This window comes from Ovis aries, chromosome 6 (genome assembly GCF_016772045.2).
Source record: "Ovis aries strain OAR_USU_Benz2616 breed Rambouillet chromosome 6, ARS-UI_Ramb_v3.0, whole genome shotgun sequence".
NCBI classification, from domain to species: Eukaryota; Metazoa; Chordata; class Mammalia; order Artiodactyla; family Bovidae; genus Ovis; species Ovis aries.
This window is the reverse complement of record NC_056059.1, coordinates 86,255,318-86,327,406: the sequence shown is the minus strand read 5'-3', so window position 1 is coordinate 86,327,406 and position 72,089 is coordinate 86,255,318. Positions and strand designations below refer to the sequence as shown.

Here is a 72,089-nt window from a genome sequence, read left to right as displayed (position 1 = left end):
ATAAAACTGTCAGCCTTGAAGCAGACTGTGTTTACCAATGCCTTCAGAATCTATATATGAACACTTGAGGGCGATCTCTTCCTGTGTTATACATACAGAGGGTTTTTTTTTTTTTTTTCTTCCTATTGAGTAATTCCAACAGAACGGGGTCCACTGGAGAAAGGAATGGCAAACCACTTCAGTATTCTTGCCTTGAGAACCCCATGAACAGCATGAAAAGGCAAAAAGATAGGACCCTGAAAGATGAACTCCCCAGGTTGGTAGGTGCCCATACTGCTAGCATATTGCTACTGGTGATCAGTGGAGAAATAACTCCAGAAAGAATGAAGGGCTGCAGCCAAAGCAAAAACAGTACCCAGTTGTGGATGTGACTGGTGATAGAAGCAAGGTTCCATGCTGTAAAGAGCAGTATTGCATAGGAACCTGGAATGTTAGGTCCATGAATCAAGGCAAATTGGAAGTGGTCAAACAGGACATGGCAAGAGTGAACATAGACATTCTAGGAATCAGCGAACAAAGATGGACTGGAATGGGTGAATTTAACTCGGATGACCATTATATCTACTACTTCTAAGGGCAGGAATCCCTTAGAAGAAATGGAGCAGTCATCATAGTCAAGAACAGAGTCTGAAATGCAGTACTTGGATGCAACCTCAAAATTGACAGAATGATCTGTTTCCAAGGCAAAGCATTCAGTATCATGGTAATCCAAGTCTATGCCCCAAACAGTAATGCTGAAGAAAATGAAGTTGAACTGTTTTATGAAGACTTACAAGACCTTTCAGAACTAACACCCAAAAAAGATGTCTTTTTCATTATAGGGGACTGGAATGCAAAAGTAGGATGTCAAGAAACACCTGGGGTAACAGGGAAATTTGGCCTTGGAGTACAGAATTGAAGCAGGGCAAAGGCTAATAGAGTTCTGCCAAGGGAACACACTGGTCATAGCAAACACCCTCTTCCAACAACACAGAAGACTCTATACATGGACATCACCAGACGGTCAACACCGAAATCAGATTGATTATACTCTTTGCAGCCAAAGATGGAGAAGCTCTATACAGTCAGCAAAAACAGGACCGGGAGCTGGCTCAGATCATGAACTCCTTATTGCCAAATTCAGACTTAAATTGAAGAAAGTGAGGGAAAACCACTAGACCATTCAGGTATGACCTAAATCAAATGCCTTATGACTATACAGTGGAAGCGAGAAATAGATTTGAGGAATTAGATCTGACAGGGTGCCTGATGAACTATGGACCGAGGTTTGTGACATTGTACAGGAGACAGGAATCAAGACCATCCCCAAGAAAAAGAAATGCAAAAAAGCAAAATGGCTGTCTGGGGACGGCTTACAAATAGCAGTGAAAAGAAGAGAAGCGAAAAGCAAACAAGAAAAAGAAAGATACAAGCATCTGAATGCAGAGTTCCAAAGAATAGCGAGAGATAAGACAGCCTTTCTAAGCTATCAATGCAAAGAAATAGAGGAAAACAACAGAATGGAAGAGACTAGAGATCTCTTCAAGAAGATGAGAGACGCTAAGGGAACATTTCATGCAAAGATGGGCTCAATAAAGGACAGAGACCTAAAAGAAGCAGAAGATATTAAGAAGAGGTGGCAAGGATACACAGAAGAACTGTGCAAAAAGATTTTCATGACCCAGATAATCACGATGGTGTGATCACTCACCTAGAGCCAGACATCCTGAAATGTGAAGTCAAGTGGGCCTTAGAAAGCATCACTACAAACAAAGCTAGTGGAGGTGATAGAATTCCAGTTAGGCTATTTCAAATCCTGGAAGATGATGCTGTGAAAGTGCTGCACTCAATGTGCCAGCAAATTTGGAAAACTCAGCAGTGGCCACAGCACTGGAAAAGGTCAGTTTTCATTCCAATCCCAGAGAAAGGCAATGCCAAAGAATGTTCAAACTACCGCACAATTATACTCATCTCACATGCTAGTAAAGTAATGCTCAAAATTCTCCAAGCCACGCTTCAGCAATACATGAACCGTGAACTTCTAGATGTCCAAGCTGGTTTTAGAAAAGGCAGAGGAACCAGAGATCAAATTGCCAACATCCACTGGATTATCAGAAAAGCAAGAGATTTCCAGAAAAACATCTATTTCTGCTTTATTAACTTTGTCAAAGTCTTTGACTGTGTGGATCACAATAAACTGTGGAAGATTCTGAAAGAGATGGGAATACCAGACCACCTAACCTGCCTCTTGAGAAACCGGAACGCAGGTCGGGAAGCAACAGTAAGAATGGACATGGAACAACAGACTGTTTCCGAATAAGAAAAGGAGTACGTCAAGGCTGTATATTGTCATCCTGCTTATTTAACTTCTATACAGAGTACATCATGAGAAACGCTGGGCTGGAAGAAGAACAAGCTGGAATCAAGATTGCTGGGAGAAATATCAATAACCTCAGATATGCAGATGATACCACCCTTAGGGCAGAAAGTGAAGAGGAACTAAAGAGCCATTTGAAAGTGAAAGAGGAGAGTGAAAAAGTTGGCTTAATGTTCAATATTCAGGAAACTAAGATCATGGCATCTGCTCCCATCACTTCATTGCAGATAGACTGGGAAACAGTGGAAACAGTGTCTGACTTTATGTTTTTGGGCTCCAAAATCACTGCAGATGGTGATTGCAGCCATGAAATTAAATGATGCTTACTCCTTGGAAGGAAAGTTATGACCAATCTAGACAGCATATTAAAAAGCAGAGCCATTACTTTGTCAGCAAAGGTCCATCTAGTCAAGGCTATGGTTTTTCCAGTGGCCATGTATGGATGTGAGAGTTGGGCTGTGAAGAAAGCTGAGTGCCAAAGAATTGATGCTTTTGAACTGTGGTGGAGAAGACTCTTGAGAGTCCCTTGGACTGCAGGGAGATCCAACCAGTTCATCCTAAAGGAGATCAGTCCTGGATGTTCATTGGTAGAACTGAATTTGAAGCTGAAACTCCAGTACTTTGGCTACCTGATGCAAAGAACTGACTCATTGGAAATGACCGTGATGCTGGGAAAGATTGAGGGCAGGAGGGAAGGGGATGACAGAAGATGAGATGGTTGGATGGCATCACTGACTCGATAGACATGGGTTTGGGTAGACTCCAGGAGCTGGTGATGGACATGGAGGCCTGGAGTGCTGCGGTTCATGGGGTTGCAAAGAGTTGGACATGACTGTGTGACTGAACTGATAGTGTAATTCTTTTTTTCCAAATGTGTGTGTGTGTGTGTCTGCTATGTTTCTTCACTCATGTCTGACTCTGTGGGATTCTACGGTCTGTAGCCTGCCAGGCTCCTCTGTCCATGGAGTTCTCCAGGCAAGAATACTAGAATGGGTTCCCCGGTCCCTCTTCTAGGTGATCTTCCTGACCCAGGGATCCAACGTGCTTCCCTTATATCTCCTGCATTGGTAGGTGGATTCTTTACTACTAACCACTTGGGAAACCCCCTTTTTCCTAATATAAAGTAGTTAATCACGCTACACTCTAACTTTCCCAGACATACAAGATCCATACAGTATGAAATGCACTTCAGATAACTGTTGATAATTTAAATTTAATTTTAACCAGCCTGGTATGTTAATGAATATGAAAGGCTGCAGAAGCTGAGGATAAAGGCCAAACTATGCTGGATGGGTTTGTGGTTCTGGAGCTCACTGATAATTATAAATGTAGATGTATATCTGGTATTTTTCTGTAGATAAGTATGGAGGTGTAAATATCAGAAAAATATTCAGACTACTTCTGCCAGCAGAACTCTGTATCTGGTGAAATTGAATACGTGAGGGAGAGAGACCATCTGCTTGACCTTTATTGTTTATTAAGTCACACCAATATAAAAGACCATTTGAAAGATAAGGCAATAAAGTGGTATCCCTTGCAGTGAGAATCTGTTACAATCTAGACATATATATATATAGTTTTAAATGGGACACATTTTAAATGTTAAATGCTAGAGGAAATTTAGATGCCAACTCAGAAGCTTACAAAATAATCCTTCCATCCCTGTGATAACATTATGAGGTATATCTAACTTCCGTAAAAATTCTACTAAGAAGGGCATGGACTAAAGTCATTTATGGCAACAAAGGGTGATTTTCTCAAGGCATATACCAGGGAGATTAAAGTTTAGCACAAGGAAAATAAATGTGACTACAGAACCAATAACGACATTCACAGACAGGAACAGAGACACGTTGTTTGTCAATCACTGCAAAACCAAGGGAAACAAAGGCATGAATGAGGAAGAGTCGGGGGGAGTCAAGAGTTCACCTCAGATAAACTCAGCGGCTTATTCAAAGTGTCCTGTGAATAGTGCTGACATTTGGTTCACTAAAGCTTAAAAGTGCAGGCCAGAGGCCAGGCACGTGTGTACATATGAAAAGGCATAGCTATAAATTGTGTTTTTGTCACTTGTTTATGGGCTTGTGCAATTTCAAGAGCCAGCATTCTTTTTCACCTATGAGTTCTCCTTATCAGCTGCTCACTGATGCCAGAATTTTCTTCAAGAGTGTGATTTCATTTTTAATTAGTTCAGTTCAGTTCAGTTGCTCAGTCGTGTCCGACTCTTTGCAACCCCATGAATCGCAGCATGCCAGGCCTCCCTGTCCATCACCAATTCCCAGAGTTCACTCAGACTCACGTCCAGTGAGTCAGTGATGCCATCCAGCCATCTCATCCTCTGTCGTCCCCTTCTCCTCCTGCCCCCAATACCTCCCAGCATCAGAGTCTTTTCCAATGAGTCCACTCTTTGCATGAGATGGCCAAAGTACTGGAGTTTCAGCTTTAGCATCATTCCTTCCAAAGAAATCCCAGGGCTGATCTCCTTCAGAATGGACTGGTTGGATCTCCTTGCAGTCCAAGGGACTCTCAAGAGTCTTCATTTTTATTAGAACTTGTGAACTCTGTTCAAATGCAGCCAAAGTTTTGAGCTCTTTTAAATGCTGCTCTTTGACAAAGAATGCTTAAACATTACCTAAATGAGTATGTGCTAAGGATTTAGATTTTCAGAAGTTTGGAGATGGAAGTGCAGTTTGCCTTTAGCGAGAAGTGGTTGGGAAAGGTCACTCATATTGGTAAGGTGTCTTTGAAAGACCAGGTTTAGATAGGAATAGAATAGGATGAGAGTGAACATGTGTTAGGTTAGAAGGGAATAGGTTTATGAGCCGACAGACAATAAAGACATTTGACTATTTTATAATTATTCTGGAAGATGGCAAAATTAAAAATTGTCCTTTGTGTATTGTCATTTTTTTAACCCTTCAGTTCAGTTCAGTCACTCAGTCGTGACCAACTCTTTGTGACCCCATGAACCACAGCACTCCAGGCCTCCCTGTCCATCACCAACTTCTGGAGTTTACTAAACTCATGTCCATTGAGTCGGTGATGCCATCCAACCATCTCATCCTCTGTCATCCCCTTCTCCTCCTGCCCTTAATCTTTCCCAGCATCACGGTCTTTTCCAATGAGTCAGTTCTTCGCATCAGGTGGCCAAATTATTAGCGTTTCAGCTTCAACATCAGTCCTTCCAATGAACACCCAGGACTGATTTCCTTTAGGATGGACTGGTTGGATCTCCTTGAAGTCCAAGGGACTCTCGAGAATCTTCTCCAACACCACAGTTTAAAAGCATCAATTCTTTGGGGCTCAGCTTTCTTTATAGACCAAATCTCATATCCATACATGACTACTGGAAAATCCATAGTCTTGACTAGATGGACCTTTGTTGACAAAGTAATGGCTCTGCTTTTTAATATGCTGTCTAGGTTGGTCATAACTTTCCTTCCAAGGAGTAAGTGTCTTTTAATTTTGTGGCTGCAATCACCATCTGCAGTGATATTGGAGCCCCCCAAAATAGTCAGCCACTATTTCCACTGTTTCCCCATCTATTTGCCATGAAGTGATGGGAGCGGATGCCATGATCTTAGTTTTCTGAATATTGAGCTCGTAACCCTTAGGACTGCTGAAAAGTACCTATCCTGAGATAAGCATTATTTCATTCTAAATTAGGCAAATAAATGCCAACTATTTATATTACTGTGTCTAGATGTGTGATTTAGGTGTATGGAGGATTTACAGGGTACCTTAGAGAAACAATTGAGATAATTAAATGTCTGGGAAATTGATTTTTTATGTAGGGTGAAGAACTTAAATCTTTTGGTTTGTGTAAAATAGGACCACATAGGATCACAGATTAATGTAAATATTAGAAATTACATTGCACGAAATTAAAGTGGTGGCATGTACCTCTTCTCCATGTATATCACCCTACTTAAAGTACAAAGCTTGCTTTTGATATTTTTCTAGAGCCATCATTGTAGGCTTTATTTCCTTTCTTCAGTAAGAATTTGTAATACAATAGAACTTATAATGAGGTGGCAGGGATTGAAATTAGAGAATACAAAATATATTTCATACCTTTTAATGTGAAAATTCATTTGCATCTATGAACATTTAATAACACTATTGGATGGAAATGAAAGGATATGCAGATCATACTTGAATCCCCTTTTCATCTGCATTGTCCTGATTTTCCTTGTATTTGTTTGAGTGAATCTACTCTTTTGCATAATTATTTGATGATTTTAGCCACAATTACAACCAACTAATTGTAACGCTGTTTCTTTACTATCAGGCATGACTCATTTCCTTGCAGAAAAAACTATTACTTAATTTCACTGCAGTTTTTTCCCTAGCTCTATTGAAACCATCCTAAAAATTCAAAATTTCAAATCCTGGAAGATGATGCTGTGAAAGAGCTACACTCAATATGCCAGCAAATTTGAAAAACTCAGCAGTGGCCACAGGACTGGAAAAGATCAGTTTTATTCCAATCCCAAAGAAAGGCAATGCCAAAGAATACTCAAACTACCGCACAATTATACTCATCTCACATGCTAGTAAAGTAATGCTCAAAATTCTCCAAGCCAGGCTTCAGCAATAAGTGAACCGTGAGCTTCCAGATGTTCAAACTGATTTTTAAACAGTAGAGACATTACTTTGTCAACAAAGGTCTGTCTAGTCAAAACTATGATTTTCCAGTAGTCATGTATGGATGTGAGATTTGGACTGTAAAGAAAGATGAGCCCTGAAGAATCGATGCTTTTGAACTGTGGTGTTGGAGAAGACTCTTGAGAGTCCCTTGGACTTCAAGGAGATCCAACCAGTCCATCCTAAAGGAGATCAGTCCCGGGTGTTCATTGGAAGGACTAATGTTGAAGCTGAAACTCCAATACTCTGGCCATCTGATGTGAAGAGCTGACTCATTTGAAAAGACCGTGATGCTGGGAAAGATTGACGACAGGAGGAGAAGGGGACGACAGAGGATGAGACGGTTGGATGCCATGATCGACTTGATGGACATGGGTTTGGGTGGACTCCGGGAGCTAGTAATTGACAGGGAGGCCTGGCATGCTGCAGTTCATGGGGTTGCAAAGAGTTGGACACGACCCAGTGACTGAACTGAACTGAACCCCTGTGTTCAGGCTTTGTTACTGGATGATTTAGAGTTCTGGCATCTGGGCTTACAATAACTTAACTATATCAATTCTTTTAGATATTGTGATTTTGTTGTTTTTTTAATTAACTAAGTTTATTATTTTTAAAAAATTAAAAGACAAATTTTTTAGCTTTACTGAGGTGTAATTCACAAAGTTGTAAGATATTTAAAATGTACAAAGTGATACTTTGATGCATGTATACATTGTAAAAGAATTTTCCCCATCAAATTAATCAGCATATCTGTCACCTCACTTTTTTGTGTATGAGAATTCTTACTTTTATTTTTTTATTATTTTTTTTATCTTTACACATTTCATTTTTTTATTTTTATTTTTTTTTAGTTTTTTTGTTTTTTAAATTTTAATATATTTAATTCTTACATGCGTTCCCAAACATGAACCCCCCTCCCACCTCCCTCCCCATAACATCTCTCTGGGTCATCCCCATGCACCAGCCCCAAGCATGCTGTATCCTGCGTCAGACATAGACTGGCGATTCAATTGTTACATGATAGTATACATGTTAGAATGTCATTCTTCCAAATCATCCCACCCTCTCCCTCTCCCTCTGAGTCCAAAGGTCCGTTATACACATCTGTGTCTCTTTCCCTGTCTTGAATACAGGGTCGTCATTGCCATCTTCCTAAATTCCATATATATGTGTTAGTATACTGTATTGGTGTTTTTCTTTCTGGCTTACTTCACTCTGTATAATCGGCTCCAGTTTTATCCATCTCATCAGAACTGATTCAAATGAATTCTTTTTAACGGCTGAGTAATACTCCATTGTGTATATGTACCACAGCTTTCTTATCCATTCATCTGCTGATGGACATCCAGGTTGTTTCCATGTCCTGGCTATTATAAACAGTGCTGTGATGAACATTGGGGTACATGTGTCTCTTTCAATTCTGGTTTCCTCGGTGTGTATGCCCAGCAGTGGGATTGCTGGGTCATAAGGTAGTTCTATTTGCAATTTTTAAGGAATCTCCACACTGTTCTCCATAGTGGCTGTACTAGTTTGCATTCCCACCAACAGTGTAGGAGGGTTCCCTTTTCTCCACACCCTCTCCAGCATTTATTGCTTGCAGATTTTTGGATCACAGCCATTCTGACTGGTGTGAAGTGGTACCTCATTGTGGTTTTGATTTGCATTTCTCTAAGAATGAGTGAAGTTGAGCATCTTTTCATGTGTTTGTTAGCTATCCGTATGTCTTCTTTGGAGAAATGTCTATTTAGTTCTTTGGCCCATTTTTTGATTGGGTCGTTTATTTTTCTGGAATTGAGCTGCATAAGTTGCTTGTATATTTTTGAGATTAGTTGTTTGTCAGTTGCTTCATTTGCTATTATTTTCTCCCATTCAGAAGGCTGTCTTTTCACCTTGCTTATATTTTCCTTTGTTGTGCAGAAGCTTTTAATTTTAATTAGATCCCATTTGTTTATTTTTGCTTTTATTTCCAGAATTCTGGGAGGTGGATCATAGAGGATCCTGCTGTGATTTATGTCGGACAGTGTTTTGCCTATGTTCTCCTCTAGGAGTTTTTTTAGTTTCTGGTCTTACATTTAGATCTTTAATCCATTTTGAGTTTATTTTTGTGTGCAGTGTTAGAAAGTGATCTAGTTTCATTCTTTTACAAGTGGTTGACCAGTTTTCCTAGCACCACTTGTTAAAGAGATTGTCTTTACTCCATTGTATATTCTTGCCTCCTTTGTCAAAGATAAGGTGTCCATATGTGTGTGGATTTATCTCTGGGCTTTCTATTTTGTTCCATTGATCTATATGTCTGTCTTTGTGCCAGTACCATACTGTCTTCATGACTGTGGCTTTGTAGTAGAGCCTGAAGTCAGGCAAGTTGATTCCTCCAGTTCCATTCTTCTTTCTCAAGATTGCTTTGGCTATTCGAGGTTTTTTGTATTTCCATACAAATTGTGAAATTATTTGTTCTAGTTCTGTGAAAAATATGGCTGGTAGCTTGATAGGGATTTCATTGAATTTGTAAATTGCTTTGGGTAGTATACTCATTTTCACTATATTGATTCTTCCGATCCATGAACATGGTATATTTCTCCATCTCTTAGTGTCCTCTTTGATTTCTTTCATCAGTGTTTTATAGTTTTCTGTATATAGGTCTTTAGTTTCTTTAGGTAGATATATTCCTAAGTATTTTATTCTTTTCGTTGCAATGGTGAATGGAATTGTTTCCTTAATTTCTTTTTCTACTTTCTCATTATTTGTGTATAGGAATGCAAGGGATTTCTGTGTGTTGATTTTATATCCTGCAACTTTACTATATTCATTGATGAGCTCTAGTAATTTTCTGGTGGAGTCTTTAGGGTTTTCCATGCAGAGGATCATGTCATCTGCAAACAGTGAGAGTTTTACTTCTTCTTTTCCAATTTGGATTCCTTTTATTTCTTTTTCTGCTCTGATTGCTGTGGCCAAAACTTCCAGAACTATGTTGAATAGTAGCGGTGAAAGTGGACACCCTTGTCTTGTTCCTGACTTTAGGGGAAATGCTTTCAATTTTTCACCATTGAGGATAATGTTTGCTGTGGGTTTGTCATAGATAGCTTTTATTATGTTGAGGTATGTTCCTTCTATTCCTGCTTTCTGGAGAGTTTTTATCATAAATGGATGTTGAAATTTGTCAAAGGCCTTCTCTGCATCTATTGAGATAATCATATGGTTTTTATTTTCAATTTGTTAATGTGGTGAATTACATTGATTGATTTGCGGATATTGAAGAATCCTTGCATCCCTGGGATAAAGCCCACTTGGTCATGGTGTATGATCTTTTTAATGTGTTGTTGGATTCTGATTGCTAGAATTTTGTTGAGGATTTTTGCATCTATGTTCATCAGTGATATTGGCCTGTAGTTTTCTTTTTTTGTGACATCTTTGTCAGGTTTTTGTATTAGGGTGATGGTGGCCTCATAGAATGAGTTTGGAAGTTTACCTTCCTCTGCAATTTTCCGGAAGAGTTTGAATAGGATAGGTGTTAGCTCTTCTCGAAATTTTTGGTAGAATTCAGCTGTGAAGCCGTCTGGACCTGGGCTTTTGTTTGCTGGAAGATTTCTGATTACAGTTTCAATTTCCGTGCTTGTGATGGGTCTGTTAAGATTTTCTATTTCTTCCTGGTTCAGTTTTGGAAAATTGTACTTTTCTAAGAATTTGTCCATTTCTTCCACGTTGTCCATTTTATTGGCATACAACTGCTGATAGTAGTCTCTTATGATCCTTTGTATTTCTGTGTTGTCTGTTGTGATCTCTCCATTTTCATTTCTAATTTTATTGATTTGATTTTTCTCTCTTTGCTTCTTGATGAGTCTGGCTAATGGTTTGTCAATTTTATTTATCCTTTCAAAGAACCAGCTTTTGGCTTTGTTGATTTTTGCTATGGTCTCTTTTGTTTCTTTTGCATGTATTTCTGCCCTAATTTTTCAGATTTCTTTCCTTCTACTGACTCTGGGGTTCTCCAATTCTTCCTTTTCTAGTTGCTTTAGTTGTAGAGTTAGGTTATTTATTTGACTTTTTTCTTATTTCTTGAGGTATGCCTGTATTGCTATGAACTTTCCTCTTAGCACTGCTTTTATAGTGTCCCACAGGTTTTGGGTTGTTGTGTTTTCATTTTCATTAATTTCTATGCATATTTTCATTTATTTTTTGATTTCTTCTGTGATTTGTTGGTTATTCAGAAGTGTGTTGTTCATCCTCCATATGTTGGAATTTTTAATAGTTTTTCTCCTGTAATTGAGATCTAATCTTAATGCATTATGGTCAGAAAAGATGCTTGGAATGATTTCAATTTTTTGAATTTATCAAGTTTAGTTTATGGCCCAGGATGTGATCTATCCTGGAGAAGGTTCCATGAGCACTTGAAAAAAAGGTGAAATTCATTGTTTTGGGGTGAAATGTCCTATAGATATCAATTAGGTCTAACTGATCTAATGTATCATTTAAAGTTTGCGTTTCTTTGTTAATTTTCTGTTTAGTTGATCTGTCCATAGGTGTGAGTGGGGTATTAAAATCTCCCACTATTATTGTGTTATTGTTGATTTCCCCTTTCATACTTGTTAGCATTTGTCTTACATATTGCGATGCTCCTATATTGGGTGCATATATATTTATAATTGTTATATCTTCTTCTTGGATTGATCCTTTGATCATTATGTAGTGGCCTTCTTTGTCTCTTTTTACAGCCGTTGTTTTAAAGTCTATTTTATCGGATATGAGTATTGCCACTCCTGCTTTCTTTTGGTCTCTATTTTCGTGGTATATCTTTTTCCAGCCCTTCACTTTCAGTCTGTATGTGTCCCTTGTTTTGAGGTGGGTCTCTTGTAAGCAGCATATAGAGGGGTCTTGTTTTTGTATCCATTCGGCTAGTTTTTGTCTTTTGGTTGGGGCGTTCAACCCATTTACGTTTAAGGTAATTATTGATAAGTATGATCCCGTTGCCATTTACTTTATTGTTTTGGGTTCGGGTTTATACACCCTTTCGTGTTTCCTGTCTAGAGGATATCCTTTAGAATTTGTTGGAGAGCTGGTTTGGTGGTGCTGAATTCTCTCAGCTTTTGCTTGTCTGTAAAGCTTTTGATTTCTCCTTCGTATTTGAATGAGATCCTTGCTGGGTACAGTAATCTGGGCTGTAGGTTATTGTCTTTCATCACTTTAAGTATGTCTTGCCATTCCCTCCTGGCCTGAAGAGTTTCTATTGAAAGATCAGCTGTTATCCTTATGGGAATCCCCTTGTGTGTTATTTGTTGCTTTTCCCTTGCTGCTTTTAATATTTGTTCTTTGTGTTTGATCTTTGTTAATTTGATTAATATGTGTCTTGGGGTGTTTCGCCTTGGGTTTATCCTATTTGGAACTCTCTGTGTTTCTTGGACTTGGGTGATTATTTCCTTCCCCATTTTATGGAAGTTTTCAACTATTATCTCCTCAAGGATTTTCTCATGATCTTTCTTTCTGTCTTCTTCTTCTGGGACTCCTATAATTCGAATGTTGGAGCATTTCATATTGTCCTGGAGGTCTCTGAGATTGTCCTCGTTTCTTTTAATTCATTTTTCTTGTTTCCTCTCTGATTCATTTATTTCTACCATTCTATCTTCTATTTCACTAATCCTATCTTCTGCCTCCGTTATTCTGCTATTTGTTGCCTCCAGAGTGTTTCTGATCTCATTTATTGCGTTATTCATTATATTTTGACTCTTTTTTATTTCTTCTAGGTCCTTGTTAAACCTTTCTTGCATCTTCTCAATCCTTGTCTCTAGGCTATTTATCTGTGTTTCCATTTTGATTTCAAGATTTTGGATCATTTTCACTATCAATATTCAGAATTCCTTCTCCGGTAGATTCCCTACTTCTTCCTCTTTTGTTTGGTTTGGTGGGCAACTCTCCTTTTCCTTTGCCTGCTGAGTATTCCTCTGTCTCTTCATCTTGGTTATATTGCTGCATTTGGGGTGGCCTTTTTATATTCTGGGAATTTGTGGAGTTCTCTTTATTATGGAGCTTCCTCACTTTGGGTGGGGTTCTATCAGTGGCTTGTCAAGGTTTCCTGGTTAGGGAGGCTTGTGTTGGAGTTTTGGTGGGTGGAGCTGGGTTTCTTCTCTCTGGAGTGCAGTGGAGTGACCCGTAATGGGTTATGAGACATCAAAGGTTTTGGGATAATTTTGAGCTGCCTGTATATTGAAGCTCAAGGGAGTGTTCCTGTGTTGTTGGAGAATTTGCATGGTATGTCTTGTTTTGGAACTTGTTGGCCCTTGGGTGGAGCTTGGTTTCGGTGTAGGTATGAAGGCATGAATTCTTACTTTTAAAAATTATAGTTGATTTATAATATTGTGTTAGCTTCAGATGTACAGCAAAGTGATTTAGTTACATGTATTATATATTTTTCAGACTATTTTCCCTTGTATGTTATTAGAAGATACTGAATGTAGTCCCTGTGTTATACGTTAAATCCTTGTTGCTTATCTATTTTATGTACGGTAGTTTGTATCTACTAATCCCATACATTTTCTGTTGTTTAGTTTTTCAGTGCTGAAGTTTGTAACCATTTTTCACATTAAAAAAAAGTTTATCTATCTACTTAATTTTGGCTGTGCTGGGTCTTTGTTGCTACACTGTCTGGTTACAATGAGCAGGGGCTGCTCTCTAGTTGTGGTGCCTGGTATTTTCATTGCTGTAGCTGCTCTTGTTGCAGAGCACAGACATGAGGGCTTCAGTAGTTGTGCGCAGGCTTAGTTGCCCCATTGCACATGGAATCTTCCCAGACCAGGGATCCAACCCTTGTCCTCTGCATTGACAGGCAGATTCTTAACCACTGGACCACCAGGGAAGTCCAATCCCATACTTCTAGTTTACCCGCCATCCCCCGACCCACTGCACTAAGGAAAAAAAAAAGTTCATGCACTCAGGTAGTTCATGTGTGATTACAAACCTTGGTGGATTTTCATCTCTGTTTACCTAGAATTAAAGCTACGGTTGTTATACACCCTCCTACTGTTGGTGAACTCCGTTTTCATGTTACATTAACACTGTAACACTGGACATTATTTTGATGTCCTGTTTTCATAATTCTTTATCAATGCTCCCTACAGTTGCCCCTGAAAGTGCATTTGCTTGCCAGTCACATTATTCAACATTTTTCAGTAAAATTAGATTGCATTCAGTTTCTCACAGCCTCTTTTGACCTATCATAACCCACCACTTCTTTGTTTGCTTGCTTGTTTTTGGCTGTGCTGGGTCTTTGTTGCTGTCTTTGGGCTTTCTCTAGTTGCTGGGGGGTGGGGTGGGAGCAAGGTTATTCTCTGCTGCTGCTGCTAAGTCGCTTCAGTTGTGTTCGACTCTGTGTGACCCCATAGACGGCGGCCCACCAGGCTCCCCCATCCCTGGGATTCTCCAGGCAAGAACACTGGAGTGGGTTGCCATTTCCTTCTCCAACGCATGAAAGCGAAAAGTGAAAGTGAAGTTGCTCAGTTGTGTCCGACCCTCAGCAACCCCATGGACTGTAGCCCACCAGGCTCCTCTGTCCATGGGATTTTCCAGGCAAGAGTACTGGAGTGGGGTGCCATTGCCTTCTCCAGTAGTGGATGCTAAGACTGATCAATGAGTTCAAGTGTTGGCAACTTGATTCCTTTATTGTAGTTTTCCATTTATCTTTTACTTAATGATTTTATCATCTATTGATAACCATAGTTTGAGTCATTTCATTAGGAGTGCAAAATGTTGACTTTCTAATTCTAGTATACTCTTATCCAATAAAACTATTAGATTTCCAGGAAGTACTATTCATACTGCAAAAACAATATAAAATCTCAATTCTTTCACTTTAGTTAGGAGTTTTAAAAATAATGAGTTGGTGCCCAACAACCTTTCATTATGGCCATGAAGTCTTATTTTTTTTCTTTTCTCTTTTTATATTTTTCATTCATTTTAATTACTTGGAATAATAGTGTTTTTGAATCATCAAATCATCTCACCATTGACCAATGGGAGCCTCCTCAATCTGGCTCATGAATTTTTTGTTTTTGTTTATTAGCCTTTGATAGCTTCTTTGCTTTCTGGTACAACAATCTGTTCCAAGCTCATCTTGTATATTTTCGCCCCAGAAATGGATTAAGTTTGGCGCCTTTTAGTGAAAATCATATTTAATTGTAGCTATTCTAATTGAGGGGTATAGTGGTATTTCATTTTGGATTTAATTTGCATTTCACTGATAGCTAATGATTTTGAACCTTTTTTCGTGTGCTAATTGACCATTCATACATCTTTGGTGAAAGTGTTCAAATCATTCACCTATTTTATTTATTTTTTTATATTATTTAAAAAAATTTACTTTATTTTACTTTGCAATACTGTATTGGTTTTGCCATACATTGACATGAATCTCCCAAGGGTGTACATGAGTTCCCAATCCTGAACCCCCTCCCACCTCCCTTCCCATATCATCTCTCTGGGTCATCCCAGTGCACCAGCCCCAAGCATCCTGTATCCTGTTTTGAACCTAGACTAGCGATTCATTTCTTACATGATAGTATACATGTTTCAATGCCATTCTGCCAAATCATCCTACCCTCTCCCTCTCCAACAGAGTCCAAAATTCTGTTCTATGCATCTGTGTCTCTTTTGCTGTCTCGCATACAGGGTTATCATTAACATCTTCTAAATTCCATATATATATGGAATTTAGTTACTATATGGAATTTAGTGTTAGTATACTGTATTGGTATTTTTCTTTCTGGCTTACTTCTCTCTATATAATCGGCTCCAGTTTCATCCACCTCATTAGAACTGAGTCAAATGCATTCTTTTTAATGGCTGAGTAATACTCCATTGTGTATATGTACCACGGCTTTCTTACCCATTCATCTTCTGATGGACATCTAGGTTGCTTCCATGTCCTGGCTATTATAAACATTGCTGCAGTGAACATTGGGGTACACGTGTCTCTTTCCATTCTGGTTTCCTCAGTGTGTATGCCCAGCAGTGGGATTGCTGGGTCATAAGGCAGTTCTATTTCCACTTTTTTAAGGAATCTCCACACTGTTCTCCATAGTGGCTGTACTAGTTTGCACTCCCAGCAACAGTGTAAGAGGGTTCCCTCTTCTCCACACCCTCTCTAGCATTTATTGCTTGTAGACTTTTGGATCGCAGCCATTCTGACTGGTGTGAAATGGCACCTCATTGTGGTCTTGATTTGCATTTCTCTGATAATTAGTGATGTTGAACATTATTGTGATTTTAGAGACAACAAATTTTTAAAGGGTTGAGATTATTATGTGGCTATTTTTTCAACAGCTGAAAGTTTGTCCTAAAGTGGTTAAGTGGCTAATGTCCTGAAGCTAACAGTTGTTACAGCTGGGACCCTGACTTAGGATGCAGTGTTTCTGTCACTAGAACCTAATCTGTTAACTAGTACTCTCTGAAAGTTTGTCCTAAAGTGGTTAAGTGGCTAATGTCCTGAAGCTAACAGTTGTTACAGCTGGGACCCTGACTTAGGATGCAGTGTTTCTGTCACTAGAACCTAATCTGTTAACTAGTGCTCTCTGAATCATCCTTAACTATTTCCTGAAGTCAAAATTCTACTGATGTCAAAGTCTGTGTTTTTTGGGAGCCCAACGAATCAAAATTTCAAAACTTTTTCTTAGCTTTTGAATTTTCCAGGCTATTGATAAACTGTGTCATCACACTAGCAACCAGTCCAGTATTCCTGCCATCACCTTTCCACAAGCCAAGGGACATGGCTTCAGGGTCCTCTGTCTTCAGTTTTCCTTCCTCTCTTTGTAAGTAGTCCCAGGTGAGTTTTTAAATATGTTAACCTATTCCTCAATTTTTTTTTTAAGTGAAAGTCTTGTCTTTAGTATTTTTTGCTATGTTTCTTTTAATTGAAGTATAATGGATATAAATATTATAGAAGTTATAGGTGTATTGTGATTTACACTTTTAAAAAGTATTATATTAACATATTCCCTGTGTTGCAAGATATAGCTTATTTTATACATAAAAGTTTGTACCCCTTAATCTACTCCTTAAGTTCCTTTCTTTCTGCTTCGTGTAGAGCCAATTCTGTTTGTAGGATCTCAGCCTTTACCTTTTTCTTTCTCCTGATTTTCAGATTCAAACCGACTTCACTAGAATCTGACTTATAAGGTTTTATATATTTAAATATACAGAGTTATGAGTTTGCCAAAGGTTTCATTCATTGCTCAAATACCATCCATCTTCCCATGTCTGAGTAGGGTGTGATTTAACAAGGAGTTATTCTCTCATCAACTTGATATCTAACTCCAATCTGAATTCTGTCTATTGCCTCTGGGGCCTCCCCAAGAGGTTTCTTTGTTCTCATATTTGGAACCTTCAAATGTTAACTTATTTGGCAAAAAAGAAAAAAAAAAAAGCATCTTTGAGAGATGTGATTAAGTTTAGAGTTCAAAAATGGAGAGATTATACTGTATTACCTAGGTGGGCCCTGAATGCAATCTTTAGTTGTGTCCGACTCTTTGTGATCCCATGGACTGTTGCCTGCGAAGCGCCTCTGTCCATTGACTTTTCCAGGCAAGAATACTGGTGAGTTGACATTTCCTCCTCCAGGGGGACTTCCTGACCCAGGAACTGAACTTGTGTTTCCTGTGTCTCCTGCATTGGCAAGCAGATTCTTTGCCACTGAGCCACCTGGGAAGCCCCAAATGCAATCACATATGCCTTTTAAAGGCAAGATTTGAAAACATACATGGGAGAAAACACTGTAAAAAATAATCAGACAGAGGCTTGATGCTTTATTCCCTGAAGATTAGAATGATGCGGCCACAAGTTAAGAGATGCTAATAGCTACAGGAAGAAACTGGGAGGGTCACAGCTCCCCAAAAGCCTATCAAGGGACCATTGACTCTGTGACATATTAATTTCAGCCCAGTCAACTTGATTTTGGACCTCCTGAAATGTGAGGGAATGAATTATTTATTTAAGCCACCAACTTTGTAATTTGTTGCAATAACCAAAAGAAATCAGCACACTTATCATGCTCAACTTCATGTTAGTTTGTATTATTTTCTAATTTCCAGTAAAGTTCTAACGCCATGTTTCCTTGGTATGCTTTCTCATCCTGCCTCTGATACATTTCAGCTGTGTAATCTTGGCAAATCGTTTATCTTCTCTGTTATTCAGTTGCCTAACATTTGTGGGAATAATAATTGTATATACTTGCAGGGTTTTTTAAGGGCTTAATAAACTTACATTGTTAGGAGCTTAGAACAGTGCCTAGAACTGCAAAGTACTATGTAAATTGATGTTAGATAAATGTTTTAAAAGTAGGTAAAACATTTTAGGGGAAGGGAAATGGGGAGATAGCCATGGAATGATGCTTGTCTCCTCTTTATGTTTTGCTGAAAGGTTTACTTTTGTTTTAGGGGTTCAAAGGATTTGTTAACTAAAGAAACCACTCATCACACATAATAAGCAATTTTAATATTTAATAGAGGATTATTGGACTTAATTTAAATACACAGTCATTACAAGTGAAGAAACAGAGGCAATAGAGAAAAGTAACAGCACATACATCACCAAATGGAGCTGGATGACCTACAGAGTTAAATAGCACTGGAAAGTCCCTTGTTAACAGCAATCTGGAGTCCCAATTGGGGAAGGGTCCCAGCAGTGCATCCATCCCATGGGTGAGACTTCAGATTGCAATTCCAAGAGCTCCCACTGATTATCCCAGGCCACAAAGAGATGTCTTTACCAGATTGTACACAAAAATGCAGCCCTGGTTTTACTTTAATTTCTTTAAAAAAACACTGTGTTTCACTCTGTAAGTCAAAGGATTTCATTAGACCTCCAGGGGATTGGCCAGACCCTCAGGGACTCAAGAATTTCAACACCCATTACCTTTCTTATCTAAAGTACCACTTGACTTGCTATGCTTACAGACAGGCATGGAATTCAGACAGTGTCCAGACAGGTCAGAAGCAGGTCAGCTCTCCTACTTCTGAAGCCTGAACAAGACTTCTTCCTTTTTAATTTCCTTAACAAACTATTTTCTGTTTACTTTCAGAAGAAACAAATTGGAAACAAAAAATAAAAAATATTCTTTTTGTGTTGTGTTTTTTATATAGGGTTTATTCAAAAGAAAAGCACATATTGCCATCAGATGTTTAAATCTCTGACAATTATTATTTACATAGTTAAGAAGTAACCTTTTAAAATTGTGAATTGGAAAAAAAATAAACCAAATATCATTTCTATATAAATTAAATCCAATGAAAAAAATATCACAAACAAACCTATATGGTGAGACTGATTATTTAAATGTTTTTTATTGAAATATATTTTTAATATAACAGAATGGTAGTCTTTGAAAAGAAAATAAATTTTTTTTAGCTTTCACTGATTCTTGTTCCAATTATTCCTGAAAAAGAAAGATAACATATTAGTTTTGTATAAAAAGTATTCAGTGGCTATATAGAAAATTCCTCTTGTTGCATTATGATTTTAACATTAAGGGGCTATATTGAATGGTTATCTATAAATCCATGCTACTGGAGATCCAGCCAGTCCATTCTGAAGGAGATCAGCCCTGGGATTTCTTTGGAAGGAATGATGCTGAAGCTGAAACTCCAGTACTTTGGCCGTCTCGTGCAAAGAGTAGACTCATTGGAAAAGACTCTGATGCTGGGAGGGATTGGGGGCCGGAGGAGAAGGGGACAACAGAGGATGAGAAGGCTGGATGGCATCACGGACTCGATGGACATGAGTCTGAGTGAACTCCGGGAGTTGGTGATGGACAGGGAGGCCTGGTGTGCTGAGATTCATGGGGTCGCAAAGAGTTGGACACTACTGAGTGACTGAACTGAACTGAACTATTAGAAGTCATATTTAAGAGAATCAAGTTTGTTTTCCTCTATCTTCTTATAGCTATTATGCAGTTTCATAACAATTTTAAAATGCAAAGCTAATTCAATGTTATGATTTATTTGCAGGCATGCATATATTGTATAGAATATTTTGTGTGGGAGTGTCGGGATCAGATCACCAGTCTCCTGATACTAAATGACTTGAAGTAGAATTCCTTCTCTTTCTTAAAAACTTCTGTAGAAAGGTGGTACTCTTTCTTTTACCTGTTATGAATTGTCATTAATATAGTAAGGAAAGAAATATAAATGTTTATTAAAATATGAAAGTATTAAAATTTGGAATATCTTAAACTAATTCACTAATAAATACCCTTTTATCTTATATAATAGTAAAATAAAAACCTCAAAGAATATAACAGTAGAAAAGGTTTAACAACTCAACATTTAAGCCTTTTAATTTGTTTTGTAATAGCTGCTGTTAAAAGGCATCACTAACAATAGTAAAAGCTATCAGATTAGGTCTTCAATTCTACTGTAAGCACTGATGTCATCTTAACTGAAATCCTGATGTGGTTAACAGTCAAAGCCTTGCCATTTTCCTGTCTAGCGAATATTCATAACAGTCAAATTGGAAAAGATTTATGAAAGGATAAAGGAATGAGGTCACAATAAAGGATAGAAATGGTATGGACATAACAGGAGCAGAAGATATTAAGAAGCAGTGGCAAGAATACTCAGAAGAACTATACAAAAAAGATCATAATGACCCAGATAACCATGATGGTGTGATCACTCACCAAGAGCCAGACATCGTGGAGTGTGAAGTCAAGTGGGCCTTAGGAAGCATAACTATGAACAAAGCTAGTGGAGGTGATGGAATTCCAGATGAGCTATTTCAAATCCTGAAAAATGATGCTGTGAAAGTGCTGCACTCAATATGCCAGCAAATTTTGAAAACTCAGCAGTGGCCACAGGACTGGAAAAGGTCAGTTTTCATTCCAATCCCAGAGAAAGGCAATGCCAAAAAATGTTCAAATTACCACGTAATTGCACTCATCTGATACTCTAGCAAAGTAATACTGAAACATCTCCAAGTTAGGCTTCAACAGTACATGAACTGGGAAGTTTCAGACGTTCAAGCTGGATTTAGAAAAGGCAGAGGAATCAAAGGTCAAATTGAAAACATATGCTGGATTATCGAAAAAGCAAGAGAGTTCCAGAAAAACATCTATTTCTGCTTTATTGACTATGCCAAAGCCTTTGACTGTGTGGATCACCACAAACTGTGGAAATTCTGAAAGAGATGGGAATACCAGACCACTTTACCTGCCTCCTGAGAAATCTGTATGCAAGTCAAGAAGCAACAGTTAGAACTGGACATAGAACAGCAGACTGGTTCCAAGTTGGGAAAGGAGTATGACAAGACTGTATATCGTCACTCTGTTTATTTAACTTATATGCAGAGTACATCATGCAAAATGCTGGGCTGGATGAAGCACAAGCTGGAATCAAGATTTCCAGGAGAAATATCAATAACCTCAGATATGCAGATGACACCACCCTTATGGCAGAAAGTGAAGAAGAACTAAGGAGCCTCTTGATGAAAGTGAAAAGGAGAGTGAAAAAGCTGGCTTAAAACTCGAAATTCAAAAAACTAAGATCATGACATCCAGTCCCATCACTTGATGGCAAATAGATGGGGAAACAAAGGACACAATGACAGACTTTATTTTCTTGGGCTCCAAAATCACTGCAGATGTTGATTTCAGCCATGAAGTTAAAAGATGCTTGCTCCTTGGAAGAAAATTTATGACAAACCTAGACAGCATATTAAAAGGCAGAGACATTACTTTGCTGACAAAGGTCCACCTAGTCAAAGTCATGATTTTTCCAATAGTCATGTATGGATGTGAGAGTAAGACCATAAAGAAAGCTGAGTTGATGAAGAATTGACGTTTTTAAACTGTGGTGCTGGAGCAGACACTTGAGAGTCCTTTGGACTGCAAGCAAATCCAACCAGTCCATCCTAAAGGATATCAGTCCTGAGTGTTCATTGGAAGGACTGATGTTGAAGCTGAAACTCTAATACTTTGGCCTCCTGACGTGAAGAGCTGACTCATTTGAAAAGACCCTAATGCTGGGAAAGACTGAAGGCAGGAGGGGAAGGGGACAACAGAGGATGAGACGGTTAGATGGCATTACCGACTCAATGGACATGAGTAAACTCATGAGTAAACTCTGAGAGTTGGTGATGGACAGGGAGGCCTGGTGTGCTGTGGTTCATGGTGTTGCAAAGAGTTGGACATAACTGAACAATTGAACTGAACTGAACTGAACTGAACTGATACTGCTATCAGACTTAGCTTTTGGAAACAAAGAACTGGTCAAATTTTGTAATAAAGGTCAATAAATTCCTTTTGATATAGGAAACAGTTAGCAGTGTTTTCAAGTCCCACTTTTCTGAAGTCTTATTTCTTTTTACCCATACTTTCTAAAATATCTCTTTATCTCCATGTGAGTCATGAACTATAAGTATGTATATAGACTGATGGAAGGAGAGTTGCTGCTGCTGCTGCTAAGTTGCTTCAGTTGTGTCTGGCTCTGTGACAACCCATAGACGGCAGCCCACCAGGCTCCCCTGTCCCTGGGATTCTCCAAGCAAGAACACTGGAGTGGGTTGCCATTTCCTTCTCCAATGCATGAAAGTGAAAAGTGAAAGTGAAGTTGCTCAGTCGTGTCCGACCCTCAGTGACCCTGTGGACCGCAGCCTTCCAGGCTGCTCCGTCCATGGGATTTTCCAGGCAAGAGTACTGGAGTGGGGTGCCATTGCCTTCTCCGAAACAACTACTAGGAGTATTCAATTAGTGGCAATACACTTTAGAAATTATTCACTGTTGAATTTAAGCTCTCATTTGTCTTTAGCCTGTGCCCAGGTTTCAGAGTATTCCATGTACTTTGGAATCCTTCTTTTCCTTTTTTAAAATAGCCACAGCTCTAAAACTCAGGGACAAAAGGCTTCGATTTTTTTTTTAATCATTGTTTTTAAGAAAATTTAGAGGACTATAGTTTTGGTCAAAATAAGTAACAGAAACTGAATATACCATCTTGTCTGAAATGAACTTAAAATTTACCAAAATATGAGAAGCAACTATTTCTCAAGATTTGAATATCAAGTTATGAAGAACAGCAATCCCTAAGAGACAAGAAGCAGAGGAAATGAAACCTATGATTGTCTTAGCTTACTGCTTGCATTGTTTCAAGGCCTTAGTGAAGGGAGATGGAGCTGGGAGTCTAAGAAGACCAAGATAGCTACAATTCACAGGATAGAGAATCTGAAGGAAAGAGGAGGACAAAGACATAGACACAAAGATCTAAAAAGGTTATCCTATGCTTATAGCAGCGTTATTTACAATAGCCAAGATATGGAAGCAAGGTACATGTCCATCAACAGATGAATAAATAAGGAAGGTGACAATGGATTATTAGTCAGCCATGGACTGAAGCCCATCAGGCTCCTCTGTCCATGGAATTCTCCAGGTAAGAATACTGGAGTGGATAACCATTCCCTTCTCTAGGGGATCCTCCCATTCCTGGGAGTGAACATCAATCTCCTACATTGCAGGCAGATTCTTTATCATCTGAGCCACCAAAGAAACCCCATATGTATAAGTAGCTCGGTCATGTCCAGCTCTTTGCGGCCCCACAGACTGTAGCCTGTTGGCTTTTCTGTCCATGGGATTCTAATGGCAAAAATACTGGAGTGGATTGCCATTCCCTCCATATATATACCAATATATACAAATATTAGTCACCTATAACAAAGAATGAACTTTTGCCATTTGCAACAACCTGAATGGACCTAGGAGTATTATGCTTAGTGAAATAAGTCAGACAGAGAAAGACAAAGTCTCTGTGTTATCAACTTATATGTGGAATCTAAAAATTAAAACAAAATACTGTATATAACAAAACAAAAAAAGACAATTATGGAACATGAACTAGTGGTTATTGGTGGGGAGAAGGAAGGTGGGAGGGAGAAGATAAGGGTATGGGATTAGGAGATACAAACTACTATGTATAAAATAGACAAGCAACAAGAAAATACTGTACCGCACAGGGCAATATAGTCAATGTTTTGTAATAGCTTTATATGGAATACAATCTTTAAAAATATCAAACCCCGATGATGTATACCTAAAACTAACATAATATTGTAAATCAACTATAAGTTAATATAAATAAATAAATAGGTTATCCTAAGATATGATGATACTACCTCAGGTCAGGTCAAGAGCCATCTGAAAAGATGAAATGAAAAAAATATCTAGTGCTCAAAATGGCATAATATCTGGCAGGAAAAAACATTTTTATCACACATGAGTGCTAAGTCACTTCAGTTGTATCTGACTCTTTGCAACCCTATGGACTGTAGCCTGTCAGGCTCCCTGTCCATGAGATTCTCCAGGCAAGAATATTGGAGTGGGTTGCCATGCCTGCCTCCAGGGGATCTTCCTGACCCAGGGATTGAACCTGCATCTCTTATGTCTCCTGCATTGGCAGACAGGTTCTTTACCACTGGAACCACCTGGGAAGCCCTTGATCACACAGCCAGAGTAAAAAACCTTAGTTTTCACAGGTCATATGGCTGAGCACTCAGAGTGATTTGATCTCTGCAATGGGAAAATTTATCCTTAGATCAAAATGTTTCTCTGTTCCTGTTTACTAAAGGTGAAAATCATAGCAACCTAATGATATCCTAGAATAAATTCTTTCCCTCAGTATCAGAAGCAAGGCAAGGCTGTCCATCTAATCAGTTTTATTGAATATTAAACTAAGCAATTTAAGCCAGTACTGTACACAATATGTAACTGGATATAAAAAAATGGTATAAATGGTATTCAGCTTGGAAGTTAAAATGTTCATAAACAAATGAATGGGTAAAAATTATGATATATCTGTATAATCTAACACAACTTTGCAAAAAAAGAGACTGAACTATTGATATGCATAACTACATGGATAAATCTCAGAATAATTATGCTAAGTGAAAGAAACCAGTCACAAAAGAGTATATATAGTATGATTCTGCTTATATAGCATTCTGGAAATTGCAAACCAATCTGTACCAATAGAAAATACATCAAGAACAGGAAAAAGGGGAGTGTGGGAATATTTAAACAAACAAACATTAACAAAAAAGCAGTAGGATACTTCTGGCTATTACAAATATAGTCTTATCTTGGTGTTTTTTTCATTGCTGTTCTTCAGTCACTAAGTCGTATTGGACTCTGCAACTGCATGAACTGCAGCAAGCGAGTCTTTCCCTGTCCCTTACTATCTCTCTGAGTTTGTTCAAGCTCATGTCTATTGAGTCAGCAATGCCAACAAACCATGGGTGTGTATATACATGCCCAAACTTATCAAAGTATGCATTTTTAGTACTGGTAGTTTGTTTTATATCCTATCTCAACAAAGCTGTTTAAAATATCTCAGTGGATATATGTTTGTTTATGGAGAGACTTTCTTTCCTGCTACTATAAATCTCCTGCATCACAGGACTAAGACTGAGGCCACTTACCTGGTCAAAAGAAATAGAGGACTGAGGTCCTGGGGCAGCGTGGGCAGCTGCTGCAGGCTCGGCTTCATCAGGCTCTGTGATAGTAAGTGGTTGGACATCTGGGAGAGTAGGTGAGGGTGTAGTAGGTGGGACAAGAATCTCAACTATATATGTATTGTCTGCAGAAGGTGCAGCTTCATTTGGTGGGTAAAAAGGTCCTGCAGGTCCACGTGAGGCAGGAACAAGGCGGAAAACCCCAGTAGGAGGAGGTTGACCGGAAAAAGGAGATATGGGAAGACTAGCAATACTGTAGAGGGGAGCTCTAAGAACAGTGAAAAACAGCGGATTTGAGGGTACTGCTGTATCAGGATCAGGATTCCCAGGGTAATTGGGGAAATTAGTCTTTGTAACATAGACAGGAGGAGGGAAATCGCTGTCTGGCATGGGATAAGGAATACTTGCAGACGGGTCAACTGGGTAAGGAATACTTGCAGATGGGTTAACTGGGTAAGGACTGCCTATGTTGTCACTGTAATCCTAAAGGAGAGCAAAGTAGTCAATTAAAGATGATTACCTCCATCCTATCTATATTACTTATGACTGTGATGACATTTAATAAGTAAAGATTATATTATATCATCCTTTGGGCTTATCACAAAATCCCCAGGGACTAAAAGACTTTGCAATATAACTTCTCAATGAATGTTCCTCAATGGTTTGGGGACACTTTGTCTTTCTTGATGGATTTTCAAAAACTTTTTTAAAGTATTAAATGAGTGCCTTCTCTGTGCTGTCCATGTGCCCCGTGTCCGCATGGATAGAACAGACAAGGTTTCTTTGCCTGTGCCACGGTTGTTGTCTCTCAGGTAGGAAGCTTCTTCATTAAAATTTAATATTGTGTATAGTATTCTTTCCAATTTTAGGGTCATTTCCTGAATTACTGAGTTAAAATACTTGCTCCTGGATCATGAAGGGTAAGATGCATGATACACAAGCAATAGACATTCCAGTGTTCACAGAGGCAGACACATAACAGTGATTCATATTGTGATCAGGGAGTTCTAATTCTTATGATTAAAATCTTAACTCTCGTAAGAAATTAAAAATAGTATCTCATATTGTTTTCATTTTAAAAATTATTTTCTATTCTTTTGCCATATGTCTAATGGTATTTGGTTAAAACTATACACATCTGGATCATATGTCTTGGCTTTTCCTTGATAGATTGTTGTGTTGAGCTACTGCATACTTGTAGGTAGATATTATTGTTATTTTCCTAACACACTCCTGTCATCAGAATTGAGGCAAAAATGACAAAGAACTAAACAAAAATTCTAATGGCAGTAAACTGATGAATGTCTTGGTGTGCTACATAGGGATACTTTGAGTATTTGCTGCACAGAAGTCACCTAACAATTTGGGACATACTCCTCCCGCTAGTAATTCCTAGATCATGCTTTCTTCCGCTATGCTTTCACATAGGCAAAATCTTCTCAGATTCATCACTTATTTTGTCGAAGTAAACTCAGTGCAATATTATTATAAAATCTTGTCAAAGAATGAGGAGGAAACCTGGGCATAGCAAAACTTATATCCATTATAAAGGGCGTATACTTGCTTAATGCTTCTGTTCATTGAAAAGAAATAAAATTCTTACATTAAATATATATAAATATATATTTATACTATATATTTATACTTCATAAACATTTTCCTGTCAAATATGAGCTTAATAGGATTAATATTTTAACAGCAATAGTAGTCACAAAATTGCATACTAAAAATCAGAGAGTTTTAAAATGTAAAATATATTTCAAGGTAGAAACAAATACATTTCTGTGCGTGTTAGTTGCTCAGTCATGTACAACTCTTTGCAATTCCATGGACTGTAGCCCACCAGGCTTCTCTGTCCATGGATTTCTCTAGGCGAGAATACTGGAGTGGGTTTCCATTTCCTCCAAAATACATTTATACATAGATGAAAAAAATTTTTTTAACACATCAATAAAGTGGAAGCATTTCTAAAACAAAGGAAAAAGTTAATTCACTATGGTTATTCATTATGGAGTTCCAGAGAGATAAGAAAGGAGAGATAAGAAAGACTTCTTAAGTGAAAAATTCAAATAAATACAGGAAAACAGCAGAATGGGAAAGACTAGAGATCTCTTCAAGAAAAATGGAGATATCAAGGGAACATTTCATGCAAATATGAGCACAATAAAGGACAGAAGCAGCAAGGACGTAACAGAAGCTGAAGAGATTAAGAAGAGGTGGCAAGAATACACAGAAAACTATACAAAAATGATCTTCATGACCCTGATAACCATGATGGTGTGATCACTTACCTAAAACCAGACATGCCAAAGTGTGAAGTCAAGGGGGCCTTAGGAAGAATTAGGAAGAACAAAGGTAGAGGAGGTGATGGAATTCCAGATGAGCTATTTCAAGTCCTAAAAGATGATGCTGTGAAAGTGCTGCACTTAATATGCCAGAATATTTGAAAGGCTCAGCAGTGGCCACAGGATTGGAAAAGGTGTTTTCATTCCAATACCAAAGAAAGGCAATGCCAAAAAATGTTCAAACTACTATACAATTGTGCTTATTTCACATGCTAGCAAGATAATGCTCAAAATCCTTCAAACTAAATGTCAACAATATGTGAACTAAGAACTTTTAGATGTATAAGCTGGATTTAGAAAAAGCGCAGGAACCAGAGATCAAATTGCCAACCTCTGCTGGATCATAGAAAAAGCAAGGCAATTCCAAAAAAATATCTGCTTTTGCTTCTTTGACTATGCTAAAGCTTTTGACTGTGTGGAGCAGAGCAAACTGTGGAAAATTCCTAAAGAGAGGGCAATACCAGACTACCTTACCTGTCTCCTGAGAAACTTTTATGCAGGTCAAGAAGCAACCGTTAGAACTGGACATGGAACAGCAGACTGATTCAAGATTGGAAAAGGAGTATATCAAGGCTGTATATTGTTATCCTGCTTATTTACCTTTATGCAGAGTGCAGTTGTTCAGTCGCGTCCGACTCTTTGCAGCCCCATGGACTGTAGCCTACCAGGCTCCTCTGTCCATGGGATTTTCCAGGCAATAGTACTGGAGTGGGTTTCCTTCACCAGGGGATCTTCCGGACCCAGGGATCGAATTTGGGTCTCCCGCATTGTAGACAGACGCTTTACCGTCTGAGCCACCAGGGAAGACATCATATGAAATTCCAGGATGGATGAAGCACAAGCTGGAATCAAGATTGCTGGGAGAAATATCAACAACTTCAGATATGCAGATGATGCCACTATGACAGCAGAAAGCAAAGAGGAACTAAAGAGCCTCTTGATTAACATAAAAGAGGAGAGAGAAAAAGTTGGTTTAAAGCTCAACACTGAAAAAACTAAGATCATGGCATGTGGTCCCTTCTGTTCATGGCAGATAGGTGGGGAAACAATAGAAACCGTGACAGACTTTATTTTCTTGGGCTACAAAATCACTGGACAGTGACTGTAGTCACAAAATTAATAGATGCTTGCTTCTTGGAAGAAAAGCTATGACCAACCTAGATAGCATATTAAAAAGCAGAGACATCACTTTGCCGACAAAGGTCTGTGTAAAAACTACGGATTTTCCAGTATTCATGTATGGATGGGAGAGTTGGACCATAAAGAAGGGTGAGAGTTGAAGAATTGATACTTTTGAACTGTGGTGTTGGAGAAGACTCTTGAGAGTCTCTTGGACTGTAATTCAATCTAACCAGTTAATCCAAAAGAAATTAACCTTGAATATTTACTGGAAGAACTGATGCTGAAACTGAAGTTCCAACACTTTGGCCACCTAATGCAAAGAACCAACTCATTGAAAAAGACCCTGATGCTGGAAAAGATTGAAGACAGGAGGAGAAGGGGGTAACATAAGATGAGATGGTTGAATGCCATCACCAACTCAATGGACATGAGTCTGAGCAAACTCTGGGAGATAGTGAAAGAGAATTCTGGAGTGCTGCAGTCCATGGGGTCATAAAGAGTCAGACATAGTGACTGAAAAACAACAACTACATCAGACCTTCAACAATGGGACTTCACTTCCAGAGGAAGCCTAATCCAGCTTTGTATAATTTGAAAATGTAAACTATTAAGGTCATCTGCCTGGAATTCTGGTTCCCTATAATTTATTCTCCTCCAACCCACTGCCTTTCTGAATTCACTTCTTTTCCTTGCTGCTTATTCATTTTCAGATTACACAACTTTTATTATTTTGGTATCTGAAAGATTTTTTTGAAGAGTTTGGCACAGTAAACTGCATACTCATTAACATGTCTCTGCATCATTAGCAACACTATAACTACAATATACAATTGTAGAATCACTATCTACAACTATTTGATGATTATACTATTACTGCAATTTTAAAAGTCCATTTACTTACCCTTGCAAAAGAAACATACATGAGGCAGGCCCAAATGAGAAACTTCATGTTGGTTGACCCTATGAATATTAATGATTATATTAATATTTATAATGATTTATAATGTTATAAATTGATTGTTTCAGAAAACATACAATATATTTCATATTTTTCTTCTATAGAATAACAAAAGTATCTATGGCTTTATTAGTCTAACAGAATGGGAAAGACTAGAGATCTCAAGAAAATTAGAAAAAAAAAAGAAAAAAAAAAGAAAATTAGAGATATCAAGGGAACATTTCATGCAAAGATGGGCTCGATAAAGGACAGAAATGGTATGGACCTAACAGAAGCAGAAGATATTAAGAAGAGGTGGCAAGAATAAACAGAAGAACCGTACAAAGAAGATCTTCACAACCCAGATAATCACGATGGTGTGATCACTCACCTAGAGCCAGACAACCTGGAATGTGAAGTCAAGTGGAGCCTTAGAAAGCATCACTATATTACCAGTGGAGGTGATGGAATTCCAGTTGAGCTATTTCAAATCCTGGAAGATGATGCTGTGAAAGTGCTGCACTCCATATGCCAGCAAATTTGGAAAACTCAGCAGTGGCCACAGGACCAGAAAAGGTAAGTTTTCATTCTAATCCCAAAGAAAGGCAATGCCAAAGAATGCTCAAACTACCACACAATTGCACTCATCTCAAATGCTAGTAAAGTAATGCTCAAAATTCTCCAAGCCAGGCTTCAGCAATATATGAACCGTGAACTTCCAGATGTTCAAGCTAGTTTTAGAAAAGGCGGAAGAACCAGAGATCAAACTGCCAACACCCACTGGATCATGGAAAAAGCAAGAGAGTTCCAGAAAAACATCTATCTCTGCTTTATTGACTATGCCAATGCCTTTGACTGTGTGGATCACAATAAACTGTGGGAAATTCTGAAAGAGATGGGAATACCAGACCACCTGACCTGCCTATTGAGAAACCTATATACAGGTCAGGAAGCAACAGTTAGACTGGACATGAAACAACAGACTGGTTCCAAATTGGCAAAGAGTACGTCAAGGCTATATATTGTCACCTTGCTTATTTAACATCTACGCAGAGTACATCATGAGAAATGCTGGGCTGGAAGAAGCACAAGCTGGAATCAAGATTGCTGGGAGAAATATCAATAACCTCAGATATGCAGATGACACCACCCTTATGGCAGAAAGTGAAGAAGAACTAAAAAGCCTCTTGATGAAAGTGAAAGAGTAAAGTGAAGAAGTTGGCTTAAAGCTCAACATGCAGAAAACGAAGATCATGGCATCTGGTCCCATCACTTCATGGCAAATGGATGGGGAAACAGTGGAAACAGTGTCAGACTTTATTTTTGGGGGGCTCCAAAATCACTGCAGATGGTGATTGCAGCTATGAAATTAAAAGATGCTTACTCCTTGGAAGGAAAATTATGACCAACCTAGATGGCATATTCAAAAGCAGAGAGATTACTTTGCCACCAAAGGTCCATCTAGTCAAGGCTATGGTTTTTCCAGTAGTCATATATGGATGTGAGAGTTGGACTATGAAGAAAGCTGAGTGCCGAAGAATTGATCCTTTTGAACTGTGGTGTTGGAGAAGACTCTTGAGAGTCCCTTGGACTGCAAGGAGATCCAACCAGTCCATTCTAAAGGAGATCAGTCCTGGGTGTTCTTTTTAAGGAATAATGCTAAAGCTGAGACTCCAATACTTTGGCCACTTCATGCGAAGAGTTGACTCATTGGAAAAGACCCTGATGCTGGGAAAGATTGGAGTCAGGAGGAGAAGTGGACAGCAGAGGATGAGATGGCTGGATGGCATCACTGACTCGATGGACATATGTTTGGGTGAACTCCAGGAGTTGGTGTTGGACAGGGAGGCTTGGCGTGCTGTGATTCATGGGGTCGCAAATAGTCGGAAACAACTGAGCGACTGAACTGACTGACTGACATTTCTTGAAGTGTTTTTAAAAGAAATTCTACATAAGTTGTTTAAATAATACCAACTTAAATCATTATTGTGTTATAATCAGTTCAGTTCAGTTCAGTTCAGCTGTCCGATTGTTTGTGACCCCATGGACTGCAGCACACCAGGCATCTCTGTCCATTTCCAACTCCCGGAGGTTACTCAAACTCATGTCCATTGAGTCAGTGATGCTATCCAACCATCTCATCCTCTATCACCCCTTTCTCCTTCTGCCTTCAATATTTCCCAGCATCAGGGTTTATTCCAATGAGTCAGTTCTTCACATCAGGTGGCCAAAGTATTGGAGTTTCAGCTTCAGCATCAGTCTTTCCAGTGAATATTCAGGACTGATATCCTTTAGGATGGATAGGTTAGATTACCTTGCAGAGGTGTTTGTATTATGTTTTAAATCCAATTTGACGTTTTTCTTAATATGACAACTGTTAATTTAATGAAGCTTAAATGCATTAGCACTTCTCTTAAAGTGAAATAAATATTTCTTCTTCATAAAGAATGTAAAAATAAAATTTTAAGTCCTTTCAGAAAATTTGATAGCTAGTAAAGGATAATAGAACTATAATTTTAGACTCTTTAAAATAAAAACTTTAGAAATGGTCCCAGATGTGTCTGCATTTAAAAATCTCACCAGGGTATCATTGCCTCAATTCACTTATCTACCCATGTATCACTTGTGATTTATTATTTTAGAATGCTCCAAAAATGGAAAAAAAAAGCAACGAAGAACATTTATGACCCATTCAAGTAATGCTTTTTATCCTCTCTTTTCCTCAGATTTTATTGTTTTCTTCAAATAGATTTAAAGTGAGAAGGGCTGACTTGACCCCATTTTTCAATCCTGCAGAAGAACATGAGAATTCTTCAGTAGACACTCATCCTTCTCAGGTTTATGTGAACTCTTAAGTCCAGTATACACCTAGAGAAGACAAATTTTTCTTTGATACCTCTCCTCTCATGCAGCCTTGAAGTGAGAGTTTAAGTGTTTGGTGGTTAGACTTATATAACACCCTGTATTACCAACCTCTCCAAACCAGGAAAGAATATAAATATGCCATGCATTTATACACTGATGGTGGTTTAGTCCCTAAGTCTTATCTGACTCTTTGTAACCCCATGGACTGTAACCCACAAGGCTTCCCTGGGATTACTAGAAGTGGGTTGCCATTTCCTCTTGCAGGCAATGCATTCTGTTAAAATTTACCTGAGACCCACCATAAAATCCTTTTTTTTAAAAAAAAAAAACTCTTTAAAAATGTGAGCATATTAATAAGGTGTGTGTGGTGGGATGGGGAAGTGGGGTACCATCTTTCCAGGATGGAAACTAATGGCTATAGGTCTTAGTCTTACTCTGGACAATATGACTTACTTCCTTTCCTCCAGGGGTGTTTATAAGAAATCCTTAATCTAATGTTTCTTCTTTTGTTTGAAATAAATCAGCATTAAAACTAAAAATCATTTTGCCTTTTCATACTATTCAATATGCTACTGGAGATCAGTGGAAAAATAACTCCAGAAAGGAGGAAAGAATGCAGCCAAAGCAAAAACAACACCCAGCTGTGGATGTGACTGGTGATAGAAGCAAGGTCCGATGCTGTAAAGAGCAATATTGCATAGGAACCTGGAATGTCAGGTCCATGAATCAAGGCAAATTGGAAGTGGTCAAACAGGACATGGCAAGAGTGAACGTCGACATTCTAAGAATCAGTGAACTAAAATGGACCGGAATGGGTGAATTTAACTCAGATGACCATTATATCTACTACTGTGGGCAGGAATCCCTCAGAAGAAATGGAGTAGCCATCATGGTCAACAAAAGAGTCTGAAATGCAGTACGTGGATGCAATCTCAAAAACGATAGATGATCTCTGTTCGTTTCCAAGGCAAACCACTCAATATCACAGTAATCCAAGTCTATGCCCCAACCAGTAACGCTGAAGAAGCTGATGTTGAACAGTTCTATGAAGACCTACAAGACCTTTTAGAACTAACACCCCAAAAAGATGTCCTTTTCATTATAGGGGATTGGAATGCAAAAGTAGGAAGTCAAGAAACACCTCAAGTAACAGGCAAGTTTGGCCTTGGAGTATAGAATGAAGCAGGGCAAAGGCTAATAGAGTTCTGCCAAGAGAATGCACTGGTCATAGCAAACACCCTCTTCCAACAACACGAGAGAAGACTCTACACATGAACATCACCAGATGGTCAACACCAAAATCAGACTGATTATATTATTGGCAGACAAAGATGGAGAAGCTCTATATAGTCAGCAGAAACAAGACCAGGAGCTGACTGTGGCTTGGATCATGAACTTCTTATTGCCAAATTCAGACTTAAATTGAAGAAAGTAGGGAAAACCAATAGACCATTCAGGTATGACCTCAATCAAATCTCTTATGATTATACAGTGGAAGTGAGAAATAGATTTAAGGGACTAGATCCAATAGACAGAGTGCCTGATGAACTATGGACGGAGGTTCATGACATTGTACAGGAGACAGGGATCAAGACCATACCCAGGAAAAGAAATGCAAAAAAGCAAAACGGCTGTCTGAGGAGGTCTTACAAATAGCTGTGAAAAGAAGAGAAGTGAAAGGCAAAGGAGAAAAGGAAAGATATAAGCATCTGAATGCAGAGTTCCAAAGAATAGCAAGAAGACATAAGAAAGCCTTCCTCAGCAACAATGCAAAGAAATAGAGGAAAACAACAGAATGGAAAGACTAGAGATCTCTTCAAGAAAATTAGAGATACCAAGGGAATATTTCATGCAAAGAAGGGCTCGATAAAGGACAGAAATGGTATGGACCTAACAGAAGCAGAAGATATTAAGAGGTGGCAAGGATACATAGAAGAACTGTACAAAAAAGATCTTCAAGACCCAGATAATCATGATGGTGTGATCACTCACCTAGAGCCAGACATCCTGGAATGTGAAGTCAAGTGGAGCCTTAGAAAGCATCACTATGAACAAAGCTAGTGGAGGTGATGGATTTCCAGTTGATCTATTTCATTCCTGAAAGATGATGCTGTGAAAGTGCTGCACTCCATATGCCAGCAAATTTGGAAAACTCAGCAGTGGCCACAGGACTGGAAAAGGTCAGTTTTCATTCCAATCCCAGAGAAAGGCAATGCCAAAGAATGCTCAAACTACCACACAATTGCACTCATCTCACACACTAGTAAAGTAATGCTCAAAATTCTCCAAGCCAGGCTTCAGCAATATGTGAACCGTGAACTTCCAGATGTTCAATCTAGTTTTAGAAAAGGCAGAAGAACCAGAGATCAAACTGCCAACATCCGCTGGATCATAGAAAAAGCAAGAAAGTTCCAGAGAAACATCTATCTCTGCTTTATTGACTATGCCAATGCCTTTGACTGTGTGGATCACAATAAACTGTGGGAAATTCTGAAAGAGATGGGAATACAGATCACCTGACCTGCCTCTTGAGAAATCTGTATGCAGGTCAGGAAGCAACAGTTAGAACTGGACATGGAACAACAGACTGGTTCCAAATTGACAAAGGAGTACGTCAAGGCTTTATATTGTCATCCTGCTTATTTAACATCTATGCAGAGTACATCATGAGAAATGCTGGGCTGGAAGAAACACAAGCTGGAATCAAGATTGCTGGGAGAAATACCAATAACTTCAGATATGCAGATGACACTTATGTGTCATCTTATGGCAGAAAGTGAAGAGGAACGAAAAAGCCTCTTGATGAAAGTGAAAGAGTAAAGTGAAGAAGTTAGCTTAAAGCTCAACATTCAGAAAACTAAGATCATGGCATCTGGTACCATCATTTCATGGCAAATGGATGGGGAAACAGTGGAAACAGTGTCAGACTTTATTTTTTTGGGCTCCAAAATCACTGCAGATGGTGATCGCAGCAATGAAATTAAAAGACGCTTACTGCTTGGCAGGAAGTTATGACCAACCTGCTGCTGCTGCTGCTAAGTTGCTTCAGTCGTTTCCAACTCCGTGCGACCCCTTAGAGGGCAGCCCACCAGGCTCCCATGTCCTTGGGACTCTCCAGGCAAGAACACTGGAGTGGGATGCCATTTCCTTCTCCAATGCATGAAAGTGAAAAGTGAAAGTGACGTCGCTCAGTTATGTCCGACTCTTCGTGACCCCATTGTCTGCAGCCTAACAGGCTTCTCCGTCCATGGGATTTTCCAGGCAAGAGTACTGGAATGGGGTGCCATTGCCTTCTCCAATGACCAACCTAGATAGCATATTAAAAAGCAGAGACATTACTTTGCCAACAAAAGTCCGTCTAGTCAAGGCTATGGTTTTTTCAGTAGTCATGTATGGATGTGAGACTTGGACTGTGAAGAAAGCTGAGCACTGAAGAATTGATGCTTTTGAATTGTGGTGTTGGAGAAGACTCTTGAGAGTCCCTTGGACTGCAAGGAGATCCAACCAGTCCATCCTAAAGGTGATCCGTACTGAGTGATCATTGGAAGGACTGATGCTGAAGCTGAAACTCCAATACTTTGGCCACCTCATGTGAAGAGTTGACTCATTGGAAAAGACCCTGATGCTGGGAGGGATTGGAGGCAGGAGGAGAAGGGACAACAATGGATGAGATGGCTTCATGACATCACCGACTCGATGCACATGAGTTTGAGTTAAATCTGGGAGCTGTTGATGGACAGGGAGGCCTGGCATGCTGCGATTCATGGGGTTGCAAAGAGTTGGACACGACTGAGTGACTCTACTGAACTGAAAACTAAAAAAATAAAAACCTATCAATTTTCTGATTTGAGTGTAAATTACTTGCTTATTTCAGAACCATAAAAATAGCAAAGTTTAAATGTAATTCCAAAACGCACTTTGCAAAATGTATTAGGTGTGTGTGTACTAAATCACAGCAGTCATGTCTGACTCTGTGTGACTCTTCGGACCTTAGCCAGCAGGATCCTCTGTCCATGGGATTCTCTATGCAAGAGTACTGGAGTGGGTTGTCATGCCCTCCTCCAGGGAATCTTCCCAACCCAGGACCCAGGGATCAAATCTGCATTGGCAGGTAGGTTTTTTACCAGTGGAGCCACCTGGGAAGTCCAAATATGCCTTACTTGTCTGATTGTTTTGCATCAATTGGTAACTGCAGTGGAGGAATCTTATGCTTTATTTCATTTTAAGTATGGAATACAATTGAAAAACAAATAGTTTAAATATTAACAGTATAGTCTCTCTTATGTTCAGTCGCTCAGTTGTGTCTGACTCTTTGCGACCCTATGAACCGCTGCAAGCCAGGCCTCCCTGTGCATCACCAACTCCCAGAGTCCACCCAAACCCATGTCCATCGAGTCAGTGATGCCATCCAACCATCTCATCCTCTGTCATCCCCTTCTCTTCCTGCCCTCAATCTTTCCCAGCATCAGGGTCTTTTCCAATGAGTCAGCTCTTTGCATCAGGTGGCCAAAGTATTAGAGTTTCAGCTTCAGCATCAGTCCTTCCAATGAACAACCAGGACTGATCTCCTTTAGGATGGACTGGTTGGATCTCCTTGCAGTCCAAGGGACTCTCAAGAGTCTTCTCCAACACCACAGTTCAAAAGCATCGATTCTTTGGCACTCAGCTTTCTTCATAGTCCAACTCTCACATCCATACATGACTACTGGAAAAACCATAGTCTTGACTAGATGGACTTTTTTTTTGGCAAAGTAATGTCTCTGCTTTTTAATATGCCATCTAGGTTGGTCATAACTTTCCTTCCAAGGAGTAAACGTCTTTTAATTTCATGACTGCAATCACCATATGCTGTGATTTTGTAGCCCCGAAAAATAAAGTCAGCCACTGTTTCCACTGTTTCCCCATATATTTGCCATGAAGTGATGGGACCAGATGCCATGATCTTAGTTTTGAGAATGTTGAGCTTTAAGCCAACTTCTTCACTCTCCTCTTTCACTGTCATCAAGAGGCTCTTTAGTTCTTCTTCACTTTCTGCCAAAAGGGTGATGCCATCTGCGTATCTGAGGTTATTGATATTTCTCCCAGCAATCTTGATTCCAGCTTGTGCTTCCTCCAGCCCAGCGTTTCTCATGATGTACTCTGCATATAAGTTAAATAAGCAGGGTGACAATATATAGCCTTGATGTACTCCTTTGTCAATTTGGAACCAGTCTATTGCTCCATGTCCAGTTCTAACTGTTGCTTCCTGATATGCAAACAGGTTTCTTAAGAGGCAGGTCAGGTGATCTGATATTCCCATACCTTTCAGAATTTTTCACAATTTATTGTGAGTGTTACAAATATAAATTACCTACCAAAATAATTATAATCATTAAAACTTAGAAGAGCCCCTCCATCCTGTGAATTTATTTATCGACCACTGTATCTCCAGTTACATGTAGTACTGAATAAGAAATGACAATATGATATCATACTGTTTGGCAGTGCTCAAGTCATCATTGGAGCAACATGAAGTTATTTAGCTTGATGTATTCTTGAATCATAATAGTGGCTGCAGTGTTTATTCAGAGTAAGAGAATCCTTTCTTCAAGTGCTTAATATTCTTTCTGTGAGTCAATTAATACAAATCCCACTACTAAAGGCCTCATAGAAGGAAAAAAAAAGTACTCACATACAAGCATAAAATGTTTTCCTCATCTTATTCTGAAATATAACATATGTCTGACATTCAGTAAAGAGACTTACAAGATACACTGAAAGTCAAGAAAAAATTATGAATTTAAAAAGAAGCCATCAGACCAGAGTCAGTTATACAGATGTTAGAATTCTCCTTCAGGGGATCTTCCCAACCCAGGGATCAAACCCAGGTCTCCCACATTGCAGGTGGGTTCTTTACCATCTGAGCCACCAGGGAAGCCCAAATGTAAACTTCATTGACCCTCTATTTCTGACTGTTACACTGAAAATTAGTATTATTAAGTCCATTACTTTGTGAGTCAACAAGTTAGGAAATCTGCAGATTATGTTTGACAGGTGGAAAGAATGCATATGAATAAACATGAGAGTACTCTTCTGTTACGTACAACCTAAAAATAGGAGGTGACTTCAGAATACAGATAGAGCAGAACATATCTTGCTATTTTGTAATAATGGAAATAGGATACTTTATACTTTGTTATTGACTGCTATGCTCTTGGAAATGTTGAGATGTTTAATTTACAAGAGACATACTCAACAAAGATATGCCACTAACTATTGTTACCGTAAGTATGCAATTCATCTCCAAAGTTTTGTAATGTGTTTTCCTGCTTTTATATATTTTAAGTCTTTTTTAATTATAGGAGACTCTTTAGGTATCTATCTGTACCAATAATATAAACTTGCATCTAGATAGTGTTTGAAAATTATTTGTTGATTGCAAAAAGCAGCTACAATAAATACTGTGTTCCAGTTTAATTTGTGGTAATAAAAAATTACCATCAGGCTTCCCTAATGACTCAGTGGTAAAGAATCCACCTGCCCATGTAGGGGACTCAGGTTGGGTTTCTGATCCAGGAAGATGCCCTGGAGAAGGAAATGGGAATCCTCTCCAGTATTCTTGCTTGGGAAATCCCATGAATAGAGAAGTCTGGCAGGCTACAGTCCATGCGGTCGGAAAGAGTCAGACACGACTTAGCGACTAAAACAGCAAAACAAATAAAATATTAGGTGTGGAGTATATGGAATATATGGAATTCATTCAAATGTCAGATAATGTATTGATTACTGAGGACTTGATGTTTGCTTACACATTGCCATTGACATTGCTTACATTTTAATTTGGAAACCCAACAAATATAGACAGGGTTTCAGAAGTCAACTGGGTATATCTGTCTAAATTTGGGGAACAGTAATTTAGAGCTGAATTTATCTAAATAATTAGGAGCTGATTTTAATCAGCCAATTGTATGTGGCAACTAAAATATTTAAAGTGGACAATATGATTTAGGAAAAAATATGTTGAAATTGAAAAGAAGTGGCTGTGGCCAGAGGCCTAGAGAGCATTGATATTTGTGTAGAAGAAAGAAATGGGAGTGTTTCCAGTAAGAAATAGCTAAATAAGGACAATTGTAAGAATCACCAGGATGTAAATATCAATAGATCCAAGTAGAATGTTGCCACTGAAGACAACATATTTTTTTTTTTTGCTAAAATTTCCTCATCCATAAGGTATAGTATTAAGAGTTATTAGTAATGAGTATTGTTAATAGTTATAAAGATAATTGAGACAAATATATAAATTGCCCTGCACATAGCTGCTCAATGAGTTTCAGATGTTATAATCATTATTATTACTTTGCCCAGTCAACAACACTGAACAGGATAGACTAAAGAGGAAATTTTAAAAAGCACAAAAGGAGCTATTAGTTTTGAACCAGAGAAAGATCACCACAGCCCTTGAGATCTGAAGAAGACAGTTAAAGTTATGTTCAGATTTAGATCAAGTTAGTGAAGTGTCATGCTAGCGAGGTGGATAGTGTTTAGGACTGACAAACTCAATATTTGTCAATAAAGTAGAAAGGTAATTTTTTTTTCAGTAAGATAATTAGGAGTTTAGAGAGAGTTGAAGAAGGCAGCTAACTCTAATGCCAACACAACAAAGATTGATAAGCAGTCTTTCATGACTAACATGTTTAGAAATGTTTAAAAAACAAACTTACTTTAGTATTCAGCTGCTTTGCATGAAGTAGCAGTAGAAATTTAGTTCATGGTTGCATGCTTTCCAGTAGCACTAAGTACAGAGGGACAGAAGAGTTATAAGAGTTATCAAAATGATACTTTAAAAAAATCTAAGGGTGAAGTCTGTGCTGTGTAAGAAAGGAAGTGAGGCGAATAAGAAATAGAATGGAATATATTCAGAGTGTTAAGGGATCGAGAGTTCTATGACGACAAAGTAAAATTCTCTTAGCTTCTACCCCATCCGCTCTTTCAAAATATATGGCATGTGTACCCTTCTTCTGAGAAACCCTTCAGTGTTTAGCCTGAATAGGAAAAAAAGTGAGGTTAAGAAGGCTTGGATAGAATGGAGTACAATGAGAAGGTTAAAGGACTGGAGTAGTCTACTGAATCAAAGAAAAAGTCTCCAATTTTCAGATCTTTTCATCAAAGATACTTATATAATGTCACTTGCCTATGAAAACTTCTCCAATGTCTTCCCATCACAAGCAAATGTTTCACAGAAATTTCTAAGCTCAAATAGCTTTCATCTTCATTCTTTCCTCTTTAATTCACTTTCTTTTAAGTTCCCTATCCCTCTGTCTTCTTTGGATATGTCACCCTTCTAGAATTTTCTTATGTTCCATACATGAAGCCATTTGTTTTTGCTATTTCTCCAGTTGTTAATACCATTACTAGGGGACTTCGGAAGGTTTATGTTCCCAGTGCCTGACTCCCTACTTTAGTGTGACAAGGCAACCAGAGACAGGAGAACTGAAGCCTCTGGTGAAGGTTTGGGGTTAATGCTGTGGCAGATGATGGGCACAAAGTAAAAAAAAAAAAAAGGTAGAATGATGATTGAATAATACTGTAAACCTAGCTGTGGTTGGAGAATATAATAAGTAATATTTATGAGAAGGAAGATTGAATTACTCAGAAAGTGTATGGTTCTTTTGATGGTAGTCAAGCTGGTTCAGAGTTACTGTTAGGACTCTTTTATAAGACTCTTTATGTTATAATCCATGAAGCCTTCCCCGGTGGCTCAGCAGAAAAGAATTTACCTGCAATTCAGGAGACAAGGGTTTAATCCCTGGGTCAGAAAGATCCGCTGGAGAAGGAAATGGTTACCCACTCCAGTATTCTTGCCTGGGAAATCCCATGGACAGAGGAGCCTAGTGGGTCATGGTCTCAAAGAGTTGGATATGACTTAGCAACTAAACAACAAACAATATAATCCACAGCCTCATGGGCCACTATGAACGATGGAAATGATGATTACACACCAAAGAATGCACTTGACATTTTATTTCCAGAGGGAAAGAAAAATATTTCTATAACTCAGAAAGATTACGGAAAGGATTTTAAATAATCATCAGCTAAGTTTGTATGAAACCACCATATAAACCCAGTATATTCAATATAAACTAACAGGGAGAGTATAAATAATTCAGGAAATACTCTGCGATTTGTCTTATTGATGCGCCACCCCAAACATGCTGGTTGTATGAAGTAAAGTGGTAGATATGAAACTGTAGAAGATAGATTTTCCAGTCCAACCTGAAAAGGAAAACAGAATACTACATTACCTATTGATCTATATTCAAGAAATAATGTATGTCTGGATACAGAACCCACACATACTCATCCGTACTAGTTTAGCAGAATGTTATTTTTTTTTCAAACTTTAAAATTTATTTTGTATTGGGGTATATTTGATTAACAATGTTGTGGTAGTTTCAAGTGAACAGCAAAGGGATTCAGCCATGTATATACATGTATCCAAAATGTTATTATTTGTAACTATTATTAGTTAATATTTTCTAGTGTTCAACATGATAACCTAGCATATAGTAGTAGGATTTTAATAACTACGTGTGAAATAATTTAATGTATGAGTGAAAACTGATAGCCAGTTTCTTTAATCCAACAAAGAAAAGTAGTATTAATATTTATATTTATTTATAGGGTCACTGCAGATGGTGACTGCAGCCATGAAATTAAAAGACACTTACTCCTTGGAAGAAAAGTTATGACCAACCTAGATAGCATATTGAAAAGCAGAGATATTACTTTGCCAACAAAGGTCCGTCTAGTCAAGGCTATGATTTTTCCAGTGATCATGTATGGATATGAGAGTTGGACTGTGAAGAAAGCTGAGCACTAAAGAATTGATACTTTTGAACTGTGGTGGTGTTGGAGAAGACTCTTGAGAGTCCCTTGGACTGCAAGGAGATCCAACCAGTCTATTCTGAAGGAGATCAACCCTGGGATTTCCTTGGAGGGAATGATGCTAAAGCTGAAACTCCAGTACTTTGGCCACCTCATGAGAAGAGTTGACTCATTGGAAAAGATTCTGATGCTAGGAGGGATTGGGGGCAGGAGGAGAAGGGGGCGACCGAGGATGAGATGGCTGGATGGCATCACTGACTCGATGGACGTGAGTTTGAGTGAACTCTGGGAGTTGGGGATGGACAGGGAGGCCTGGAGTGCTGCGATTCATGGGATCACAAAGAGTTGGACACGACTGAGCGACTGAACTGATAAAGTGGTAAATATTTACACTTCAGCAACTTGAAGGAATATTTAATTATTCTTATTTTCTAAATAATTTATTAAACATAAAATGTTATTGCTTCCTGCACCTAAAACCCTTTAATCTAATTGAAATCTAGATTTTAATAAAACAAAATAATTATGCAAAATGACAATGGGCTGATACATTAAGAAATTGCTAAAATTATTAAATTCTTTAAAACTGACTTGCATTTTTGGTTTCTCTGTTTCTTTTGTCATTTTTCTATCAGTTTGATACCTTTTTTTTCCTTTGTCATTGCTTTGCTTAGCCTATTTCTAATTATCTGAAAGGACTTACTTTAGGACTTATGTTTGAGGCATCACTAGATCTTTTTGTACTACTACATATTTCTGATGTCTCTGACTTAGCATCTGGCACCTTGTATTGCATTTCTGTGACTTTGTCTAGAATAGAGCTTAATGAAGATAAGTTTGGTACCTTATTTTTGTCTCCTTCATGTCTCTCACAGTATGGAACACATGATCAATTTTTTTAATGTAGAATAAGTATATAAATAATAATAGCAAAGTGAATAAGGCTATTTATTAAACACAACTGAATATTCAGCTCATATTCATAATAGTTATTCTTTTTTTTTCACAGAAAATTATTTTGCAAATCAAGTTTGTGACAACATAACCTAAAGCCAAAACAGTGTCCTAAAAAATTCCTCTAGCTGGACTTGGATTATAGCTTGGCATCAACAGTGGAGTGTTTGAGTCCTAGAACTGGAAATCTGTGCTGGATTCTTGGCTTTCCCACTTTTACACGGTGATCATGAACAAGCAGTTTCCTTATCTCAACGTGGCTAATAATATTGGTTATGGAGGTTTCTGTGAACATGAAATTTAATATAGGCAAAGGGCTTAGGATTGTGACAAGCATTGCAAGGCCTCAATAAATGACTACCACTGTTACTACTCATTCCTCTGAAACCTGCTTTGTCCCACTGCAGGACACATACAAAGAACAAGAAATCTTGAGTGAGACAGAATGCCAAGATTGGAGATGACTTATGTACTGCAAGGGCAATATCAAAGAAAAAGTGACTACACAAAAAAGCAACATGGATGCATACTTGTTTCCTTGACTGTTCATCATGGTTTTAAGGCAATGTTTAAAATGTCAAAGAGAATCACTAGGAGAAGTAGGTCTTATGTGTTTAAAAAGATAATGATTTTTTCCAGAGAAAATAATGCTTGTTTTAAACTAACTTGTGTAAGAAAACTATATTGTAGATCTTTCACCAAACTGAAATTCTGGGTCTGAGCTCTAAGGTGACAGGTTATCATCCTTGTGACCATTATGCTTGTGACAATTTTCCCCCAGAGCTCTTGCTTCTGACTGAATTTATCATCAGCTATAGAGAATCTTCTCTAAAATTTATTTTCAAAATATTTATAAAATGCATGAAATATACAGATCACTTAATTTGTGAATCCAGAAGGTATAAGCAAAATTTTAAATATTTCATAAACCAAGTATGACTTAAAGTTGAAGCTATATACTTCCCATGTGACGTTAGTGGTAAGAACCTGCCTGCCAGTGCAGATGTAAGAGACATGGGTTCAATCCCTGGATCAGGAAGATCCCTTGGAAGAGGGCATGGCAACCCACTCTAGTATTTTTGACTGGAGAATATCATGGATAGAGGAGCCTGGTGGGCTATAGTTGATAGGATCACACAGAGTCAGACATGACTGAAGCAATTTAACATGTATGTATATTACTTAATATTAGTCATCCTTCACACAAAAATCCCATTTATTGTTTAAATTATAAGCCTAAAGTTACTTACCATAACCAGGTAGAAGCAGTTAATTCAAAAATCTTAAAGGTACCTCTTTAAAAGAGAAAGAAATAATATATTTTAGCTAATTGCTTATAATAACAAACAGAATATTTACAACTCTGTGGAAATATTTAGAAAAAATTTTGGCACATTATATTCAAACTATGGATACTAAATTCTTATTTTCTCTAATCACGGGGAAGATATCTTTAAATGCTATATGTATATCCAATACAGTAAATCATATTTAAAAAATCCATATAAATGAAGTGACTTGCCCCAGATCAAAAGTTTATTTATGTCAGGTCTTCTGGATTCCAATCTTATATTTTTATATTAAATTCTTGGTTTTCTAGGTAAAATTTCCTGCTCTCTCCCTTATTCCTTATGTTAAAATACATTTTCTCAGTCACATTTAAACAAAAATGAAACAAAGGAGAAATGTTAATTAGAGTTTGGTCAGGCTACTTTTTGGAATTTCAGATACTTTTGTGAAATGGCAGTAATATTCTCTATGCTGACCCACCTTCAGGAAATGCTATAGAATCAACTGAAATATTATAAGCAAATACTTATGAAACTTAAATCCAATGCAAACACAATGTATCATGATAATTATTTCTGCTTATTTAGCTCTGTTCACCCTATATGATTTATAATTCAGTTTCCAGCCTAGAACATTCATTTAATTTTGATTTAGCTTTTACTTTAGAACTTAGAATTTTATTTCCATATTTCATTTCCCTATCTTATTTTTATTACAAAAGACAACTTGGTTTTAAAATTAAAAATAAAAGGGAGAACTCACCACATAGGGAATAGCGTTTGTCTTAGGTTGAGTCCATGGCTTCATAGCTTTCTGATGCTGATCAACAGTCTTGAGATACTGGGGCCAGGCAAATTTCTGGTAATACTGGCTGATTTTTTTCTAGGAAAATTATAATTATTCCATTATCCCATATGTCAGAACACCTGGACCTAACCAAATAAAGTTTTACTTGGATAAATTCTAAATGATACCAAACAGACTTAAGCAAAGTAAAGTTTATTCATATAAAATTATGTTTACTTTTATAAAATAAATGGTAGGTTTAACAATATTCTTTGGTTATTTCAAACTCTAATGTCAAAATGCTTAAGTGGGAAAAAAAGAAAAAAATATTTGGGTAAGAAGGCAAGAGGATAATTTATTAACAGTGTCTTAGATTGCAGCTTCTTTTCCACAGCTCGTGGAAATATTTTAGTCCCTAGAGTCATATAGAATGTGTGATTTAACTCAGTAGAATCTGCGACACTGAGCCAATTGTTAATCTCTGAGTGTCATTTATCTTATAGAAGTAAATGATAATATATTGCTTGTCACCTATTCTGTAATTAAATATCCCTCTCCTCTGTGTTCTATTTTGAACCATTTATATGGGTACAACTATAGATTATTATAGAGATTAAACACAGTGGTATCTGTCTTCAGGATAATTTTCTATTTTTACAAAATGAAAAGTCAGTGAGTTTTTAGAATGACTGGTTGTGTGGATACATGGCAATAGTACAACTGGTACAATGGGAGAGGGTTTTGCAATAGTTTTCATAAAGTATAAGGAAGACTTATAGAAATTAGAATTTGTTTAAAAAAACGTGAGTTTTTTGTTTTGCTTTGTTGTTGTTGAGAGGATTGTGGTTCAGTGGTGTCCAAGCTGAGTCTGAGTGTGCTCACATGTTTGTATAAAAATTTACCAGAAAATTTAGGTGATTCTTTTCTTCTTCAGTCAGTTTAGTTTTCTGTTAATAATAAAAATAAACTGCAATAAATGCAAAGCAAATATTATAGGATAGCATGTAATTAATTTTGTTTGACAGGAAATTACTTACCTTAGTGAATACTTCTGTTGATTCCTTATGGAAAAAAAAAAAAAGAAAATCAGCTTTACTTGAATAGCCTACCAGTAATTTTGTCTATATCATTACAGTAGAGAACTAGAGCTAATTATTTTTAACAATTCAAGGCGAAATCACTGCTATCAAGTAACAAAGTGCTATTTTATAGAAATTTATTATGAATTTAATGTTTGAATATGCATTTTCAGAGCATTCTCTGTGTCAATATGATAATTGACTGATTGAAAGTATGTTTTGAGTTTCCATTTATGTATATTATTCATACAATGTCAATTTTTCATTGAGTATAGCAGATGCAAAGCCAGGGAGTACAGGAGAGGGGGAGAGAGAGAGGGAAAACTAAAACAAAGCAGGCTCTTGAGGTATGTAGCAGAGCATGCATATCCTTTCTGGGAAGACCATTGTTTTTTTAATGGCTGTGCCTCCCTTCATGCTAAGTCACTTCAGTCCTATGTGACTCTTTGCAACTCTATGGACTGTAGCCTGCCAGACTCCTCTGTCCATGGGATGCTCCAGGCAAGAATACTGGAATGGGTTGCCATGCCCTTCTTCAGTCAATCTTCTCAACCCAGGGATCAAATCTGTGTTTCTTGTCTCCTGCATTGGCAGGCTGGTTCTTTAGTGCTAGCGCCATCTGGGAAGCCCTTTTTAATGGGTATGGACCCCCAAATTGAAAGAAAGGGTAAGGCATGCTCCTAAAGCTCTCAATGAGGTTGATGTTGGACTGTGCCTCAGGCCATAAGACTGTGGGCCACAATCCATGTTTCATCCTTTCCTGGGATGTCTTCCCATTGCGTTTTTCCACTTGACTCATTCTAACACAGCAAGTGTTCTTGTAACTGTGATTTACACAACCCAAAACCCAATCCAGGATTCAACCCCTTAAACAACCAGAGAGATTCAGGATAGAACTATGGTGAAAACAATTGACAGGATGTTTATTTGGCATTGGCTTATTTGAAAAATGCCTGTTATCAGTGAATCAGGGTCCAGCTGAACATTATCAAAAGCATGGCTAGAACAGCTACTCAAACCTTTGGATATACTTCCTTTCAGATCTCTAAAATGACTCTGAATCTGTGTATTTTTTTTACATGTGTTTTTCTTTATTTTACTGGCTATTTTGATGTGGCTCTGTTAAAAAATTAAGTATTAGCAAATAGCTAATATGCTTAAAATAATTAACAGCAGAAAAGTGCAATAAACTAGTTGGTTATTTATTTTAAAAATATATTTTTTCTCACTGGATGAACTATTAGAAGATTCTGGGAGAAATTAAAAAAATAGTCAAAATTTGGGGACCAAGATAATTGAATTCTTAGCAGTAACAGTATAATTTTAACATTTGTGGAGTTTTAGTTCTTTCTCATTTTACAAAAAGAATAATAGTACAATAGGTAAAAAAGAATTGAAGTAAAATATTTAGTTCAAAAATTTGATTAAAAAGAAAGAAGCAGTAGAAATAATATAAAACTTTTGTGATATAGAAAAGTCTTGCTCACATGGAAGGACTTAATTGAAAGAATTCAAGACAATTGAGTGGAACAGAGTTAAGTGTTGCAGAAAAATCATATTTTTAAATAACTTACAAATATAACTCTTTTATTAAAAGAAGAATGTTTCAGATAAGCCTAATTATTGATATTAGATTTTGAAACTATTAATTAAAAGCTTCATATAGAAATAATATCTTACCATATCAATGGTCTTCTTTGAATTTTCCTCAAAAAATAAAAGAAGAATTAGACATTTAATTCCCACTGTATTGTCTATACATAATTTCCTTTTGACTATATGTAGAAAAACTCTTTTATAAAGAATAATTCAATTTATTTTTATTGCTTTGTAAATCACTGTTGTATCCCAAGAGTCTAATATAATGTAAAGGGCATAATGCTGGTTAAATGCATATTTCTTAAGTGAATGATGAATGACATATCAATGAATCAATAAATATGTAGATACATTTTATCTGCCTGGTCTGCATAACCACATTGTCTCCTGATTATATTTATGCAAATAAATAATATTTTATAACTGTAACAACATAAAAAGTAATTTCTTAACTGTATTTTAATGTAAGTGCTTTTGACTTGCTTCCTGAGAGGAGTTGGCAGATATCTTAAGAAAAAATTGAAATGATACATTTTAGTCTTACTTATGAAACTGCTATTTCTCTTTCCTCAAATATTTTATTCATTATGAAGTAGGAATAAAACTAGGCAATTTCCTATGTGATGTGAAAATGCGTTTAATTATGTGTGATGTGCAGGAAGACACTTGGATAACAGCAATTTATATGGATCTGAATTAATTTGCGTTCTTATTTCAGAATAATACATTGAATTTCTCTCACTCTGTTTCTAAAATTTAAGATCTATAACAGGTCTCATGGTGTGATAGTAATATTAATGGTGAGCTATAAAAAAAGAAGTAGTAACAGCATTTTGACAAAGTATACTAGCACAGATCCAATCTTTGTATCCTTCAATGTGTACATATTTGTTCTGCCTTTCCCAGATTTTTCTTAGGGATCTAAAGTTCCAGTTTTCCAATTGGAAAAATTTTTTCAATTTTTACGTAAATCCAGATTTATTGCTTAAGCAACTACATCAAAGACTGTCTAGTACAGTGTATAATAAGTGAATAATATCTTACTAGTTATCAGATTATTGCCTTTGTAGGTAAATGCCTTACCTCACTGGTGGAGAGCTGCTCTCTGTTCTATATCCAAAAAAAAAAGGACCATGAAAACTTTCATTATTTATTCCTCATGTGCGAAAACATTCCGTAAGACAGACTGTTTTATGAAAGAAAATGGTAGAGAGAGAACCTGGAACCTAGGTAAATTACCTCATTTCTTTGTATTTTCTTAACAAAGCAATCTTTTTGTTACATGAAATTAATGATTACCATCTCCTCTTAGAGAATTGTTTGAGAAGCCAAGCAAAATGATATAGAAGCATACTCTTAAGACAGCTATGTTCAATTTAAATTAAATTACTTATTTGTCATTATGGTTGCTATTGTTATTTGTTCTTGAGCTATGTTTTGTTTGTGGTTTAATTTCTGGACTATAAGATTTTTGCAGTTGTTCTACTTTCTAAGTTAAAACTTGTCTCGTTGGGACATTTTATCTCTAGACATTTTACAAATCTTTATCCTGAACTCATCCTTCACCAAAAACAGAAAGAAAAAAAAATAAACAAGAAACAACATATAAAAAAGCAGCACTCACCACGGTGGGAGTAAAGGGGCCAGCATTTCTCTTAACCTGATCCCATGGGTTCAAAACAATTGGGCCTTGATACAGATACTGGAGATACTGGGGGAACTTCTGATAAAACTGATTGATTTCATTCTAGATAGAAAGAAAATTACCAATATTTACTCCAGTATTGAATCTTCTCTATGTGTCAAAAGTAGATTATAGAAGAACCAAGTTTCTTAGAACTTTATTTAATTAGATAGTTTATACAACATTGCAAATTTACCTAACAAGGGTTGTTTAGTAACATAAAATTTTCTGTAACTGGGATGGAATAGTTATGTGAACATTTGGAGAAGAAGCAGTGGTACTATGACTGTTTACTTGAAGTTATAATTTGTATGAAAAATTTACCAGTGCTTTCTGGTAGTGCTTATCGTCCACAGTAATCTTAACTTCCTGTTAAGAAAACAAAACACTTGTTATAAAAATACACAAAGAGAAAACAAAGCTGGGCGATATGAATTTCATTTTATTTGAATGAAAATTAGTTACCTCTGGGGCAACTTCAGCAGATTCCTTCAGGGAAGAAAGGGAGGATTAACTTAACTTGCATGATTTAGTCTTAGCATTGTACTAGAGTAGAAAGGGCAATTCATTAAGTATATTTAGAGTCCAAGCTACTACTACTGGGAAATTACAGTATTTATTCAGTTCAGTTCAGTTCAGTCTCTCAGTCGTGTCCGACTCTTTGCGACCCCATGAATTGCAGCACGTCAGGCCTCCCTGTTCATCACCAACTCTCGGAGTTTACCCAAACTCCTGTCCATCGAGTCGGTGATGCCATCCAGCCATCTTATCCTCTGCCTCTCCTCCTGCCCCCAATCCCCCCCAGCATCAGGGTCTTTTCCAATGAGTCAGCTCTTCACATGAGGTGGCCAAAGTATTGGAGTTGCAGTATTTATTAGAAATTCAGTACATGGAAAATTCAGAGTCCTCAGTTTCAAAGTAATAACATGTGACTGAAAACATGTTTAATTTTAAAGTTTTCATCAATTCTACATTATTAATTCAATATGAAATGCTTAGGGAGTGTAAACAGGTGACAAGTTTACAAAGTTGGCCTAGTGAGATGTGGCAAACTGAATCCAGTATACCTTTTCTGGATGACACATTGCTATTTATAGGAGGCCATTGGCTGTCCATTCCAGACAGACCCGTGGCCTAGAGAAACAGTAAAGCAGGCTTCCTAGATGTTAAGTAGGAAGTCTTCAGGCGCAGCCTCAAGGTTCTGAGCCAAGGCTATGGTTCTCCCTTTTCCAGACACCTTTCCCCATTGTGCTCATTGCTTGGGTATTTCTATCAATACCAGAGCATGTCTTTATTTCTTTCCTCTGGAGTCAGATATTTGATACCTCTGTGAAAGAACATCCATGTACACCAGGGTGTAGATAGTCACTTCCCAGTCTCCCCAGTATGACATTAAGTTTGGGTGAATGATTTCTCCATTACACACCCTATTTGTGATGTTAACAACAAATTACTACACATTGCTGAAAATCTATTTTGGATGAACTTGCTATTCGGTGTTAAAAGAAAAGGTCTCTTACCTCACTAGATGATCTGATAGAATATTCCTTGAAAAAAATAATATATACAATATAAATCTGTTTACCTGAAGAAATGCAAACATTATTCCTTGCATGTTAATGTTTACTTGGGATATGTCTCTTATTACAAACATGATAATTAGTATGATCAGTTAAAAGGATTGAAATAAAAGCAATGCAACCAGGCTTCTTGGCTGCTTGTTTTTAATCACCTTTAGCAAATAAGTGGAAGAGATAAAAATGATCATATATTTAAATGTAAGTGGCTCAAGAGAATACACAGTGATTTAGGTGGACATTACGCAAGTGGACAGGGAAAAACTGTCATTTTGAAGGAACTTATAAATCATTTTCCAGTTTATTAAAAAAGGAAATTTAAACATGTCCCCATATGTCATTACTAATTTTAGAATATTAAATATTGGTAATATGAACAAAAAATGTTCAAATGTATAAAAATTTCTCACCTCTTCATTTGCGTTCCTTACAACTTCCTTAAAGAGAGAAGAAAAATAATTAGATGTATTTCCCCACAGCATTGCTATACTATTTTCTCCTGAATATAAAAGGAAAAATTTCTCTCTCATTAAGAGATGCATTAGACTGGATTCGCTTTCATTGTATGAGTTTTGTATAAGTTATAACAGAATTTCCTATTTGATGACAGCAGTAATTATTGTTGTTTACTGTGTTTATTGTTGTATCCCCAATGAGTCTCATAATTATTACTGTATTCCTAGAGACTAAGACAATGTTGGGGACATAGTTCTTGTTGAATAAAAGATTTGTCAGGTGAATGAATGAATATACAAGATAACTTTAGGCAAGGCATGGATAGATTTTTCTTTCTCATTTTAATAGTCGTTACTTATTATGTATTAGGAAAAATACATCACTAGGGCAACTGACATGCTTTAGGAAGCAAATATATATTGTTTTTGTGATAAATTGATTGAGTCAGTTTTAAGAAAATATTGTAACAGAAAAAGAATTTCAAAAAAGAATAAAATAAGTTTGATACTGAAAAACACTAAAAGATAAGTTCTTCATTCTTCATAGATTCTAGGAATCAAATGTGTTAGTTGATTCATGCAAAGATATATTTTCTTCATTTGATTTAGTAATAGAATTGAGAAGACTATAATTTTGGTCTCATTGTTTAAAGATAATCTTGGTTTTCAAGTTTTATTGATTTGAAATATATTTTCCAAATAAAGGTTAATTTCAGTGTAGTTCAAATACTATAATATTTTACTTCACATTATGCTACAGATGTGAAATCAGTGTGTACCTCACAGGATGTGGTGCAAAGTTTCTCCTAAAAGAAAACAAAGCCAAAAGGATATAACATTTACTGAAATGTAGTATAATATTCTTGAGGATATAGTTATAGCAAAGAAAATATGATTTTGTGAACAAAAGAGTACAGAATTAAGGAAGAAAAGTAAAAATGATGAATCTTTAACAAGAAATTCTTTCAAAGATATCCTATTTTAATATTGTGGCTCAAAAATGGCTCTCAAATCTTTTCCCAGAATTCCTTTCATTAGTATATAGCATTTAAACAAAACAATGAAAACATCACCATTTTCACAATCACAAACACAATTCTCTTTTTGACTGAATGAGAAAGTGATCGATGTTTGATAGAAAAACTGTCTCATCAGTGAAAGATTAATAGACTAAAGTAATCAAACTTTACCTTTCTGGGATGAATGGCCATATTCTTTTCCTGCTTATATATCTACAAAATAAATAAATTTATTTTATAACTTTGATTAAATAAAGAAAGTTAAAATATATTGTATTTGACTTAAGAATTTGGTACTTACTTCCTGGGAGATATTGATAGGTTCCTTAGAAAAAGAAAGACAATATTACTCATTTACCTAAACTGAATTCATATTAGCTTAATCATATATTGATCTACAACCATTATCCATGGGGTAGATAACATATTAGTCTTTACCTGAATTACAGAACAAAATTAACTGAAGTTTCATTACCTCTACTTAACTATTATATTTCATATACCTAACTCATTTTGCATTGTGCTTTGGGTTATGAATATCTGAATCAAAAACTTTCCCAAGTATCATCCACAGGGCAGAAAGAATAGGTTTTTTACTGTACAATTTTCAGGTTTTTTTCATATTATTATTATTACATTTTTTCCTCTATCTTTTTAAGAGAGATTAAACACATCACAGGAAAATAAGAGAATGCTTAGGTGGCACTGCCGGTGACTGTGGGAACCTGTTTGTACCCATAGCTGGGATGTCACTTAGGAAGTAGCATGTAATATGGCTCCAGAAAGCTTTAGTCCTTTTTGCAGAAACATAGAATGGATCCTTGTTACTGTACTCACAAAATATTCACCATGACTTGTGAACATACCTCATTAATATTGAGACATCTTCAGAAAAAAAATGTACTAATCTAATTTTGGTGATTTGAATGTGTAGATTTTTGGTCTTTATTCCTCTCTATATACTTTTTCATTGTGGTTGCACTTCCAATTTTCTCTAATTCTATAGTTCTAGACTTACTGGTGAAAAATTATTTTAAAGACAATAGTTTAGGGCATATTCTGTTTTTATTAACTGAAAAGATTTTCTGTTGATACTAAAGTATCTTACCTCACTGGAGGAGACATGTTCCATCTTCTACAAACAAAAGCAAATACAGTTTTCAGTTTTATGGTAGATTTAAAATGCCAAGGTATCTCACCATTTTGTTTTGTTTTTATCATTATTCCTGTTGTTTTGATGGCAAGAGACTTTTAAGAATTTGTTTCTGGAAATGCATGATATTTAGTTGAATATTTTCATTATTATTATAATATTATATCCTATATTATTACCAGCAAATCATTCTGTACGTCAAACAAATCCTTTTTATAGCTTAATGTAGTTCTTACTTTTAGGAAATGTTGGGTTCTTAGTTTATCCTATCACCGTTTAAAATATAATATATGTGCACATGTGCTACAGAATCTTAAAATGTTTATAATACCATGATATTTTGTTTTATTTAGTTTTTGTTAATTGCTAGATTTAATTAGTCTTAAGGGAAAGATTGAGGACAATTACTGATTTACAGAGAAGAGTAATTAAGACTAGGAGATTATAAATAAGAAACAATGAAACTTGGTATAAGATTGACCACTGAAGCTTATTTTATCTTATATTTACCTAACTGGAATTCTTACTGTAGCTAAGCTCTTGGTTTGACTTTAAATTTAGAGACTAACAGAAACTTTTCAAGATTAATGTGTGAGGTGTGGAAATGGAAAGGAAGCAAAGAACTCTGGTCACCCTGATGATACAGTACATCTGAAAAGTGAAAGTGAATGAAAGTATCTGACTCTTTGCAACCCTCTGGACTGTGTAGTCCATGGAATTCTCCAGGTCAGAATACTGGAGTGGTTAATCTTTCCCTTCTCCAGGGGATCTTCCCAACCCTGGTATCAAACCCACGTCTCCAGCATGGCAGGCAGAGTCCTTAGCAACTGAGCCACGAGAGAAGCCCAATCTGAACTGAGTGAGAACTGGGCCTGGGAGAGGTGTTGGCAGCACAGGCTGCAGGATAAGGGAAGAAGCCCAGTTGCTCCTGAGGGAGCTAACAGATTGCAAGCCTGTATCTTCAAAGCGCTTCATGTGAAGCATCTAGTCCTTCTTTATCACTGTATGATATGAATATTTCTGTAACATTCTCACTAGAAGATGTTGCTTTGAGAAATGAAGGGTTGACTTTGCATTAGGTTATCTGGCAAGTCATTTTCAAAGTTGTTGCTCTTTAGTCTCTCAGTCGTGTCTGACTCTTTGCAACTCATGGCCTGTAGACTGCCACGCTCTTCTGTTTAAGGAATTCTCCAGGCAAGAATACTGGAGTGGGTTGCCATTTCCTTCTCCATGGGATCTTCCTGACCCAGGGATGGAACTGGAGTCTCTTGCATTGCAGGTGGATTCTTTACCACTGAGCCACCTGGGAAGCCCAACTCCTAAAGTTAGCACTCTTCAACACATCCCTGTTTCCTATCAAAGTATGGTTGTTGCTGAGCTACTGGAGTCAAGAATGATGAAATTCTGACATATGCTTGAGAGATGGTTTGGGAATCTACATTTTCTCTGTGACTCTCCTGAACTTTAAAAGAAGTCCTTGTTATGGTTTCATGTTTCTTACTTTTAAGAAGTGATTCTCGGAGTGAAAATATTTCCCCAGTAAATTCAAATGTTTATGGAAGAAAGTGTACGCTTTTTAACTTAGAACTAAAAATCTTTCCAATCCTAGAAGGAGAACACTTTAGAAGTGGTATTTTTGTCCATCTTCATAACTTACATAAGGCAGAGCCAAGGCCATCTTTGATTATAGGTTTCAAAATTTATACACTTCCTCTCTATTCCCTGCTGTCTACCCCTGACATTATCCTCATAAACAATTTAATATTCTTATATTTACATAATATATTATCATCTGTATCTTATTATACTTACATGCTTTGCAAGGGCAACGGCCAAAAGGCAGGTAAAAATGAAGAACTTCATGTTTACTTGATCCTGTGAAATAGATAAGAAGCTAATTAATAACAGTTTTACTCTCCTTATAATCACATATTTCCTTATTAATTATGTATTAAATTATCTTCAGATGATAATTAGAAAAGGGCAATGAAGACTGATAAAAGTAGATTCATTGATAAACGCATGGATTTGAATACAATGAGTTCTTTACAAGAATAAATTAACACAACATAATGTAAAATCTGGAGAAGGAAATGTGAAATCTTAGTTTCTAAATAGTGGAGGCTCATTTGGGCATACCAAATTAGTGGCATAACTGACCCTATGTATAAATGGCTAATTTATTTATTAATTTACCCACTTATTCAATGACTACTTGCTATGTCAGGTACTATTCCAGACATCAAGATACAGTGATGAAAAATAGTGATGTTTATACTAATAATGCCATATTTTTTTTTACAATTCTTCTTAAATCTTGTGGAAAATCATCAGAAATGCAAAAAACAACAGAAATCTTTTTAAAATCAAGTGAGCCAAAACATGGAGCCTGCCTCCCTTATAAGGGGAGAATTGGCAGGTGAAAATAACACTCTGCTGGGGACAAGAAGCCTGCTGATCCCAGCTCAGCCTTGAGCATCACTGAACATCACTGAACCTGACAGAATAACCACCAAACGAGATTTTTAACTAAGAAGATCCCCTCCAGCTCAATCTCTAATACTATGACCACATATAAGTCCCCAAGGTTTGCTGACTACATATCGATGCAACTTTTCCAGTGCATAAACAAATAACTGAAAAGTGAAATAAAGTTATTTTAATGCTTTTTTGCAGAGAAGGCAATGGTAACCCACTCCAGTAGTCTTGCCTGGAAAATCCCATGGATGGAGGAGCCTGGTAGGCTGCAGTTCATGGGGTCACTAAGAGTCGGTCATGACTGAGCAACTTAACTTTTTTTCACTTTCATGCATTGGAGAAGGAAATGGCAACCCACTCCAGTATTCTTGTCTGGAGAATCCCAGGAACAGAGGAGCCTAGTGGGCTGCTGTGTATGGGGTCACACAGAGTTGGACACGACTGAAGCGACACAGCAGCAGCAATGCCTTTTTGACATATAATAGTGTGGAAATGGCAACCCACTCCAGTACTCTTGCCTGGAAGATCCCATGGATGGAGGAGCCTGGTAGGCTGCAGTCCATGGGGTCGCAAAGAGTCGGACACGACTGAGCAACTTCACTTTCACTTAGTGCTTTACTCTGTAGATCTACAAATTTGAAATCAATTATTTTTAAATGGCAAGATTTTATTTGACTCAAAATTGTTAAATTTGCTGGTGATCTTTGCCTGTGCAAATTTAGAGAATGTGTATGCATGGGAATTATTCTCTCTTAAGATTAGCATTGCCTGCTTTTGTTATTAATTTATCATTTCTACTAAAGAATCCCAGATATTCTTGTTTCCTTTTATAGGATAATGCACATGACATTCACTTTATAAGCATTTCATAATGACAATGTTTTAAAATAAGATGATATATATATTAAATTTTATAAGTTAAAAATTTGAAATAAGTTCATTATGTATAGCCACTTACCTCAGTTTTACTTAAGATATTTTATTTTCCATGGATGAAAGAAACTGGAACATGGACAAATATTAACTGAGAGTTAAATAAATGTTTTTATCTTGTTGATAAATGAGAAACATAGAAATAGTTGTAGTTATGAAGCATCCGCTATTGCCAGACATTGTGCTAGGTATGTTGTAAATTCTTTCCCTAGTCTGTGGAACAATTTGTTAGGTACATGTGTCTGATTAACAGATGAAGAAAGTGATCCAGGAGGTCATACATCTAATGTGCAGCACCCTGGATTTTCAAAAACCTCATTATGATTAGCTCATCCTTAAAACTGTGGCATTTCATCATAAGATAGAGCAGTATAACAATTTCTAGTATGTGTATGTTAATTTTTTTAAGAAGCACTGAAAAGGAGATAAATCAGTAGCTTTGTTAGCTATCAAACAATTTCTCAAAGAATCTTAAGGTACACTGATATTAGTTTCTTTAAAAAATACTTTTTGGAACAATGCTATTAGGTTTACAATATTACAAGGTACATAGAATAGCAAAAAGATAAATGAAAATATTACCTCTTTTCCTAAAAGGAAGACAAGTAGTCCAGGCAATGGAATATCTCTGATGGATTAGCACAGCACTATTTATAGCTTGTTCCTCCATAATATGGTAATTCTGTGGTTTGAAATACCTGAACAGAATTTGAATTCTAAGAAGTCATGATGATTAGAAATTCTTTTCTATCGAATTTTTGTACCCCATATTCCAAGGAATGCTTCTACTCAGTTTGATTTAGAATATGATAACAGGTTATGTGGGGTTTATAATATGTCATGATTGTCTATATTTCATGTTTGTGTAGCTCAGCTCTTCCACATTTTAATACTAGTTGTGAGGCTCAGCATAAGGCTTAAGGCTTTTATGGTTTATTTTTTGCCTAGACGTACCACAGAGCCTCTTCTAGTCACTGCCATTTAAAATAAGCATCTAAAATTATATTTTGGATATGTTAATTAAAATTTCATTAATAAGTGAAAAATACATCCTTCCTATTCACTCCTTGAAGTGAAGTGAAGTGAAGTCGCTCAGTCGTGCCCGACTCTTTGTGACCCCATGGACAGTAGCCTGCACCAAGCTCCTCCATCCACGGGATTTTCTAGGCAGGAGTACTAGAGTGGGTTGCTGTTTCCTTCTCCAGGTAATCTTCCCGACCCAGGGATCGAACCCAGATCTCCTGCATTTTAGACAGATGCTTTACCGTCTGAGCAACCAGGGAAGTCCCTGGTGAAAATGATTCACTGCTTATCGTTTGCCAGCTCTAAAAATAGGGTTAGCCATATGCAAGTCTATGTAATACACTGGGAAACAGCTCTTCTACTAGCTAGCAGTAACTTTTATAAGTATTTACTTTTTTAACTTTTCTCATTAGTTTCAAATCTGTCAAATAATACTATCTATACTTAATTCAATTTATAATATTGTCTTAAGTCTTAAAGTCGCTCAGTTGTGTCCGACTCTTTGTGACTCCATGGACTATACAATTCATGAATTCTCCAGGCCAGAATTCTGGAATGGGTAGCCTTTCCCTTCAGGGTTTCTTCCCAACCCAGGGATCAAATCCAGGTCTTCCACATTGCAGGCAGATTCTTTACCAGATGAGCCACCAGGAAAGCCAATATTAAAATAATTAGAAATAATTTATATAGAGTGAGTTGGTAACTACATACAACCTACATTTTTTCTGTGCCAGTTTATCTTCCATTGCTTAGATACTTATCAACAGCTTTCTAATGCATCTTATAACTTCTCATCTGTTCTCTCCAAAATGCATTTTCCATTAACTTCCTCACAAATGGTTTCTTTCTAAAATCAATGTAACAAGCAATTTTACTGAATCAAAATATTTCTGAGGTTTTGTATACTGTCTAGAGTAATGTTCAAGATGTTTAACGTAGAATTCAAGGTCATTCAAGATCTTTTCAGGAAATCTTTCTGCCCTCATTTCTTAACATGTCATATTCCTCATTCACAATTTTTCCAGGGCACCATGATGTGTCCATGATCATTCTGACTGGAAATGCCTTTCTATCGCATTATTTACCTTGTAAATGCCAATCTGTTCCTAAATATTTGGTTGAGATTTGAACCATTTGTGAAAAGGTCTCCCAAATCTTCAACATACTTGAACTTTTTAATAAATGTGACAAATGAAATAGTTGAACAGATACTGAAGTTGCAAATGTAGTTAAGATTTTTTTTCTTTATTCTGTGAGTAATTCTTCAGTACACGCCAGGAATTTTCTAAGGATCTAGGAGAAAGCCATAAACAAATGAAAAATCTCTGCTTTCAAGGAGATTATATTTCAACTGGCTGAGAGAGATGATTCCATGATAAATAACACATCGTTGCTTTTATCATCATGCATGCTAAGGGGAAAACTGGAGAATGAGTACAGGAAGTATTAATAGGGATGAGGTGGTCACTCTTAGATAGTGTGACCAAAGAATGTCTCCATGAGCGAAACAGCAAAAGCTTGAAGGAAGACAACATTTTACTGTAGATAGTTCAGGAAGAACTCATCTGCAAAGGCCCTGATTTAAGAGTCGGGTTGGCAAATTTGAAAAATATTGGATAAAACAACATGGTTGAAAAATAGTAAATTCAGCTGAAACAAAGTCAGAGGGAAAAATGGGACCCATAATACAAGGTTCTTCAATATTGAAAAGATTTTAAGAAAACAGTTACACTGATTGGAAGATGCTGTCAAATAGAAGATAACTTGGGATTATCCACCAGAAGTAGACTGAAGGGGCAAGAGAAGAAATATGATCAATTTGGAGCCTACTGTAATAATATAGGCATGTGATTATGTCAGCAGATGGAATAGTGAGAAATGGTAGCATTCTAGATATACTTTGAGACTTAGAGAATGTAGAATTTAATAGATTAAAGGTGAAGTGTGAGAGAAAGGGAAAGGTCAATAATTACTCCAGATTTTTGGCTTGATCATCTAGAATAATGTAGTTACTACTTACTGGTATGGCAGATGTTGAGGGAGGATCTGGTTTGTGGGAAAACCATTAGGAGCTTAGTTTCCCCCCCCCCCAATTAATTAATTAATTTTATTTTAAAAATTTTCCTTTATATTGGAGTTGCAATGAGCAGCCTGGTAGGCTACAGTCCATGGGGTTGCTACCAGTCGGACACGACTGAGCAACTTCACTTTCACTTTTCACTTTCATGCACTGGAGAAGGAAATGGCAACCCACTCCAGTATTCTTGCCTGGAGAAATCCATGGACAGAGGAACCTGGTGGACTACAGTCCATGGGGTTGTAAGAGTCCAACAGGATTTAGCGACTAAACCACGACCACCACGGTCTTCTGTTGATGCTGTCTGGCCAGCAGAGGGAGTCCAAGATCCACCACAGGATTAGAGAGCAATTTACGGAGAAGGCAATGGCACCCCACTCCAGTACTCCTGCCTGGAAAATCCTATGGGCGGAGGAGCCTGGTAGGCTGCAGTCCATGCGGTGGCTAAGAGTCGGACACGACTGAACGACTTCACTTTCACTTTTCACTTTCATGCATTGGAGAAGGAAATGGCAACCCACTCCACTGTCCTTGCCTGGAGAATCCCAGGGACGGGGGAGCCTGGTGGGCTGCCGTCTATGGGGTCGCACAGAGTTGAACACGACTGATGTGACTTAGCAGCAGCATACTTTTAGAAGCTTAGTTTTATAAATGTTAAATTTGAAGTTCCAACTAGAAATTTAGGTTGAAATATAAACAGTATACAACAATACAAAATTATCTAGCGGGATTGATTTCTTTAATCATTGAAGAATGATTAAAGAACAGACAACAGAGATCTTACTATCATGATATCAGTATTTTCTAATGCTACTGATTACATTACTTTGTCAACCAAGGTCTGTCTAGTCATGGCTATGGTTTTTCCACTAGTCATGTATGGATGTGAGAGTTGGATTATAAAGAAAGCTGAGCGCCAAAGAATTGATGCTTTTGAACTGTGGTGTTGGAGAAGACTCTCGAGAGTCCCTTGGACTGCAAGGAGATCCAAACAGTTCATCCTAAAGAAGCTCGGTCCTGGGTGTTCATTGGTAGGACTGATGTTGAAGCTGAAACTCCAATATTTTGGCCACCTGATGCAAACAGTTGACTTATTTGAAAAGACCCTGATGTTGGGAAAGATTGAGGGCAGGAGGAGAAGGGGACAACAGAGGAAGAGATGGTTGGATGGCATCACTGACTTGATGGACATGGGTTTGGGTGGACTCCGGGAGATGGTGATGGACAGGGAGGTCTGGCGTGTTGCAGTCCATGGGGTCTCAAAGAGTCGGACACGACTGAGTGACTGAACTGAACTGAACAGATGTACAGCTAAAATGAGAACATAAAGGAAAGGAAGCTCTTACCACACTTAGAAATAAAAGACCTGGAGTAGGTGAGTTCTGTAGGATATAAATAAACAGAAAGAAAGAAAGGAAATTCTAAAATACTGAAAGTCCTGTATTATTTCAGTGGGCATATGTTCAATACATTGCAATGATTATATCAGTAGTTCATCAAGATGCTTATGCATAGAAATGTCCTTAAGTATAAGAACCAGGTAGTCCAGAAAGAAGATAATGTATAGAGGGGAGTTTGTGCAAAGTTGAAGGAACAGAGAGTTAGGTCATAAGTAATCAAAAAGGTCAATTACCCTGAGGATGAAAACAGAACTTGAATGCAGATTGATAAGAGCTAAGGATAATTTAAGATATGTTATCTTATAAATGTTACTAGTTGATTAGTGAATATTGGGTCATTGGAAATAATGTAGAAAATTTCGGTAATTTCTGTCTAAAACAAAGTGGTCTCTGGAAAGAAAAACAGCACTAGTAATGTGAGCTACGAGGAATGACATGAGAAATGTATCTAATCATTTTTTCTAAAAAGAAGTTTTGAATTAATACATTGAATTATGTATTTTTGATATGCTTTGAGAAATCTATGAATGAAATCTTATGGAAACTCAAATCATATTTTAATATATTTATCTCTATTTTTAATGTCAAAATATTACTTTATTACGCAGAGAAATCCCTTTTAAACTAAATGTCTGTTATGTATTGGAAGAATTGTATGCATGTGGGTGTTCTTTGGAAGGAATGATGCTAAAGTTGAAACTCCAGTACTTTGGCCACCTCATGCGAAGAGTTGACTCATTGGAAAAGACCCTGATGCTGGGAGGGATTGGGGGCAGGAGGAGAAGGGGATGACAGCGGATGAGATGGCTGGATGGCATCACTGACTCGATGGACGTGAAATTGAGTGAACTCCGGGAGATGGTGATAGACAGGGAGGCCTGGTGTGCTGTGATTCATGGGGTCGCAAAGAGTCGGACACGACTGAGTGACTGAACTGAACTGAACTGAACTGAATATAATGCCTGGAGGCCTACATACAAATTTTAAAATCCTGTTACCTCTGAGGAGCTAGGGATGGGAACGAAATTGAGCAGCAACAATGAAGCTTCAGTTGCAGTGACAATTTTCTTTTTTCTACTCGTGAACTAAGGTATTTTAATAAATTAAAGTACTACTTGTGTGTGATGAAATGCGCATGTTTAAACAGTACAGGTGGATCATTTACCAGGGTCGAAGTGTGTTACTTTTCTATCACCCCATGAAGTTTCCTCCTGCCCTGTCCCGCTTGATCACCTCTCTCAGAAACTGTCACTTATCTGAAATGATCAATAAATCATTTTTTTCTGTTTTCATTTGTATGGAATCATAGAGCATATACTGTATGACATCTAGCTTCTGTCTCATGGCATAATGTTTTTGAGATTTATCCACGTTGTTGCAATTATTGCTGAGTCATCTATTATAAAAATGCTGTTGAACGACACCCTGGCTGTTTCTAGTTTGGGACTATGATGAATAAAGATATCATAATATTATTTGTACAAGAATCTTTGAAGACAACTTTTTTTGTCTTGGGTAAGACAGAGGAATGGTATAACCTTATCACATGGTAGATGCACACTGAATATTTTCATAGCATGTTGACAGTTACTTGCAGTTTTAAACTCAGAGCAGAGCATATGTTAGCATTTGGAGTACAGCCACTAATCTTGTATGACTTTCCCAGTAACTAGATAAATGGTATACTCAAGGTGGAATGTTCTCTAATTTCACCAGAAGAGGAAGAGAGATTCAAGGAAGTCGTGTGATGGGCATAAAGACACAGCTGGACTCAAGTCAGGAAACACTGACTTTTATTCCAGTGATTTTTCTATTCAAGAGTACTCTGTTCTGTTACCCCACTTCTTTACTGAGCAATCTTTTCCGATTTTGATTTTGAGCCAAATACATCTCAGTATGTGTGTATGAAAGTGTATTTTTTCACCAGAAAATTTTGTGATCTAACTTGAGCAAAATATTTGTGTGAAAAAATTTAATAGACAACATAGGGGTTACTAAAATGTAGCTTAGAACACAAATATATTAGATATTTTAATGTAATTAATAAGAATTAGATTCCATCAGTGTAGTTAATAAGAATTTATCTTTTCAATTTTGTCATATACTTATATGAAGACTGCCTTGTCAACCACCAGAACAAGAATAAAGATACTGAATAGAAACTTGACTTTATTTGAATCCTAATAAAGTAGATATAATAAAGTAGTAATTCATTTATTCCTTCTCAAACTTGTATGGATTATACTATTTGCTAAAGAATTGTGATACTAGTGATATACAGAAAATTAAGATTATATTCCCTGATTTCAGGAACATATTTTCTAATAAACTCATACTAGATAAGTTAAACAAAATGTTGTAGTGGAGTATACTCAAAATGTTATGAGAATATGAAAAATGTTCATATCAATCAAATCAGATAAGCAGGGACATCTAGGAAAGGATCAGAGTAAATGTAGTGCTATGTCCTACAAAATGAGGGGAGTCACAGAGGAAGGAAGTGAGGAAAAGGAAGGTGTCAGAAGCCTGAACAGACAGGAAAATGAGAGAGGGTAGCCAAATGAAGAGCAACAATTTTGAGTTCAAGAGAAAGAGAGGCAAGAATTGAGGATAAAGGGTTCTGGGAGGCTAAACATTTTATGTCTCCTCTTGGGGGCTGAGAGTAGCATGGAAGACTCTTCATCAGCAGTAAGGTGGAAGCACTGAATTTTGCATTAATTATTGAAAAATTATTACAGAGAAAGATTTATAGTGATGTAAAATAGCAGACAGCATTGCCATTTATAGGGGTGTGTGAAAGAAAGTACGATTATAAGGGCCGATTTGCTGAAATCACTGATGATGTTGATTAAGGAACAGATTGAAGAAATGTTTAAAAGAATAAATAACAGACTATTAAACAACCAATCAAAAACGCAGGATGTTTTGTGTGTCTGCTATGAGAAACGGAATTGGAGTAAACGATTAAATTGTCCCAAAATTCTATTAAAAAGAAAATCAGAGCTTAATCTGGCACTATTTGCTGTAATTCCCTTGCTCAATTATATGCAAGTGAATTCAAAGCCAGCAAGTTAAATATGAACTATATTCGAATTATACACATAAAAATTAAAATATGTTGTGAGGAATATTTAATAATTAAAGAATTTTAAAAATTCATATTTAACAATTGAAAAATGTAAAAGAAATAATAGATTTCTCCTGAACTTTTTCTCTCAAGAATGATACAATATTGCAGAACCATATTGCACCTGAAAAATAAATAGTACATTTCTGCTAAAAATTTAATAATCAAAGGCTTGAAAAAGTAATATAGTGACTTCTATGTTGGTTTTTGCTGCTTTTTATTCACTAAGTCATGTCCAACTCTTTTGAGACCTGCTGAGCCACTAGGGAAGCCCAATATGTTGTTTTACTTGCTTATTATCTGTCAGTTTCTCTTATTTATTCACATCAAGAACACCGGATGTTATTCAGAATTCGAAGTATTTAGAGTAGCTAGTGGAGGTGATGGGATTCCAGTTGAGCTATTTCAAATCCTGAAAGATGATACTGTGATAGTGCTGCACTCAATATGCCAGCAAATTTGGAAAACTCAGCAGTGGCCACAGGACTGGAAAAGGTCAGTTTTCATTCCAATCCCAAAGAAAGGCAATGCCAAAGGATGCTCAAACTATTGCACAATTGCTCTCATCTCACATGCTAGTAAAGTAACGCTCAAAATTCTCTAAGACAGGCTTCAGCAATACATGAACCGTGAACTTCCAGGTGTTCAAGCTAGTTTTAGAAAAGGCAGAGGAACCAGAGATCAAATTGCCAACATCTGCTGGATTGCAGAAAAAGCAAGAGAGTTCCAGAAAAACATCTATTTCTGCTTTATTGACTATGCCAAAGCTTTGACTGTGTGGATCACAATAAACTGTGGAAAATTCTGAAAGAGATGGAAATACCGGACCACCAGACCTGCCTCTTGAGAAACCTATATGCAGGTCAGGAAACAACAGTTAGAACTGGACATGGAACAATAGACTGGTTCCAAATCGGGAAAGGAGTACATCAGGGCTGTATATTGTCACCCTGCTTATTTAACTTCTATGCAGAGTACATCATGAAAAACGCTGGGCTGGAAGAAGCACAAGCTGGAATCAAGATTGCTGGGAGAAATATCAATAACCTCAGATATGCAGATGATACCACCCTTATGGCAGAAAGTGAAGAGGAACTAAAAAGCCTCTTGATGAAAGTGAAAGAGGAGAGTGAAAAAGTTGGCTTAAAGCTCAACATTCAGAAAACTAAGATCGTGGCATCTGGTCCCATCACTTCATGGCAAATAGATGGGGAAACAGTGGAAACAGTGTCAGACTTTATTTTTTGGAGCTCCAAAATCACTGCAGATGGTGATTGCAGCCATGAAATTAAAAGATGCTTACTCCTTGGAAGAAAAGTTATGACCAACCTAGATAGCATATTCAAAAGCAGAGACTTTACTTTGCCAACAAAGATCCATCTAGTCAAGGCTATGGTTTTTCCAGTGGTCATGTATGGATGTGAGAGTTGGACTAGAAAGAAAGCTGAGTGCTGAAGAATTGATGCTTTTGAACTGTGGTGTTGGAGAAGACTCTTGAGAGTCCCTTGGACTGCAGGGAGATTCAACCAGTCCATCCTAAAGGAGACCAGTCCTGGGTGTTCATTGGAAGGACTGATGCTGAGGCTGAAACTCCAATACTTTGGCCACCTGATGCGAAGAGCTGACTCATTTGAAAAGACCCTGATGCTGGGAAAGATTGAGGGCAGGAGGAGAAGGGGATGACAGAGGATGAGATGGTTGTATTGCATCATCGACTCGATGGACATGGGTTTGGATGGTCTCCGGGAGTTGGTGATGGACAGGGAGGCCTGGTGTGCAGCAGTTCATAGCGTCACAGCGTTGGACATGACTGAGCGACTGAATTGAACTGAGTTGAACTTTGGAAAAACAAATTCAAAGGATACATTTAAAATCTTTTGAAAATTAAAATTTCCTTCTTTTTCAGCAGTTGAGATATTAGATAAAATGATTGACTAAAATAGGAATGATTAAGTGAGGATTATTTATGCAAAATAAAGTTTTTAATGATGGAAATAAAAATGTAAAGAGTAGGCAAAGGTAGATATGAGAATAAAATAACATAGAAAACTTCATGCCAACCTTAAAAACAAAGTAATTTTGCAAAACCGCCATGTTAGAAATAAAACATAAATTCTGAATTTATCTTGAGGTTAAAATACAATTAATTTTAGTGAGTATATATTAGACTTTCAGACAATAAATAAGGTTCTAGGTACTCAAACAATAAGCTAGTAACATCCTATTTTTTGAGATTGTATTTTTTCTTTGGATTGTAGAGAAATAAGTATGTTTGAGACAGCTAGATAATTTAAATAATTTTGTCATTTTGATTTCTAAGTGTCATAGCTATGGAGACTATTTCTAAATAACTGTTGGAATAAGTCTGACTTTAAAAAATTACATTGCTAAGTCACATGAAAGGTTTATTCAAACATGTTTGATTGCATTTTTCTTTCTTCCTTCCTTTTGTATCTTGATTTCCCTTCCTCTCATCTTTTCCCTCATCCTACCTCCCCTTCTTTTCTTCTTACTTTTATTTTTTCCTTGGTCTTTGAAACAAATAAATTTTATAGATATTGATCATATTACTGAGTGGATTTAAAGCAATAATATGGCTCAAGTGAATATAAGAGATTTTGAATAAAAATTCAAATGATCCTACTTGAGTGTAATGTAAATGGAAACATAAACCACACTGAAATTGAACATATCCTATATTTTAGGTTGGAATGCTACATTTAAGTGTTATATGAATCTATTCGACAAGATATATTAAAATTATACTCAACAAGATAGAAAGTTGTGAAATATGTGTGACATTCAAAATAAAAACTGCTGACTGTATTCATAAGAATGGCATTCTTATTTTGTCTATAATCTTAAACTGGGAGATGGCTTTATAAAACTAATAGACCAGAGCTTGTTTTTCTATCTTTAGAAAAAGAAAGAATGATAGAATGTTCTCCAAAGCCAAATATCAGGCTCTTGAAAATGACAAGATGTTTCCTTTACAACATAACACAACAAACAGATATCGCTATTTCATGAGTGTGGTGCCATAAGGATACAATCCAGAGCCAGCTTTAATATGTACTTTCCTGTTTTCAGTCTCCTCCAAAAACAAGATGATCTTTAACTCTCAATTCATACTAATGAGAGAAACCCAAAGCTGAATCCCTGAAGGATTCTTGAAGTAAACTTTTCTAAGCCATCAAGGAATTTAAGTGTATGCTATGTTATAATTTCATTTTAATGTAATATAGAAATATGAGATGACAAATTTGTAAAAAGCTTTTAGTGCAATTAGATTGAAGATTTGGTTTTGACTTCAGAGGATCCAAAGAAAATTATATTGACGCTATACTAAGGTGCTTATACATTATCTGGGAGACAAATGAATATATAGAGATGTCTAGGAAATTAATGTGGCTTCTGTGGTTGTTCGGATGGCAAAGAGTCTGTCTGCAATGCAGAGGATCTGTGTCTAATCCTTAGGTTAGGAAGATCTCCTGGAGAAGGGAATGGCAACCCACTTCAGTATTCTTGCCTGGAGAATTGCATGGGCAGAGGAGCCTGGCGGGCTACAGTCCATGGGGTTGCAAAGAATCACACACAACTGAGTGACTAACACTTTCTTTCAGGAGATTCTTGTTGTTCAGTCACTATGTTGTGCCTGATTCTTTGCAACCCCATGGAATGCAGCATGCAAGGCTTCTCTGTCCTTCACTATCTCCCAGAGTTTGCTCAAACTCATGCCCATTGAATTGATGATGCCAATCAACCATCTCATTCTCTATCGCCCCCTTCTCCTCCTGCCTTCAATCTTTCCCAGCATCAGGATATTTTCCAATGAGTCTGCTCTTCACAATCTGGTGGCCAGAGTATTGGAGCTTCAGCTTCAGCATCAGTCTTTCCAATGAATATTCAGGGTTGCATGACTGGTTGATCTCTTTGCTGTCCAAAGGACTCTCAAGTCTTCTCCAGTACCGCAGTTTGACAGCATCAATTCTTTAGCACTCAGCCTTCTTTATGGTCCAAGCTCTCAAATCTGTACATGACTACTGGGATATGGTTGAGTTTCTTAGGGCATCATAGTATATAGATGATAATGAACATGATTAAGATAAATAGGGTGCAGGGAAAGAGCAAATTAGCCAAGATAGCATGGTCAAGTTCTCTTGCTCCTTGGCCTCTCACTCTTTCTCCATGTTTTGTAAATAATGATTATGTAACAACTGAGATCACCCATAGCACTGCACATGCATGTCACGAGGTATTCGCCTGGCCGTGGGCTGCTGTGTGTGTATGCCTGTATGAGTTTCACCATGAAAGCCCTAGCTACTGCCGCACTGGGACTACACTGGAGTGATAGCATGGTTATGTTATATGAGGTTATGTTATGGCTCGATTATGGCTCCTTTATAGTTCTGTTGAGGCTGCTGCTACAATTCCTGCATCAGCCAGGACAGAAGCTGTGTTGCGGCTGCCACGCCAGCCAGGAGAGGATAAACATGTCTGCAGTCGCTATGGCTCCCCGTTTTCTTCCAGCCTCTTAGCTCGCACCTTGTCTTCCCTGGGTTCAGCGAACAATGTGCACAGTGCAATACAGGAAGACAACTGGCATCACGAACAGGGTTGGCGATACAGAGGGAACATGCAGTCAGATAATAAGTAAAGTAATAACTGTAGAACATTAATGCTATATTTGGGTGAAAACATTCCATAAAAATAATTAGAAGAAATAACCAAATAAAAAGATTTATAAATGAACTTAACAGGATGATTTTTTACAATAGAAGATAGTTAAGTAGAGTGAACAAATAACAAATGAGTTATCAAAAGTTAATCCCAGCATTAGTCTAGACATATGTGAATAAGACAAAGGGAAAACTATGCTTGAGTTATCCAAGTTAGAAAATAAATGGAATAGCAAAAAATGTTACTGTAGAACACCATCTATCCTACTTCATAAAATGCGTGCCTGTGCAGAGTACATCATGAGAAATTCTGGGCTGGAAGAAACACAAGCTGGAATCAAGATTGCCAGGAGAAATATCAATCACCTCAGATATGCAGATGACACCACCCTTATGGCAGAAAGTGAAGAGGAACTAAAAGCCTCTTGATGAAAGTGAAAGAGGAGAGTGAAAAGGTTGGCTTAAAGCTCAACATTCAGAAAATGAAGATCGTGGCATCTGCTCCCATCACTTCATGGCAAATAGATGGGGAAACAGTGGAAATAGTGTCAGACTTTATTTTTTGGAGCTCCAAAATCACTGCAGATGGTGATTGCAGCCATGAAATTAAAAGATGCTTACTCCTTGGAAGGAAGATTATGACCAACCCAGATAGCATATTCAAAAGCAGAGACTTTGCCAACTAAGGTCTGTCTAGCCAAGGCTATGGTTTTTCCAGTGGTCATGTACGGATGTGAGAGTTGGACTGTGAAGAAGGCTGAGTGCTGAACAATTGATGCTTTTGACGTGTGGTGTTGGAGAAGACTCTTAAGAGTCCCTTGGACTGCAAGGAGATCCAACCGGACCATTCTAAAGGAGATAGGTCCTGGGTGTTCTTTGGAAGGAATGATGCTAAAGCTGAAACTCCAGTACTTTGGCCACCTCATGTGAAGAGCCGACTCATTGGAAAAGTCCCTGATGCTGGGAAGGATTGGGGGCAGGAGGAGAAGGAACGACAGAGGATGAGATAGCTGGATGGCTTCAGCGACTCGATGGGCATGAGTTTGAGTGTACTCCAGGAGTTGGTGATGGACAGGGAGGCCTGGTGTGCTGCAATTCACGGGGTCGCAAAGAGTCGGACATGACTGAGCGACTGAAATGAACCGAACTGAAGGTCGAATAAGTCTATGCCAAAAATATAACAGTTAATAAAAATGTTACCATTGTCTAATAAATGATGATAAATGGCATAGTAACTTGGAATCATCACTGGTTATAAACATATTTAAATTATTAAATTGCACTTTTATTAAAATAACTATAATATTTTAAGTCAATGTATAGTCAAATTTTCAGTAAAATTTGATAATCTTATAGGATTTTACTTAAAACATTCCTATTTCAAAGTCAAATGACCATGGAGCTCAGTACTATATATTTCATATTTTAACCAGATGCATTTTTTTTTGGAATTGAATTTGCTTTCTTTAAGTCTTTCGGGTTTTGTGCTCCTCAAGGGAAGCCATGTGATAATATGATTACACAGGATAGTAGAAAAAAAATGGGTATTACTAAGTATCTAAGGAAATTGTATAAAAATGTACTTTTTGATACTAGTTGAATAATCAAGTGTACTAAAATCTGAATATCATGGTATTATCTATAAAATTTAAACAAATTATATTTTCTAATCCACTTTCACTCAGTCTGGTATATGAGACTGTCAGAATGAGTATCACCTTAGAGCTTGTTGGAACTGCAAATTCATAGATCATACTAAAAGTTGTAAAAATATCGAGTTGTTTCAACATGACTTTCTGATTTTGCATTTTTATCTAAATATCCAACACAACAGTTACTTAAGTTCTCAGTTTAAAGAATCTAACAAATGGTAAGTGAAAATATGAACTCAAGGCTTACAAATATCTCTTTAAAAGCAAAGAAAGATATATTTAAAATTAAAATGAATGGTCCCATTAGGATTTAATAATTTTTAAGGTATTAGTATTTAAACTCACAGTCTGAAATGATTGGTTTTCACTGTTGCTTTTTCTGTTGCTTCTCTATTACCTCAGAATTTCATCTACACGAAGGGCATACAGTGCCCTCAAAAGTCAAGTACAAATTGTTTGTGGCAGAACATACCCTTCGGACTCTGAAACTTAACTTGTTTAAAATAAATTTCCAGCTTCC

The 72,089-nt window shown here is 37.2% G+C and overlaps 1 protein-coding gene across 1 annotated transcript; it reads right to left on the bottom strand.

Moving 5' to 3' along the window:
- Positions 1-41,726: 41,726 nt before the first annotated feature.
- On the bottom strand, positions 41,727-58,234 carry CSN1S2 (alpha-S2-casein). Its single transcript, NM_001009363.1, is given in 18 exon segments — positions 41,727-41,992; positions 44,809-44,853; positions 45,611-45,730; positions 46,537-46,581; positions 46,672-46,695; positions 48,394-48,420; positions 49,396-49,422; positions 49,937-50,059; positions 50,321-50,365; positions 50,462-50,485; positions 51,517-51,543; positions 51,984-52,010; positions 52,808-52,834; positions 53,219-53,260; positions 53,349-53,372; positions 54,156-54,182; positions 56,013-56,075; positions 58,194-58,234. Coding segments are annotated over 16 exon segments (672 nt in total). The 5' UTR covers positions 56,064-56,075; positions 58,194-58,234; the 3' UTR covers positions 41,727-41,992; positions 44,809-44,841.
- Between the last annotated feature and the right edge of the window lie 13,855 nt (positions 58,235-72,089).